Below are 72,089 nucleotides of genomic sequence, written 5' to 3' on the forward strand. Positions count from 1 at the left end.
TTGAATATCGATGAAAACAAATCAAGACCTATTGATTTGATTTCTAAACAACCTAGAAAACGCGATCTAGGATTGATCAAGAATGAGTAAGAAACTCAAAAGAACAAGTTACTTTATTCAATAATCAATAAGAAAAGACATGTCTTAAATAGGTTCAACTAATGGCTTTATATATCCTTACAAATGTAATAAAATAAAGCACCTATTAAAATAAAGGAAACTTCAAAATAAAAAGAAATTGCCTTGCAAAGGCTTATTCACGCTAAAAATAAACCAAATATGCCTTAGAACCTACCAGCTTAACCGACGTATGAGACCATGCAAACTCCATGCACACATCACTTTTCGTATTGTGAACTTTTGCATCCAAACGCCAAGACTAGTTGTTCGTAGTAACCTTCCCAAGCTTCACATTAGCAATGAATCTTTAGGGTTTCACATCAGCTACTCAACACCTACATTGGGTTGTGATCATTTACATCCATTCGCACTCGTTCACATCCAAAAAATGACTTAGACTGCAAAAGTTCGTGATTGACATTCACATCACTTTTTGGTCAAACTCCTAGTTTTGGAAGGAGAGCTAAGGGTTCACCTTGTATGGATGTATATGTAGTGTATAAAATCTGTATCCTTGGCAGTAAGAGCGGTAGCAGTTGATCATCGTGTGTTCGGTGAATCTTCCTACTATTCTTGTGGTTCGAAGGCACCAATATCGACCCATTGGATTGTGTAGGATACTAGTTATTTATGTTAAGTTGGGACCATATCTACGTTGTATTGGGGCCATTATCATTTGTATGTTGGGTTGGGCCTATTATTAATTCTGTTAGGTTGGGCCTATTTGTATGTTGGGTTGGGGCCATTCGTTTGGTGTGTAGTATTTTGGGGAACTCATTAAGCTTCGAGGTTATAGTTTTTATGGTTTAAAATTTTTAGGTACTTCCAGTACAAAAGGGAAGGGCCTGGCATGATTTCATCGCATCCACTAGAGATTTCACACTTATGATTTGATGATACTCTGATGTTCTTTTGAAACATTGATTGACATTGATGATCCTTTATGATGTATGTATTGAATGTTTTCCTAATTAAAAATGAAATTTTTTCTATGAGTTTTGGGATGTTACACTATTATGCATGAAATATCTTGTTATGTGTCGTTGTGTGTGGATTACCCTATTTTGAACCAAGTGATAGGCATACTATTTGATTTTATTTTATAACATGTTGTGACAACTGTAAAATTTAGGTCATTCCTTGACTCGAGAATCTTGGTACAATCATGTAGGCACATCATACACTTGACCTAGTATTAGAAATTAGGTCAAAGTCCTATAGAAACTTAAGTCAAAGTTGAAAGCTACGACTAGCATACTTGATCCTTCAATTGCACATGAATCACAAAACCACTACATAGAATGCCTATAATCCGACAAAAAGGAATTAAAAACATTATTGCTAAATGGAAAAGAGATATGAAAGCCAAAAATAATTTATGAGCCTTATAATATCAATTTAGAATAACCAAAATTAGGAAATATAATTCATGAGATACTAACATTTTCACCCTAAGCTGTGAGATAAATAAACCATTAGTTATAAACTAATTTTGATAAAATGTGCATTTTAGAAAACCATCATGAGGAATTTTATAATAATAAAGGATATGAATTTTAACGGTGGAGACACGGAAGCCTTCCCATTCACCAAAAATTAGGCCATACACCTCCCAAGATCAGCTCTTCCCCAATCCTAATCATTTTACCATTCCCTCACTTGACTTCTCTACTTCTCTCTCTAAAATTTCCCTGTTCCTTCTCTCTAGTTATGTCAAACTTGGAACATAATATGTAGGATAGATTTAGCCATTCACTTCTTTACAAGTTAAGATACATTTTTGTAGCTTCGTGGGCGATTGTGGTGGAGTGAAACCCCAATGAGACGATGAGAAAGATATGATATCCATAGAGATAAAATCTTTCTTTTCTCTTTCTCTTCTCTCTAAAAACCCGTATTATTTATATCTATAAATCAGCCCCAAAATCCATGAAAATTACGATATTATATGGTGTTTTTTTGAGGCCACAAACCATAGAAAAGGTAAATCATACATCTCTTGAAGATTGCACAACATTATTTACAAGTTTTAAACATTTTCTTTTCTATTTTGGTATTCTATAGCTTTTTCTTGCTTGAAACTTTCTTTCGATCTTGATGGTTGTAGATTCTTGCTAAAACATGTTGCATGTCACGAAAATGGTGAGAATCCATTGTCAAACTAAGTTAAAATCAAAGAAAGTGCACACACAAGCTTGAAAATGGTGATTTTCAATACCTTCTTCTTTTTACTTTGAGGCTTTTAAATCTAAATCCTTTGTAAACTATCAAGACTATATTTTAACGTCATGAATGTGCTCTATACCACGATGCATGTGGTTAACTTCTAGCTTGAATGCTAGATGTCAAAGTTGATTGTTAAAAGACTTCAAATATGTTTATAAAGATTTAAAACTCATTTTTCATTCAAATCCAATTCTTCTCAAAATCTTACTGATATTGCAAGAGTACCTAGAAATTTCTACGTATTAATTCATTATTCATAATTTATTGTAATTTTTGGAAGAAAATTAGGCCATAAATCACATAAAATACTCCCCAGGGCCAATAAATTCTTGGAAAATTATGACAGTACATATACTAAGGCAAACCTCTTTAATGATGTTTGAGTAATTTTATTATCGGTTGCGATTATTTTTTATTTTACTTTTGTTAAACTCAAATAAATCACAAAAATGGGTTTTGAGTACTAAAAACCACATCTAGTATTTTATTTTCAACTTCTAAATACTATATAACCTTGCCAGAAAAAATTTGATAAGTTTCAATAACTTTTTCTATTTTTCCATGATTTAATGCCTATAGAAAGAATTAAATAAGAGAAAAATAGCTAAATATATCCGAAATTCATTGAAATTTACCAGGATATCCTTTATTATAATAAGATCAGAGATAAAAAGTTTGAGGATTTTATTTACTGTTTACTATTTATTTTAAATTTCTTGGTATTAAGCACACATAAATTACAAAAATCGGGGTTTACTGATCAAAAATGACTTTTACTATTTCTCTAGTTTATGAATATTGTAATCCAATTTCACAAAAATTGTAAGAATTTTTCATTAAGATTTACTATTTTCCATGTTTTTACGATTATTCAACAGATTTAATGGTGAAAATAGCTAGATACATCAAAATTCATGAAAACTTATATTGAGGTCCTTGACATCAGTTAAAACTGAAATATAAAGTTTAAAAATTTTTAGACCTATTTTGGTTGGATTTTTGAATATTTAACCTTTGAAACACCTCTAAAAATGTTATAATTACATTATAATTAACATTGCAAAAATTACATTTTTCCTCTTAAATTTGTTATTAGACAAGGTTATTCATACAAATATGATAGTACAGAAAAATGATGGTAGCTTACACAAAAGGTAATTTTTGACACAATATTGACAATTATACTAATGTCAGATTTTCGGCTAAGGGCTCACTAGTATGTAATTTTATTGTAGAGCATCGGTAGTAGATCGTGTGGAACTTTAGCTCAAGGCATCAATAACACCATTTCGAAGCATCGTGAGTTCCACATCCCCCTTTTTAATTGTTTTAAATGTTTTCGGGAGAGAATACCATGCATCTTGCATCCTATGTTTAATCGCATAAAATAACTTCTATTTGTGTCAAAATCTCGTTATCTTAAGCATAGAAATTTATTCCTACATGCACATAAAATTTGCTATCATTTCTATGCATGGAAATGGACGTATAATTTGGATGATAAAAAAAAATATGACCTTGAGTGTATATTTGCTTGTTGAGCACAAAAACTTGTCATTATATATATATATATATATATATATATATATATATATATATATATATATATATATATATATGGATCAAAAGTAATCCGTTAAGGACATGATCGTCATTTTACCAATCTCATTTAATGTTTAATTTTTTTCTGATATTTAATATATTAATATCAAGGTTGCAGAAAACGCTAGACGTTAGCTAGGCGGTGGACTGGGGCTATGGATTAATATGTTAGACGGGTTTAATCGGGGACCATTAATTACTAAAAAAATAATTCAAAATTTTATAAATCTAACTTTAATACTAAGAATATAAGTAAATAAGCATAAAAGTTCAATACTAACTTAATAAGTTTACCAAGAACAACCATTTATCATCCAAAATAAGCATAATCAGTTTAGAATGAGACTGTTCTTCGATCAGGAATGAGATCGAGCACTATGGTCATTCTTGTGATTAACCCAATATCATGCTCTCTCCATAATAATGGTATACCAAATAATTCAACAGAAATCCTCCAAACAAACCAGTAAACCATGTGTTTAATCCATATCTACCCTCCCACCCCCACTGTTTATTAAGGATCAATTTCTTATTTCCAGTATCAATTTCTTATTTAGGCAATTCATCGAGCACATTGTATGTAGGTTGATAAACATAAAATACAACACACAAGCATCAATTTCTTATTTCCAATATACAAATAATTATTTATTTCTAGTATACAACCAAATAGAATGAAACCCAAAGTCATTACAAATTCACAAATTCACAAATTCACAACTAATATATAACAAGAAGGAGAATAAGGAACAACTCCAGTTTACTTGTTTCGTTGTCACGATGGCAGTTGATTGCTCCTCACGATGATTAAGAATGAGAACAGGTGAGCAGGATTTCAATCGCTAACGAGATCATATGACAGTTGATTTGAATCGCTAACGAGAGGGAGAAAGAGTCAAGAAGGTGAGCAGGATTAGGCTAACGAGATCATATGGCAGTTGATTTCAATTGCGACGAATTCCGATGAAGTGATATCGAGCAGTAGGTTTACGCTTTTCCGATCAAACCGATGCTTGTTCTTCAGCCCTGTGAAAGAGTCGAGCAGGTGAGCGGATTAAAGAAAGAGTCGAACAGGTGAGTCGAGCAGGCGAGCGGATTAAAGAAAAGAAAACAATCAAATATCTGAACAAAATCATATGAAATCGGTGGAGTAGGCTTTTCCGTTAAAAACAAGAATCCCAAACATCCTCTGAACATACGAATAAGAAAATTGAAGAAGAAGAAAGAACGATAGCATGATAGCAGGGGTGTCTATGGCTAACGGCTAATGGATAATGGTTACAATTTGCAATTCGGAGGGTGTCCTCACTTTTGCTTCAGGGGTGTCGACGGCTAACGGTTAACGGTAGCAGGAGGAGAGGATTCAGACTTCGGAGTCGAGCAGGGTAGGAGTCGGACCATCAGGAAAAATGGGGAAGAACATAAGGCAAAGGAAATAAATGGAAGTGTAAAAGTTTGAACATCCCATATCGAAGCTGGGAACAATCTATCAAAAAAATAAACTCTATAAAAGGGAATCCTTCGTATGTAAACAAAAGCAGTTATCTTTTTAGGCAAGTTGGCTCCTTTAAGTCAGTGGGTCCTTTAGAGTCAGTTGGACCGATTAGGACTGAGTTGGACCGATTTGGGCCGGTTTTGGCCGATATCGACCAAGGCCACCCAGCCTAACCCTCTAGCACCTATTCGAAGGCGGTTGGAGGCCGCCAAGCGTCTAGGCGCCAATTAATCGGCCGTCTAGGCCGGTTTTAACAACCATGATTAATATAAATGTCTAAAAATATAAATCATAAATCAAATTTTTCAGATTTTTTTTAAAATAGTATTTTTCGCTTTTTTTAAATATAGATTTTTTAACTTTTTATAGAAAACATGTATTTTTGAAAAAAAAAAATGAAAAAAATATACTCTTTAAGAAACTGCAATTTTTCAAAAAAAATTTGCATTTTTTTTCAAAAAAACAGTATTTTTTTTTAAACTGCAACTTTTTTCAAAAACAAACTGTACTTTTTTCAAAAAAAAAACTGCAATTTTTTTAAAAAAAAAAACTACTTTTTTTAATAAAAAAACTGCAATTTTTAAAAAAAAAAAAACTACATTTTTTAATAAAAAAACTGCAAGTTTTTTAAAGAAATTTACATTTTTTTCAAAAAAAACTGCATTAAAAAAACTGCATTTTTTAAAAAATAAAATAATATTTTAGGTGCATATATGCATATTTTTTCAAATGCATATATTCATATTTTTTATACAATAATATTCGTAAGTAGATCATAAAAAAACTCATTTTATTTACCAATCTATAAACGCAATAGAATAAGTATTTTATTCGATACAAAAAAAAATTAAAAACAAAAAAAACGTACAAAATTTCAAAGCGTTTTTATGTCTTCGTGTCAATATTTCCATATTTTTCTTCAGTTTATCATCTTCACCTCTTAAATATTCACCACAATTTCTTCCAAATCTACAAAAAAATTAAAAAAAAATTGATTGATGCAAAAACACTCACAAAAATACATATGTGATTAACATATGAGTCACAGGCGATTCACGTATGAATTACATATGATGTATATGTGATTTACATGTGAATCTCATGTAATTCATATGTGAATTACATGCGAATCGCATGTAATTCATATGTGATTCATATGTGAATTACATATGAATCACATGTAATTCATATTTGAATTACATGTGAATTATATATGATTTATATGGGAATTACATGTGATTTACATGTGAATCATATATGAATTACATGTGAATCACATGTAATTCATATGTGATTTACATGTGAATCAGATGTAATTTACATGTGAATTACATATAATTCATATGTGAATTACATGTGAATCACATGTTATTCATGTGAATTACATATGAATCACATGTAATTCATATTTGAATTACATGTGAATTATATGTGATTTACATGGGAATTACATGTGATTTACATGTGAATCACATGTAATTCATATGCGATTTACATGTGAATCAGATGTAATTTTCATGTGAATTACATATAATTCATATGTAAATTACATGTGATTTACATGTGAATCACATGTAATTCATATGTGAATTACATAAGTCAGACCACACAAAAGTTAAAACACTTTGAAAATATAAGTAGTAATATGTAGTTTAAAATCAAAGAGCATAGTCTTTCATGTACCTTGGCTGGATACTGGAGCGTCAATGAAGAAAAAGGCGAATGTAAGGCCATCTTCTGTTTTATCCCTGTTAACAAAAGTATTATTATAAATAACAAAACAAAAAAATGAGCTATACAAAAGTTGGGAATGGAAAAGGTCAGAAAAAAAGGAGTATATTTGCTTACTCCTTTTCTTTTGAAGGAGCCTTATTTGCAAGTCTAGCTGTTTGAATAGCAGCATCAGCAGATGCAGCTTCAGGAGTTGCTCGTAGAATCTTAAAAATAAGTTGTTGGCATTCACTATGTCATATATACAGTTAAAGATCATGAACTATATAATGAATATTCATAAGATAGTAAAAAGAGTAAAGAAGTAATTACCTGCAGAACAGTCATGGAAAACCCAATACTGTAGCCTCTTGTGTCCTTAGATGATTAAGAATCAGGGTTCCCAGAAATCTCAGTCACCATGGATTTCGGTGTGTTCATTGGTGCTTTTTGAGAAGATTTTGACTCAAGAAGCTCTCCAACAACCACATGGTTATCTGCAAAATATACTCACTCAGTCACAATCATAGATGATGATTACATGACTAGCAAGTTATATAGTTATACTAACCAAGTATCTGAACAATAGCATCTACAATAGAATCAAGAAGTTCCTTTGCTGCATTTTGTGCAGCTCCCATGGGAGCCATCACAGGTGAGACATGGTTGACTATTAATAATGTTCTAGCTAACAATGACCCGTTTTGATGTTTATGTTTTGGTAACTAGTAGCTCTGCAACTGCCCTTTTACATAATGAAGACCTATTGTAGCAATTCAGGCAGTCAGCCAATACAAAATATATTTCATTCAGTAATAAAATTCCAGCTGAATACTAGTAGTATTTTGAACTTTTCAAACATTAAAAACAATTATGATGATCGATGTATAATTAAAAACCTAATAGAAAATAACATACGCTTTCATATTCAATGACTTTTGCCTTTCCACCAACAAAGTAATCATTTACTAGTGCATTAAAAACAATGGACTCGTGCTCCCAAACAGAGACATCAAGACTATAAGTTATAGGAAAGTACTCCCCTGAAGAAAAAAAGAAAAATAGGTCATATGGTCACATATTGTATTTCTATTTAAATATTCAACTCCTAATTAAACTTACTGTTGTAAGTGGCCACCTCAAAAGGACATGGGGAGATACTCATTCCATCAAATGAAGCACATATCTTGTAAGTTCCAACATTCATTGCCATGTAGAAGCCAGTGTATGTCCCATCCCTATTGTCTACAAATAATACAACCATGAAAAACGGTTTGTTGATTGAATCAGGCTCTAGTGTAAATTTGGACAATTTCAATTGTATGAATTTACAAAATAAAGATGAATTGTATGAATTTACAAAATAAAGCATACATGTGTTACATGTGCATCCGATTTAAATGTGTGGTGATTGTTGATGAAACCGATGAGGTTTAGTGAGCTATTATTATCTTTAAGTTTTACAATAAAGAGAATCATATGAAAATGCATTTGATTCTCTTTGTCATGCAGTTCCAAACCTCAACTAAATTAGTTTAATTGTTTTAGTTTTTCCCTGAGGCAAAAGTCGAAAGATGATGTGACAACCCGATATTTCAACTCTTCGTAATGACCTAAAAAGTCAAGTATTGTAACCACTTTTGAGTTAATGAAATTAACTTTGATAATAAAATGTTCAAAAAGTTTCTATTTAATTTCCTACTATGTTTGATATCATTAAACCGTGATCGTACGTAAAAAGAATGCCCAAATCCGGCTTCGTATATTGAAGTTATGATTTTTCCAAAGTTCGGCTTAGCAACAGACAGCTAAAAACTCGAATCGGAGATCGAGCGACTTTTGGCTGGAATGACCTAAACGAGAATCGAAGGTCTCGACAATGGTATTTCAGCGGTAAAAAGTCTGGAAAAAACCGATGTCAGATAAAGAAGTTACGAATTTCTAAAGAAATTCCTTAAACACGACATTTTAAAAATAAATAATAAAAATAATTTCGGAATTTGCCGACGGAATCTAAACGAAAGTTGTAGAGCGTAGTCTCACCTACGCGTGCATATAAAGACCATCGAAAATGGAATTCGTATGAAGAAGATTTGAATTTTAGAAGTTTATTAATTAAATAAAATATAAATTTAATTATAAATCTTTGGTATTATCCGAAGGGAGTCATCAGATAGGGCCGAGCTACGCCCCGCGTACTCAAGGCCTAGGCCTCGGATCGTCCACGTCTCGGACTATGCGAAGCTAGCCCCTGTCCCATCCGAAGTTCGAGGCAGTCGAGGATTCGGTCATGCGTGACGTACACGTACGCCCTGCGTACCCTCGTACGCCCCGCGTACCGAGGCGGTTCCCAGCCCCTATAAAAGGGATGCGAGGGTTCCGAAGAAAGGGCTCCATTTCTCTCATTTCTTTTGCGTTCTTGCCTCGTTTTCCGTGCCCGTGCTACCCCGAAGCCCTGGTCATTTTTCTCAAGTCCCGAAGGTCGTTTTTACTCCCGAGATTCCCGAGAATCCCGTGAAAAATCCGTTTCCCGAGAAGAAACTCTGCCCGGTTTCCATCTCGCTTTCTTCAAACTTTGAAGTGAGTTCATACCCCGTAATTAACCCTTTTAAATATTCTAAATGCTTTTATATGCTTTCTAGGGGGAAATACAAGTAAAACACACGATTATTACCGGGTGTTATATATAAAGTTTTATTATACACTTTTATTAAATAGAATCATATGTGATTTATAAACTTTATAGGGAACTCTCGTATATATACAATATATTACAATAGCATTCTATCTTTTGAAATATAAATTGTTGTAATGCATGTATAAACTAAACATTTTGCTTAGATTATATGTAAACATGTCTATCTTAGACACTATCAAAATCTTTACTTTCATAACAAGTGATTCCTTTTCTAGGTATTTCTAAACAAACGAGACACACTTTTAGAAAGCTATAATAGGTATAGTTTTACGAGAATATTGCTAACATTTACATACTAGAAACACGATTTTAAAGAATGTGACATCCCCAATTTCACGGTCAGAAAAGACCGATTTGTTTATGCTTTGTTTTATAAATCAGAGTGATCGTTTAAAGAAAACGGTTGCGGAATTTGTTCCCAAAATAAAATATGATAACCATTTATCAAAACATTTCTCGAAAAGAATGTATTTTCATTAAATAATAAAACCTCGGGATGTCATGTTCGTTACAGACCAAAAGCATAAACAATATAAAATAGATCATACAATAGTTATTTATAACTACTGATCTACAATCCCAAAATCTCTCGTCAAGTCCACCAACTTATACCCTTGTGCCATTACCTGTAATGAAAAGAAAACTGAGTGGGTCAGGCTTGGGAGCCTGGTGAGCATATAGGGTTTTCAACCCACAATAATATAATCATTATATTTAATCAGCAAACAATCAACCCAATTACCCATCCCCATTATCTTCTTAAGGTTTTTACCCTAAGAACCAACTATCCTTCATTCATTCATTCGTAAGAAATTTGGCATGAATTCCATTACTGCCAAAGCTTACTTATCAAGTACTAGATCCATAGTTATCTGGTGCTAACTCCATAGTCACCAAGGTTCACTTAACAATAGGCGCTAACTCCATAGTCACCAAGGTTCACTTAACAATAGGCGCTAACTCCATAGTCACCAAGGTTCACTTAACAAGCGCTAACTCCATAGTCACCAAGGCTTACTCAACAAGCGCTAACTCCATAGTCGCCAAGATTCATCAAATAGGCACGAACTCACATCGTCGCCAAGGTTTATACAATAGGCGCTAACTCCATAGTCACCAACTATTCCATCTACCTATGTTCTACCCAACAACTTTATAGATATAAATACTTACACAGTTTAAATCATTTAACACCTGTATAAAACTCCAATTTCCATGCCCATCTAAAGTAGACAAATAACATATAAACACATAGCACGTATTTCATAGCAAATACTTCATATTTATGTGTTAGAAGAAAGTAACTACACACTCACGCATATAAACACCAATATACTTAATACACTCAAACCATACTTGTATTATTATCGTGTTTATGAAAGGTAGTATACACTCACTTGATCAGAAGATGATCGGACAGCACTACGACTTGCAGGAGTAGAAATCCTCAGCAGATCTGGAAGATCTCTACACAAATCGAACTTCTCGCGGGCAGAGCTTCGACTCGGGAACCACACTTCTCGGGATCTTCGGGATCTCGAGACTTGCCTCGGGGATCGAGAATAATACCGGGGCTTCGGGTAATTTCTGGCACGCAAAACGATGCAAAACGGGAGAGAGAAGAGAATAAATGAACAAAACTCTCGGCTGCCCTCGCAAGCCTTTTATAGGGGCTGAGTCTCGCATGTACGCGGGGCGTACGCCAGTACGCGGGGCGTACTGGTCCGAGAAACGTCACTGCTTACGTATCCGAAGCCACTTGCTGCGATGTCGACACCTTCGGAGTACGCGGGGCGTACTCGAGTACGCGGCGCGTACCTCGGATCAGACCGGTGACTCCTTCGGATAATGCTTTCGATTAAAAGATTAAAAATAAATAAAATTTATTTAATAAACTTCGGAAATTCATATCTTCTTCATACGAACTCCGTTTTCGACGTTCTTTATATCCACGCGAAGGTGAGACTACGCTCTACAACTTTTGTTTAGACTCCGTCGGCTAATTTCGACTTTATTTTTATTATTTATTTTTAATAGGCCGCGACAGAAAAACTTCGTTATAAATTCATAACTTCTTCGTTTGACGTCCGTTCTCGCATAACTTTTCGTCGTTTCGCTACTAACAACAAGATCTTCGATTCTAGTTTAGATCGCTAAGGCTAAATATTGCTCCAACGTAAATTCACTTTTTGCGTTGCGCTGTGTCGTGTCGGTTTTGTCGCGAAACTTCGACAGGTCATAACTTCTTCGTTATAACTCGGATTTTGGCGTTCTTTATATGCACGGAAACCTCGTGACATATACTACAACTTGGTTAAGATTAATCCTTCCAAATAATCTTCCATCAAAAAGTCATTTTTGACGTTTATTGTCTCTAAATTGACTAGCCCTGATCTAGGGGCGTTACAATTATCTCCCCCTTAGGATGATTACGTCCCGGAATCATCAACAAAATAGGACTTGCTTAATGATTCCACGCGTTATCTCTTCATCCTAGGTAATAACCGTAAATTCTATGTTTCCTCGAAAGAGTATTTAACTCTATGGCTTTCTTGACCGCAGACGATGCCAAATCTTGCATCTGCTTTTCGTACTATGTTGTACTTTCAATCATAACCTTTAAGTTACCAAATGAGTTCTCATTGTGGACTCCTTCTTCTTCTCAGGATAAATACTTTCCTTTATCTATTGTAACAAACCGATGGTTCGTGCTCTATTGAGCTCTCATCGCACGATGCGACGCTTAGACTCGGTCTTTAATAAAGTTAAATTCCAGAATGGAATATACCTTCCTTCATATTCTAAGGTGATTTAATCACATTTCAGCATGTGGCATTTCTACCTGCAAACTTCTTTTAACAATGAGCGCGACACTATCAATCGCATTAACTTCAACCTTCTGACTTAATTCAAATGTTACATCTAACTTGGTTCCATGAACCACGTAACAAACTCCTCGTAGTCGGACTCAATTTAAACATGACCACTAGGGTCGGAACAAGAACCACCTTACTAGTCATTACCGAAACAATGGTAATGACATACCAGAATAAAATGGAATCGATCACTAGCTTCTTGGTAACCTTGTGACTTTCCCTGATCCAAGTGCGAGTCCTGTGCTTCCAGTAGTATATGCATCTACTACCTTTCACACCTACTCATACTCGTCCCAAGTATTGTCCCGTAGTCGACCAAGTCACCATACAAGAAAATCACATAATCATTCAACACATCAGATAGCAAAACTAGTGTTTACATTAATTCTTGAAACTATTACACAAAAGTTCAAGTTCACCCTATACTATGCCTCTAACAGGATATGCTTCCTGATACAGACTTTATATATTAATATGAAGTCTTCATCTTTTAATCCTCCCATCCTTTTCTGCTTCGTTGAGGAACATGTTGAATGCCCTTGGCTGTGGAGGTGTGTTTTTCTGTGGGCAGTCTTTAGAAATATGACCTTCTTCGTTACACCTATAGCACACCTTCTTGAGGGGTGCGCACTTATTGGCGTAGTGCCCTGTCTTCCCACATTTGTAACAAGTCATCTCCTCGCTACATTTCCCGAAGTGTTTCTTCTTACACTTCTCACACCACTTAGCTTCATCTCTTCCCCCAGATTTTGAGAATTTACTTTCTTTGTCGATTATTGAAGATCCCTCACGCTTCCTTTTCTCTCCAACTTCAGCTCTTTCCAGACCCTTTTCTTTTATTTGGGTCTCAACATTCTTGGCTGCCCAGATGGCGGCCTTCAGAGTGGTTGCTTGTTTGACTATCGGACCAAAGTCCGCTGGTAATCCATTGGCAAACTTGTTGACCTTGGAAAGTTCAGTTGGAATTAGGTGTGGAATAAGCTTCATTTTCTCCGTAAAGCTCGTAGCGTATTCAGTAACGCTTAATTTTCCTTTTTTTCAGATTCTGGAACTCATTGTTGATTTCCAGAAGATCTTGCTCATAGCAGTATTGCAATTTCAGTTGCACCACGAATTCTTCCCAAGACATCTTGCTAGCTTCCCCCTTAGGCATCGAACCAGCCAGTAACTTCCACCAGCTCAATACTCCAGATTTTAACAGAGGGATTGCAAGAGCGGTCTTCTGTCTGTTGCTACACTCGCAACTTTCAAACATCGTCTCCATTTCGGAGATCCAGTCCATGACTTGCACCGGTGTCGGGCTCCCAGAAAGACATGGTGGTTTGGATGCCATGGAATCCTTGTACTTGCATCAACGTCCCTCATTTCCTCTATCCTGGTTGTTTTGGCGAACTATTGGTGGGTTGGCTTGACCAACGGTCCCACTATAGTTTCCTCCTTCAGACTGACCTCTATTTACTTCGGGTTCTTCAACTTGAATTGACAATTCTTCACGATTCTGTTGAAGCAACCGCCTAGTTTCATCCATCTGACGATCCAACATTGTTTGAATCATCAATTGCACACCAGCCATGGTTATTGGCTCAGGTGCTGCTGCTACGACAGGTATTTGTTCAAGCACTGGTGGTTGATTCCTATTTTCATTAGCATTTCCAACTCCACTTCTTGTTCTCACCATTTTTGATCTATACACCGAATAAGGTGAAATTAGATCCTCAATCACAATAGATATTCAAATCTTCCTTATCACTCCGAAACGATTACATGCTAGTTCTAATATTGTAGACGTACGCTTAGAATCCTACAAACATAAGGTTTCCAGATCCGGTCGGCAACAGACCATAGATCCAAACAAATAATAGCATCAATATAACTATCACACAAAACATTTTGCACATAAGAGCATTTTAGGCATCATTCCTAAAATAAACTAGTGCTTGTGTCAATTTAGGTGTACTACCTAACATATTTTAGACACACTCCTCACAACCATTACTTAGCATTCTAAGTTTAAGTCTAGAAATCCTACAAATTCCTAGTTCGCTTAAACTAATGCTCTGATACCAACTGTGACATCCCCAATTTCACAGCCAGAAAAGACCGATTTGTTTATGCTTTGTTTTATAAATCAGAGTGATCGTTTAAAGAAAACGGTTGCGGAATTTGCTCCCAAAATAAAATATGATAACCATTTATCAAAACATTTCTCGAAAAGAATGTATTTTCATTAAATAATAAAACCTCAGGATGTCATGTTCGTTACAGACCAAAAGCATAAACAATATAAAATAGATCTTACAATAGTTATTTATAACTACTGATCTACAATCCCAAAATCTCTCGTCAAGTCCACCAACTTATACCCTTGTGCCATTACCTGTAATGAAAAGAAAACTAAGTGGGTCAGGCTTGGGAGCCTGGTGACCATATAGGGTTTTCAACCCAGAATAATATAATCATTATATTTAATCAGCAAACAATCAACCCAATTACCCATCCCCATTATCTTCTTAAGGTTTTACCCTAAGAACCAACTATCCTTCATTCATTCATTCGTAAGAAATTTGGCATGAATTCCGTTACTGCCAAAGCTTACTTATCAAGTACTAGATCCATAGTTATCTGGTGCTAACTCCATAGTCACCAAGGTTCACTTAACAATAGGCGCTAACTCCATAGTCACCAAGGTTCACTTAACAATAGGCGCTAACTCCATAGTCACCAAGGTTCACTTAACAATAGGCGCTAACTCCATAGTCACCAAGGTTCACTTAACAAGCGCTAACTCCATAGTCACCAAGGCTTACTCAACAAGCGCTAACTCCATAGTCGCCAAGATTCATCAAATAGGCACGAAGTCACATCGTCGCCAAGGTTTATACAATAGGCGCTAACTCCATAGTCACCAACTATTCCATCTACCTATGTTCTACCCAACAATTTTGTAGATATAAATACTTACACAGTTTAAATCATTTAACACCTGTATAAAACTCCAATTTCCATGCCCATCTCAAATAGACAAATAACATATAAACACATAGCACATATTTCATAGCAAATACTTCATATTTATGTGTTAGAAGAAAGTAACTACACACTCACGCATATAAACACCAATATACTTAATACACTCAAACCATACTTGTATTATTATCGTGTTTATGAAAGGTAGTATACACTCACTTGATCAGAAGATGATCGGACAGCACTACGACTTGTAGAAGTAGAAATCCTCAGCAGATCTGGAAGATCTCTACAAAAATCAAACTTCTCGCGGGCAGAGCTTCGACTCGGGAACCGCACTTCTCGGGATCTTCGGGATCTCGGGACTTGCCTCGGGGCTCAAGAATAATACCGGGGATTCGGGGTATTTTTGGCACACAAAACGATGCAAAACAGGAGAGAGAAGAGAAGAAATGAACAAAACTCTCGGCTGCCATCGCAAGCCTTTTATAGGGGCTGAATCTCGCACGTACGCGGGGCGTACTGGTCCGAGAAACGTCACTGCTTACGTATCCGAAGCCACTTGATGCGCTGTCGACACCTTCGGAGTACGCGGGGCATACTCGAGTACGCGGCGCGTACCTCGGATCAGACCGGTGACTCCTTTGGATAATGGTTTCGATTAAAAGATTAAAAATAAATAAAATTTATTCAATAAACTTCGGAAATTCATATCTTCTTCATACGAACTCCGTTTTTGACGTTCTTTATATCCACGCGAAGGTGAGACTACGCTCTACAACTTTCGTTTAGACTCCGTCGGCTAATTTCGACTTTATTTTTATTATTTATTTTTAATAGGCCGCGACAGAAAAACTTCGTTATAAATTCATAACTTCTTCGTTTGACATCCGTTCTCGCCTAACTTTTCGTCGTTTCGCTACTAACAACAAGATCTTCGATTCTCGTTTAGATCGCTAAGGCTAAATATCGCTCCAACGTAAATTCACTTTTTGCGTTGCGCTGTGTCGTGCCGGTTCTGTCGCGAAACTTCGACAGGTCATAACTTCTTCGTTATAACTCGGATTTTGGCGTTCTTTATATGCACGGAAACCTCGTGAAATATACTACAACTTGGTTAAGATTAATCCTTCTAAATAATCTTCCATGAAAAAGTCATTTTGACGCTTATTGTCTCTAAATTGACTAGCCCTGATCTACGGGCGTTACAAAGAAGTCACTTTCATATACAAGAACAAACGAACATTTTAACATGTAAATCTGTTTTTATACCACGATTTGTGAGACATTAACTTCACGTATGTTCGAGTACACATTTCAAGTCCTGTATTATATACCAGAATCCCATGGAGGGGGAGCATGGTGTTTGTGTATAGATGTATACGGGCTTGAATACCCGCGCCTTGACTGTTAGCTACAGTCCACCATTTGGGGTGACAAACGTCGTAACATTCCAACGCCTGAAGAACGTTGTGTATAGGCATTCCGAGTCAATAGTATGGTTATAAAATTCACATGGGGTATTAAAAATACATTGATTTACGAGGTTTTCAAATATATTGGTTATTTTACAATTACATACATTTTTAGAAACAAACATTGGTCTTGAGAGAAGGCTACTTTTATACTAGTAGAAAATATAGGATTTTCTAGAAACAAACAAACAAGGACAAAAAATTTGATTTCATACAAACATTTTCATTTAATACTTATGAAACTCACCAGCTTAAATGCTAATCTACTCTTTCAAAATTACTTGTATGTCCCAGGGATTCAGTAATTACAGGTATCAATATGCTTTTGAAGAAGGGACGCTGCGACGCCAGTTAAATCTCATATTTTGACATCATATGTCCTAGGGATTCAATTATATATATGATGGTTGTATTGCTTTCTTTACTATGTATTCATTTGTTACGTTACCACATGAAGTCATCCGCCCCCGAACGTTTCCGCCGTTCAGGTTTGGGGGTGTGACAGATTGGTATCAGAGCAATGTTTATAGTGAACTAAGTATATCGAACCACATAAGGTATACAAACTATAAATGCTTAAGGGACTAATACTCTCTGACAAAACATTTTTCTTTTGTTTTTACGCTTAAGCAGCGTTACGTTTAACTTAAATTGCTAGTTCATTTAAGTACAAATACATGCATACAACAAATTATTTTCATGATTATTAACTATACAACAAGTATTTAGACAAGTTGACACTACGATTAAAACTCGATATATGTAATCAGATTTGGGACACATATAGCGTGATCAACTATATTTGCCCGAGATCGGACCAATGTATATCGAGGAATGCTCGTAGTAAGCAACAAGTCAAAACTTACCAAAAACGTCACAAGAATCAAACACAAGAATTTAAAATACTATAGGAGTATTTGCTACATAAACTAGTTTAACTTACATGTTTAATCTTGCATGTTTCAACTTTATTCAATTCTTATAACCCTATTTCTCGTACAGTCAAATGGCTGGATTTCACCACCCCGGCGACCCCTACTTTCCCAACCAAGGCAACGGAAGATGGGTCGAAGACGATCCCGAGGAGGACGAAGAACCCATAGAAGTGGATGATGACTCCGGTACCGACTCAGAGCCGGAAGTGATCAACCCACCACCCGCACAACCTCCCATCTTCGTAAGGAACTTTCAAGGACCGACTCTCGTCTGGGGAAGTAACCTCCACCATTGGAGCCAACAACAAAACCTACGCCCTCCCTACGGCATGTACCAGGACTTCTACGATGTCCGCGGCGGAGGTTCGGCTGATCGGGCACTCCCAGTAATGGTGGGCAAACTAGCCAATCAGTCCTATCAATCCGGAGTTCAAGCTAGCCGGATTCGGGATGTCAACGTGGAAGTACAGGTTCACACTTCCGACATCCGTAAGCTGGACAGAATGCAAGACAATGCTCAACTCCAAACTGAGGCATTCCAAGCGCAAATGATTGCAGCCCTCGCCAAATTGAGGGAAAAACAAGCCGCTTTTGATAGGCGTCTAATGGAGTCAAAACAATCGGATGCGGAGTCAAGCTCCAAGCGCAACCTACATCGCAAGTAGTGCTTGTCAAAATCTCAAATTTTGATATAAGTTAGGACCTCGGCTAAAAGTCTTTAAATTTCTTAAACTTTGTAACCGGAGACCCTTTTAGGGGTCAAATTTTTGTGATCGTTGTATCAACTATTATATTAATATAAGTGGCACTATTATTACTACGTAGAGTAGTTCGTTCAATCCTTGAAAAGTCATCGAGAAACCAAATGCTTGATTCATATTTTCAGTCTTACAAATAACTTTCATTCTTCTATTTTAAGACTCATACTATCATTTGTTGTCGAACTATAGCAATTTGGTTCATGAGACACCTACATTTTCTATGCCATGGAATTCTTATCTTTATCTTTTCAACCTATAGTTGAAGGATGCCTCCGCGTAGGAACCCGGGACGAAACAACGATGGGGAAGCACCTATACCATCACCACCTCCACCTCCTCAATTTGATGCTGTCATGTTCCAAGCAGCAGTCACCGTAGCAGTAGCAGCTGCCATGTCACAGATCAATAACTCAAGTACTACTGGCTCGGGAACTGGCACCCACCTATCCAACCATGGCGAGAGTCATGGGCAACCCCGAGAATGCACCTATAAGGACTTTACTAATGCCGAACCCCGAATGTTTTATGGAACTGGTGGTGTGATGGCTCTGAGGCAGTGGATTGAAAGGACAGAATCGGTCTTTGAAATCTGCTCCTGTCCCGAGCACAGCAAAGTCAAGTTTGCAACCTTCACACTTATTGATAGAGCTTTAGCTTGGTGGAACGGCCACGTTAAGGTCCTTACCCTGATAGTGGCAAACTTCATAAGCTGGGAGAGCTTAAAAGTCATGTTGATGAGAGAATACTGTCCCCGGGGAGAGATTCAAAAACTCAAGCACGAACTCTGGACTCTTGGAATGGTTGGTACCGATATCGCAACTTATACCAACAGATTCTGCGATCTAGCAATCCTTTGCCCAGATATGATTGCTCCGGAGAGCAAGAAAATAGAGAGATACATTTGGGGACTGTCGCCCCAAATTAGGTCGAGCGTGTTAGCTTCAAAATCTGACACTTTTGAAAGTGCCAAGGAACTGGCACAATCTCTTGTTGACTACGGAGGTCATCAGAACTCAACGGTTGCTACACCAGAACCACAAAAGGGAAACAACAACAATAATAGGAAGAGAGTATGGAATAAAGGGAAGGGTGGGTCTTCCCAAGAATCCATGAAGAAACAACTGGTCTCAGTGAATGCTGCCACTGTACCTACTACCATCCCTACAAATCCCTACCCAACAAAGACTTATGGTGGTAATCTTCCAAAGTTCACCAAATGCACTTACCACCATCATGGACCTTGTCGGGAAATGTAGTGCTCCAACTGCAACAGAAAGGGACACACTGTCTGTTTCTGCACGGATCCTGCAAAGCCGATCACTCAAGTTCCCAGCGCGGGTATAGGCCAAACTTGCTACGGTTGTGGCGAGGTGGGCCACTACAGGAGGAACTCCCCAAAGGTAGCAAATACCGGCGGGGTGGGACGAGTTTTGGCGATAGGCCACAATGAAGCCGTAGCTGATCCGACTGTAGTTGCTGGTACTTTCCTTCTAGATATTTCATATGCATGCATATTATTCGATAGTGGAGCAGAGAGAAGCTTCGTGAGTCAAAACTTTATTCACTTACTTAAACCTAAACCTAGCAAGTTAGAAAAATCATTCACTGTAAAGATGGCCAATGGAAAAACCGAAAACACTAACTGCATATACATGGACTGTACGTTAACTTTAGACATCCTTTCCCAATCAATCTCATGCCAGTCCAAATTAAAAGTTTCAACGTCATAGTCGGCATGGATTGCTTAAGTCTTCTTCGCGCCGACATCATGTGCTTTGAGAAAGCAGTTCGTCTGAATCTCCCTAACAATGAAACATTAGTGATTTACGGCGACAAATCAAGTACAAACCTTCGCATCATTTCGTGCATCCAAGCTCGAAAGTGTTTACGGAAGGATTGTCGAGCATTCCTAGCGCACATCGTCGATACAAGTCAGGAACTGAAGGACATCAAGAACATTCCAGAAGTACGCAACTTTCCTGATATCTTTCCAGAAGAACTACCAAGATTACCACCACAACGCCAAGTCGAGTTCAGAATCGACTTAGTTCCAGTGGCTACCCCAGTAGCGAAATCGCCTTATCGTCTAGCACCAGCAGAGATGCAAGAACTTTCCAGTCAACTTAACGAACTCCTTCAAAAAGGATTCATAAGACCAAGTTTCTCACCTTGGGGAGCACCGGTCTTGTTCGTAAAGAAGAAAGACGGATCGTTCCGTATGTGCATTGACTATAGAGAACTGAACAAACTTACTGTCAAAAACCGTTATCCTCTGCCCCATATTGACGACCTATTTGATCAACTTCAAGGATCAAACTACTTCTCAAAGATAGATCTACGATCCGGATATCACCAATTACGAGTACTAGAGGGGGACATTCCCAAGACAGCTTTCCGAACTCGTTATGGACACTACGAATTTGTAGTGATGCCGTTCGGATTAACCAACGCACCAGCAGTATTTATGGACCTAATGAATAGGGTGTGCCGTCCTTACTTGGATCAGTTCGTCATCGTCTTTATCGATGATATACTTATCTACTCCCGAAGTAAGGAAGAGCATAGTCAGCACCTACGAAAAGTCTTAGAACACTGCGATCGGAGAAACTCTATGTGAAGTTCTCTAAATGCGAATTTTGGATTCGAAGAGTCGAATTTTTGGGCCACGTTGTTAGTGAGAAAGGGATACAAGTGGACCCCTCCAAAATTAAGGCCATTGAGAACTGGTCGGCACCAAAGACACCTACAAAGATTCGTCAATTTCTAGGTCTCGCCGGCTACTATCGCAGATTCATAAAGAACTTCTCTAGCAAAACCTCTTACTACATTAACCCAGAAAGGCTTGGCCTTTAACTGGGAAGCAAAACAAGAGAAGACGTTCCAAGCGCTGAAATAGGCCTTGTGCACCGCACCGATACTATCCCTCCCCGAAGGGATAGAAGATTTCGTAGTGTATTGCGATGCATCAAACCAAGGACTTGGTTATGTTCTTATGAAGAGAGGGAAGGTTATTGCTTATGCCTCCCGACAGCTTAAGACACACGAAGTGAACTATAAGACCCACGATCTTGAGTTAGGAGTAGTGGTATTTGCTCTGAAGATCTAGAGACACTACTTATACGGAACAAAGAGTACTATTTTCACCGATCACAAGAGCCTTCAACACATTTTTGATCAGAAGGAACTCAAAATGCGACAACGACGATGGGTTGAGTTACTAAATGACTACGAATGTGAAATTCGTTATCATCCTGGCAAGGCCAACGTGGTAGCTGACGCCCTCATTCGAAAGGAATACACTGGTCGGAGGGTCAAATCTCTGACTATGACTATCCATTCCCACTTATCCACACAAATTAAGGAGGCACAAATGGAAGCTTTGCAACCTGAAAATGTGGCGGGTGAATCCCTGCGAGGAATGGAAAAGAATCTAGAAGTCAGGGGTGGCGGAGCATATTATCTCATAGACCGAATCTGGACGCCGAAACATGGTGGTTTCAGAGACGTAGTCATGACCGAAGCACACAACACAAGATATTCCGTTCACCCGGGTTCAGATAAAATGTATCTGGATCTTAAGAAACTGTACTGGTGGCCTAACATGAAAGCAGAAATTGCTACCTTCGTAAGTAAATGCCTTACTTGCGCTAAAGTTAAGGTCGAGTATCAGAAACCGTCAGGATTACTACAATAACCGGAGATACCAGAATGGAAATGGGAGTCGATTACTATGGACTTCATAACCAAGTTGCCCAAGACGACGGGTGGACTCGATACCATATGGGTCATCGTTGACAGATTGACCAAATCCGCGCATTTCCTACCAATCAAGGAGACTGACAAGATGGAAAAGCTTACTAGAACTTACATAAGGGAAATCGTGCGACTGCATGGTCTTCCGATATCCATTATCTCCGATACAGATAGTAGATTCACTTCAAGATTCTGACAGTCACTACAAAGTTCCCTAGGGACTAGGCTAGACATGAGTACAGCCTACCACCCACAAACAGACGGGCAAAGTGAAAGAACGATACAAACTTTGGAAGATATGCTGAGAGCCTGTGTGATTGACTTTGGAAAGGCATGGGATATCCATTTACCACTTATCGAATTTTCATACAACAATAGTTATCATACAAGCATAAAGGCTGCTCCGTTTGAAGCCCTCTATGGTCGAAAGTGCAGATCCCCTATGTGCTGGACTGAAGTTGGCGATACCCAGTTAGCTAGAGGACAAGTTCCTGAAAGCACTCTCACCGGTCCGAAAATCATACGGGAAACGACAGAGAAGATTGTTCAAATTCGTGAACGGTTGAAAGCCTCTAGAGACCGACAGAAAAGCTACGCTAACCAAAGGAGGAAACCTTTGGAATTCCAGGTAGGAGGCCACGTTTTATTGAAGGTCTCACCGTGGAAGGGTTTAATACGCTTTGGAAAGCGGGGGAAACTAAATCCAAGATACGTAGGGCCTTTCGAGATTCTTTCCAGAATCGGCCCTGTGGCTTACAAACTTAACTTACCGCGTGAACTTAGTAACATACATCCAACCTTCCATGTCTCGAACTTGAAAAAGTGTATGTCCGATGAGACTCTTGTTATTCCACTCGATGAGATAGAGATCAACAAGAGCCTCAACTTTGTGGAAGAACCGGTAGAAATCATGGACCGAGAGGTAAAACAAACAAAACAGAGTCGCATACCCATCGTGAAGGTTCGCTGGAACGCCAAGCGGGGACCTGAATTCACATGGGAACGCGAAGAACAGATGAAACAAAAGTACCCTCATCTTTTTCATATTCACTAGTATCCTTACTACTTTAAATTTCGGGACGAAATTCCCTCTAACGGGGGGATGATGTGACAACCTGATATTTCAACTCTTCGTAATGACCTAAAAAGTCAAGTATTGTAACCACTTTTGAGTTAATGAAATTAACTTTGATAATAAAATGTTCAAAAAGTTTCTATTTAATTTCCAACTATGTTTGATATCATTAAACCGTGATCGTACGTAAAAAGAATGCCCAAATCCGGCTTCGTATATTGAAGTTATGATTTTTCCAAAGTTCGGCTTAGCAACAGACAGCTAAAACCTCGAATCGGAGATCGAGCGACTTTTGGCCGGAATGACCTAAACGAGAATCGAAGGTCTCGACAATGGTATTTCAGCGGTAAAAAGTCTGGCAAAAACCGATGTCAGATAAAGAAGTTACGAATTTCTAAAGAAATTCCTTAAACACGACATTTTAAAAATAAATAATAAAAATAATTTCGGAATTTGCCGACGGAATCTAAACGAAAGTTGTAGAGCGTAGTCTCACCTACGCGTGGATATAAAGACCATCGAAAACGGAATTCGTATGAAGAAGATATGAATTTTAGAAGTTTATTAATTAAATAAAATATAAATTTAATTATAAATCTTTGGTATTATCCGAAGGGAGTCATCAGATAGGGCCGAGTTACGCCCCGCGTACTCAAGGCCTAGGCCTCGGATCGTCCACGTCTCGGCCTATGCGAAGCTAGCCCCTGTCCCATCCGAAGTTCGAGGCAGTCGAGGATTCGGTCATGCGTGACATACGCGTACGCCCTGCGTAACCTCGTACGCCCCGCGTACCGAGGCGGTTCCCAGCCCCTATAAAAGGGATGCGAGGGTTCCGAAGAAAGGGCTCCATTTCTCTCATTTCTTTTGCGTTCTTGCCTCGTTTTCCGTGCCCGTGCTAACCCGAAGCCCCGGTCATTGTGCTCAAGTCCCAAAGGTCGTTTTTACTCCCGAGATTCCCGAGAATCCCGAGAAAAATCCGTTTCCCGAGAAGAAACTCTGCCCGGTTTCCACCTCGCTTTCTTCAAACTTTCAAGTGAGTTCATACCCCGTAATTAACCCTTTTAAATATTCTAAATGCTTTTATATGCTTTCTAGGGGGGAATACAAGTAAAACACGCGATTATTATCGGGTGTTATATATAAAGTTTTATTATACACTTTTTTTAAATAGAATCATATGTGATTTATAAACTTTATAGGGAACTCTCGTATATATACAATATATTACAATAGCATTCTATCTTTTGAAATATAAATTGTTGTAATGCATGTATAAACTAAACATTTTGCTTAGATTATATGTAAACGTGTCTATCTTAGACACTATAAAAATCTTTACTTTCATAACAAGTGATTCCTTTTCTAGGTATTTCTAAACAAACGAGACACACTTTTAGAAAGCTATAATAGGTATAGTTTTACGAGAATATTGCTAACTTTTACATACTAGAAACACGATTTTCAAGAAGTCACTTTCATATACAAGAACAAACGAACATTTTAACATGTAAATCTATTTTTATACCACGATTTGTGAGACACTAACTTCACGTACATTCGAGTACACATTTCAAGTCCTGTATTATATGCTAGAATCTCATGGAGGGGGAGCATGGTGTTTGTGTATAGATCTATACGGGCTTGACAACCCGCGCCTTGACTGTTAGCTACAGTCCACCATTTGGGGTGACAAACGTCATAACATTCCAACGCCTGAAGAACGTTGTGTATAGGCATTCCGAGTCAATAGTATGGTTATAAAACTCACATGGGGTATTAAAAATACATTGATTTACGAGGTTTTCAAACATATCGGTTATTTTACAATTACATACATTTTTAGAAACAAACATTGGTCTTGAGAGAAGGCTACTTTTATACTAGTAGAAAATATAGGATTTTCTAGAAACAAACAAACAAGGACAAAACATTTCTTTTCATACAAACATTTTCATTTAATACTTATGAAACTCACCAGCTTAAATGATGATCTACTCTTTCAAAATTACTTGTATGTCCCAGGGATTCAGTAATTACAGGTATCAATATGCTTTTGAAGAAGGGACGCTGCGGCACCAGTTAAATCTCATATTTTGACATCATATTGTAATTGGTTTTGAACATGTAACTTTTGACGAATGTAAACTTTCAATTATATATATGATGGTTGTATTGCTTTCTTTACTATGTATTCATTTGTTACGTTACCACATGAAGTCATCTGCCCCCGAACGTTTCCGCCGTTCAGGTTTGGGGGTGTGACAGATGAGAATGGTGAATTTGAGACATTGGAAGTTACTGTTTATGACTCGAAAATGTAAAGAACTTTATACGAATATGATGTGTGTTTATGTGTAAATCTCATAATAAATTTAACAAACAGATTATTTCCACATAGATTCATGATATACATCGGAAAACAAAATCAGTACGCAATAACTATACAATCAATCTCGATTAAAAAGTTTCTACTATCAAACAAATGGATTATTATGTAAATGAAGTCTTTGCAAAGAATATGACAGAGAAACAGATTAATTCTACAATAGATTCACAATATACATACAAAACTAAATCAGCAAGATATTGTCATACATACCATCTGGAATTTCGATATTTCTGTTGGATAAGGTGTCTAAGTCCATAACTATTTCTGGTATGTACTTGACCCGACCCAGCATGGTCTATTTGGGTTGCATGACACCATGCATTGGATAAACTAAATGAGAGAAATAACGCTTATGGTTTATTAATATATTATAAGTTCTAATATATTAATAATATTATTTAATTAGTTTGATCAAGAATTAATTTAGAAATAATTAAGTGATAAAAAGATAACTAATTAAATATAAGAGGCTCTATGGATTATCAAGTTGGGTTCCACCCATAGGAAGCTCCATAGATGCTCCATGGAGTTAATCCATGGATCATGGAAATGAAGAATCATGTTACATTAGGGTTTACCTAATGCAACACACTATATAAAGCTCATGTTTCTCCCAAAATTGGCTACATGTGCATACTTGAGGGCTAGAGCCGATTTTAGAGTGTTATACTTTCTCTCCAAGTTTACTGCATAGCATTTGGTGTTGTGTGAAGCATTTGAGGCATCACACTTGGGGTGCTTGGCTCACAAGGTTTCAAGGAATCAAAATCAACAACAAGCTATGTTATTCTATCTTTCATTTAAGTTAAAATGTTCCCCATGTATGCTAGATAGGATCATCAACCTTGGAAATCAATTTTGCATGAATCTTAGACAAACGTAGATCCAAGGTTTATTAGGGTTGCATGTACACTTAGGAAGTGTTAGAATGCTCAAAACCCATCAGTGGTATCAGAGCCTAGGCTTGTTTGTTTGTTATTTGTGCAAAAATGTGTTAAAAATCAAAATAGCTTGCTGTCTGAACAGTGGACTCGCCGAGTCCATGGGGGGACTCGACGAGTCCAAGTGAAAATTCATCCTACTCGTCGAGTAGGATCATGCACTTGACGAGTAGGAGGCCCTGACAGCAGATTTTTGACTTTTGTTGCTGGAAATGGACTAGAAACATTACCCTAAACTGTTTTGGTGTTTTAAAACTTGTTTTAGATGACGTAATGTTTATGCTAATCCATTTTCAATGGCAATTATCAAAAATTACAAGTTTTATGAGTAATTTATGATTCTTGAAATGTTCATATTCATGTTCTTGAACTTATGGAGATTAAATTATCATAGGAATTGTGTGTAACCTACTTGGTAGTTTAATTCATGATCATTATGTATCTTAATGGAGTCCATAAATTGTCCTCAAGCTATGGAAAACCAAAGGTCACACTTTAATAAAAACCATTAAAAGAACACAAGGGTTATAAAAATGAAGAGTCTTCATTTTTAATACTCAATTAATTCATAAGTTATAAGAAATAAAAAGTTTTGAAAGTTTACAAAACTTTCCCTCAAGTTTTGGAACAAGTAAAGTCATGATTAAAATTTTAGTTCCAACCCTTAGAATTTTAAAAGTTAAAATTCAACCCTTATACTTTATAATATTATAAGTTAATAATATATATATATATATATATATATATATATATATATATATATGAGTAGGATCAAATGAGAACACCTAAAAGGTTGAGAACGCGAGAATAAATCTGAACCATTTAAAAAACTAAATCTAAGGCTATTATCGAATGGTCCATTTATGTATATTCTTAAAATTACAGGAATTAAACTGTAACTTTAATCTTGTCATAAGGGTAAAATGGTAATTGATTGTTTACTTATGTTTAGCAATTCTTACAATCTCTCTCTCTCTCTCTATCTATCTCTCTCTCTCTCGTCTATCTTGTATCTCTCCCTCTATATCCCTTCTTCTGCATTTGTCACAACCCTAGGGTATCCTCTCATTCCAGCCGCCGCAAATATGCCAAACTCATCGCCTCTCACGATATTCAATCGCACCATGTGATTGAGCTCGTGAAGGGGATCATCGAAGGGGAGACCTGTGTCCTCACTGCGTCAATGACCATGGAAGAAATTTTCAAAGGGAGGAAGGATTTTAAGAAGGAAGTGTTTGATGAGGTCCAATTGGAACTTAATCAGTTCGGATTTTTGATTTACAATGCGAATGTGAAGCAGATGGTCGACGCACCTAGACAAGAGTATTTTTCGTATTTAGGGCAAAAAGTCCAATAGGAAGCTGCAAATCAAGCTAATAATGATGTTTCTAAAGCAAAGATGAAGGTAATTTTATGTTTCTTAGGTTTTGAATGGTAGATACTCAGTTTCTGATTCACGATTGATTGTTGTTTAGGGTGAAATTGGATCCAAGATTCGCCAAGACCAGACGCTTCAGAATGCAGTGAAGATAGACGCAGAGACGAAGATCATAGCGACACAAAGGCAAGGACAGTGGGAAGAAGAAGGAGATAAAGGTGAAAACGGAGGTGAAGGTGCTTGAGAACCAGAGGGATGCTAAAGTGACTGAAGCAAATGCAGAGCTCGTGATGAAGAATGCAAAGTGGGCCAAGGATTCATAGGTTACAGAGATGGAGTCGAAAAAGGCGGTGGTGCTTCGGGAGGCGGATCTGCAGAAGGAGGTTGAGATAATGAACACGTTGACTCAGACGGAGAAACTCAAGGCTGAGTTATTGAGCAAAGCTAGTGTTGAGTATGAAACCAAGGTAACAAACATAACACAAATTAATCGAATATGATTAATCACCTATGTTTCACGAAATTGAATTTTTATCGGTTTGATCTAAACAAAGGTACAAGAGGCGAATTAGGAGCTTTACAGAAAACAGAAGGCCGCTGAGGCAATTCTGTATGAGAAGGAGAAACAAGTGGAGGCTCAGAAGGCGATGGCGGAGGCGACACTCTACTCCCGCCAACAAGTCGCTGACAGTGAGTTATATGCAAAACAGAAGGTAATGATTCTCTTCTCTTTTCTTTTTATTTTGTTTGTAAATCAATTAAGTTAAATAAATAGGTTTATATGGGTGTTTGGGTTTGGTTGTTTGACAGAAATTGACAGAGATGAAAAGAAGAACAACGGAAATTACTTTTTCTTTGTTTGTTTTGATAGAAACATATGAAGGTATGGATATTTGGTTGTTGATGTTTTATAGTGAATCGGTGGGTTTTTGTTTCTTGATCATCCATATCTCACAAAAAGATTTTATAATTATACATATTGATTTTACCGTGGAGTGTTGATTTTGTTTGAGTGTTAATCTTTGCTTGAGTGTTCAGGAGGTAGGATGGTTGCAATGGGAGGACCCACTGGAAAGATTTCTGAAGAACAGAGGCAAAGAAAGAAACACAATCCTAATTTTCGAATTTTTTTGTAATAATTTCTAGAAGGGGGTGCGTGAATGGTTGTATTTATTTATGAATAGCACGTGTATTCATTTATGAATAACATTGTAGTTATGTGTGAATGGTTGTATTCATTTATGAATAGCATGTGTATTCATTTATGATAGAATGTGTATTAATTTATAAATAACAGTATATTCGTTTTGTCAATTGCAATGGATTCGTGTGTGAATGATTGGATTTATTTATGAATAGTTGTGTATTCATGTGAATGAGTGTATTTATTTATGATTAGAGGTATTCATTTTATGTAAAAATGATAATTTTTACACTATTTTTTATTTTCAATTTATGAAAAATGCATTGAATTATTTGTGATTTGATGTGTTTTCATTTATGATTGGAAGTGTATTGATTTGGGATTGGATTTCTATTCATTTTTTTTAAAACAAAAACGTGAAATAGTAGAAAATAATATTTTTTTAAGATTTTCTTTTCAGATTTAAAATAAAAGGAAATATTAATTTTTATAGGTATTTTTTTTGAAACAGTCATAAATAATTTTTGGGAAAAATCATAAAAAAATGTTTATATATATTTCATTAAGTAAAAGGAAATATTAATTTTGTTAGATAATTAAAATCATTATCCCTAGATTTTAGGAAATCATTAATTAATATTTATATAAAGTTACTAATATACCCATATAAAATGATTGGTCCAGAACTGTTCTCGCGTTCTCAACCTTTTATGTGTTCTCATTTGATCCTCTCCCTATATATATATATATATATATATATATATATATATATATATATATATATATATATATAAGATCAAGTCCTCTTACCGCTAGTACGCTTCATTCACGAAGCCGGTCTATAAGGGCATATAAGGTTGTTGCCTATAGAATGGAAACTTAATGGGTGTCCACTCTCACCAACCGCTTCCTTGATTGGTGGAGGGCCGTTAGCCGAACGGGTAGGACAAGGACTTATAAATTCTCATTAAAAGTATAATGATAATTATAAAGTAACTAAATGTTTTAAATTAAATTCCCAATCTTAGTTACTTTAGTAAAATGTGAATAAGGTGCTAATCCATGAAATTACACTTTACACTTTGTTTAAGTCGTTAGTGGAGCGTGTGTGGTTAACCGGCACACTAACTTAAACTTAACAAGGTAGGTAAAGGGTGACTTAAAGTTTATTATAGGTCGGTGGAGCGCGTGTGGTTAACCGGCACATCGATTAAGTAATAAACATTAAGGACACCAAGTGATTTCCATGGTAACTTCACACCTCATTTTGTGATCCTCGGTATCCCGGTCACAAAACTTGGAGGGCACACTCGAGATTGAAACATGCCTTTGAAAAGTTCATTGGATCTCAAAAGAATCTAGGAATTTCTAAAAACCAAATTAAAAACTTAATATATTAATATTTTGTTTTTTGGTGGAAATTGGTGAATCGTCATTGACCTACATTTTAAATACGTTATTACTTAGATTACGACATACCTCTTCTAAGTATAATATATTGTGATTGGGTCCTAGCCTTAATAATACATTTGGGTGTTTTATTAAGGACTAAATTAATATCTAAACTAATCTTGTCTTTCTTCTTACTCAGATGTCTTCAAACGATGCTGCTTCTGGCTCTAATCCTAATGGCCCCTTTACCCTTATGAACTTGTGTGGGAAAGTCACTTTTGATGGATCCAACTTCAATGAATGGATCAGAAACATCAGGATGATTACTCGCTAAGAGGACAAGTAATATGTCCCTGATAAGGAGCTTAAAGAGATTGATGAGACCGCTGCAACTCCCCAGGAGATCGCTGACTTTCAGGCATATCAAAGGGATGACACCAAAGTGGCATGCATCATGATGGCCACCATGACAGCAGAACTCCAAAAGTCCTATGAGGACTTCTACACTTTTAAAATGCACCAAGACTTGATGGAAAGATACCATCAAAATGATGGGTTTTGAGCATTCTAACACTCCTATGATGTACATGCATCCGTATAAACCTTAAATCTATGTTTTCTCTATTATACATGCAAATATTAAATATTACAAGGTTTCATCCTAACTAGCATATTATGAAGCACCTATACTACAGAGTTCTAGTTAGATGACATACCTTTTGATGTAGCTTGATGTCTTCAAGCTTCAAGAGCTTAGCGCCAATAGTGTGGAAGCCTCAAGTGGAATCACAAATCACCAAAACAGCTTGGAAAAACTTGAGAGAATATGTATGCACACTAAAATTGGCCCACTCTTATGTCCTCACACACTAGTGCCATTTCTTGTGCCAAAGGCCTCTTTATATAGTATGGAGGATTATGGTTACATCCATGTAAACCCAAATACCCATAACCTTTCATTTCATAGGATCCATGTGTTAAAAACTCCATGGACTATCCATGAAAGCTTAGCCCATCCTAAATGAACTTGGCCCATTCCATATATATATATATATATATATATATATATATATATATATATATATATATATATATATATATATATATATATATATATATATATATATATATATATAAGAGTCCATATTTAATTAGTTCCTTTTGATCACTTAATTATTTCTAAATTTAATTCTTGATCAATACTAATTAAATAATATGATTCCATATTAATATATTAGAACTTATAATATATTAATATAATCATAAATATACTATTCTCAAAAGATTATCCATACAAATTGTGTCGGTGAAGTGCAACCCAAATGGACCATGTCGAGTCGGGTCAAGTACATACCAAATATAGTTATGAACTTAGACATTAATCCAACAGTCTCCCACTTGGATAAGTCTAAAACTATTATTGAGTATGACTTCAAAACCTAACTGGCAATCGTAGCTCTTAAAGCCGCTGTCGAACTCTGACCTGTGTCAATGACTTGTCCATTAGATAAGGGATCATATATTCCTCCAGTCTAGATATCATATGGATTGAGACATGGATTATAATCATTCTCTCTGTCCATTTGTTGTTTCCCGATTTCCGATTCATGACGACTGACTGATTGAACAAATCAAATCAGTCCTGGCTTGGCCAAGCACTCACATGTGTCATCATTAAATCATCGAGGGCCCCATAGATATCGCTTTTATCCCAAAGGTAAAAGGAATGGATAAACTTCGACTCATATGGCTTGTTCTACTACTTGTTGAATCATACACAAAGGCACGTTTTATAACATCGTGTTACCGAATGCGTTTTCGTGCAATCAATGTACAACCAACTCATAGTAACAAATCATATCTCTAGGTTTGAAGAATATAAGATATTATCGTCTCATGATCACTCGTGATAAAATCCATGAAGTGATTCAAATGAGCGCGGGTTGAATCCAATACTCAGAACTTATGAGCACTCATGAGTGTTGTAGTACAACTTTGTCCACCAACTTGGACCTCTACAAGCGAACCCATGACAGTCTTGATTCATATCTACTTCCAACATATGACCGACAGTAGATGGTTTGAATAACATAGTCATTCCGGAATAACCTAGTTATTATGGAAGTCAAAACATGCAAAGTGAAACACAAGAATAAATGAGTCAAATATGGTGTCAAACCCTATGAATATAAATAGACCACTTTTATTTATCACCATACTGATTACTTATCATTCATTGTTTCGATTTTAACAACTTTATACTTGAATTAAAAACACTAGTTGTCCCATGCTCCTAGCATGTACACTATGTTTTTCTAAACAATAGCTTTGCCATACACCAAGTATGTACTATATGATCCTTACTTTGTGAACTAGATCGATTGAACATAATTTCAATGATTCTCTTTTCACAATTCCAAATCCTTGTCGTAAATGTAAGAGTTCCTAACATTTATCGAAATCTATTTAGATTTTAAACTTATATGAACTGTTCCTCTTGTAAAAATTATGCACAAAGCCACAAAGGCTTGGCAACAATCATTACAGAGTATCCCAATGGAAAGCAAGTCCACGGAAACGATGTCTCAAATTCAAAGCGCATTGCTTTGAACATGCTTCTTGCATTAATTTTCTTTAACCTTACACAGATTGTTTCCACCTATGAAGACAACTCTATATTCCCATTTTGACTATCACTTCCGAACAAGAGTTGCCTCTTTTCAGACTACATCAATATGGTCCTTCCAATATTAACAGTATACTTCCAACTGTCCTTGAGCAACTAATCTTTGGTAAGCCTTAGATTGTCCTCGATAATTGCTTAATCACTTTAGTCATATCCAATTCTTCACATTTTCCTCCTTAATGCCCCAATGCATTTGGAAAATTCAGAAAGGATAAATATTATAGCACATGTAATCGATCTTGTACCCTAAGTAAATGGGACACGATTCATGATGTTTCACATAAATCCATGGTTCTAGACCAGTCTTTTGCCATAATAATTTTTTTTGCCATATTCTCAAAATTTGACTATGAAAAAGGATGCCGTAATCATAATCGAATTTTGAAAACGCAATATATAAAATTTTCTTAAGTTGAACCAATCCAACATGAAATTCATATATATATTCTTGACTAAAGGAGATTAAAATCTCAATATAAACTCTTTAGAATGATTACAAACTCAATATAAGCTTTTTATAATTGAAATGAAGTATAATTTCCTCTCCCTTAATTATAGCAGAACAACTTTTTCAACCCTTGCAACCTCACGAATTGAAACTTTAGTTTTTCTATAATTAACATTGTCAACTTGTAATAAGTATCATAATTATCATGCTCCCACTAACATGATGATTATTAGCATAACACTTATGCTCCCACTAGCTTTGACATGTATCCAAAAAACAGCTGGACCTCTAGAAGTCAATACTTTATTGACATTCTTACCAAAGTTTAGATTTCTGATATTAGATTGCTTTGATAAGGCTTTATCTAAATCATACACCTTATCTTAGATAGATCACATGTGTATCTAAATAATTTCAGAACTATGAATGTAACAGCCCGGAATTCCAGGTATCTTTAATATTTTGATTATTTTGTGTTTTGAGAGGGGACTCGGCGAGTTGGAGCTCAGACTCGCCGATTCTGGTGCTTGCTACAAGTGTGGCAAGGAGGGGCACATCGCTAGGGATTGCCCCAAGGGGTTTATGGTTTGCTTTCATTGCAACCAGACCGGCTATCGGAAGGCCGAGTGCCCTCAGCTTCTTCAGGGATCTGCACCTGCTGCCAGGGCTACTGAGACTCGACCGGTGAAGGTCGAGGCCCCGAGGGCTCATGGGAGAGCCTTTCAGCTGACTGCGGAGGAGGTCCGCGTTGCGCCCGATGTTGTGGCAGGTATGCTTTATTTCATGTATTTATTTTGATGTTGAGATGTTAGGCTTATGTTATGTTGTGCGTAGGTACTTTCCTTGTGAACTCTGTGCCTGCTTTAGTGCTATTTGACTCGGGTGCGAGTCGGTATTTTGTATCTTTGGCCTTTAGTCAGCATATCAGCGTTAGTCGTGAGCCGTTGAGTCGGCCTCTGAGAGTTTCTATAGCTGACGAGAGGGTGATTTGTGCCACGGAGGTTCTCCGGGGATGTGTGTTAGAGATTTTCGGGGTCGAGTTTCCGATTGATCTGATTCCTATTGCGATGAGTGATGTCTGTGTCATTGTGGGCATGGACTGGTTGAGCCGATTCGGCGCCGTCATCGACTGTGAGCGTCAGCTGGTGACTATACGAGACCCTAGTGGGGGAGTTCTTTCGGTGTACGGCGAGGGTACCCGTTCAGGATCAGCTTTTTGTTCGGCCGCTAGGGTGAGGCAGTGTCTACAGCAGGGTTGTAAGGGTTTTGTGGCGTATGTGATGGATACGCAGGAGGCTTCCGAGAGACCGAGATCAGTTGAGGAGGTTCCAGTGGTGCGTGAGTTTCCAGATGTTTTTCCCGAGGAGCTGCCGGGAGTACCTCCTGTGAGGCAAGTGGAGTTTGGTATTGATCTGGTTCCGGGGGCCGCGCCTATCGCTAAGGTGCCTTATCGTCTTGCACCTCCAGAGATGCAAGAGTTGTCCTCGCAGCTTCAAGAGTTGCTGGGGAAGGGATTCATTCGGCCGAGCAGCTCGCCGTGGGGAGCACCTATTCTGTTCGTCAAGAAGAAGGATGGTTCACACCGGATGTGCATTGATTACCGGGAGTTGAACAAGTTGACGGTCAAGAACCGTTACCCGTTACCGAGGATCGACGATTTATTCGATCAGTTGCAGGGAGCATCTTGGTTTTCCAAGATCGATCTGAGGTCGGGATATCATCAGGTGAGAGTGCGGGATGAGGATGTCCAGAAGACAGCGTTTAGGACGCGATATGGGCATTATGAGTTTGTGGTGATGCCTTTTGGGCTCACCAATGCCCCGGCTGTGTTCATGGATCTCATGAACAGGGTATGCAGGCCGATGCTGGATCGGTCGGTGATTGTATTCATCGATGATATTCTGGTGTATTTGAGATCTAGAGAGCAGCATGAGGAGCATTTGAGGGAGGTCCTTGGGGTGTTGAGATTGGAGAAGCTTTATGCAAAGTTCTCCAAGTGTGATTTCTGGTTGCGGGAGGTCCAGTTACTAGGACACCTCGTTAACCAGGAAGGGATTCTGGTCGATCCGGCCAAGGTTGAGGCGGTGATGAGTTGGGAAGTGCCGAAGTCACCATCTGAGATCAGGAGCTTCCTTGGGTTGGCAGGGTATTATCGGAGATTTATCAAGGATTTCTCCAAGATCGCAGTGCCGCTCACCAGATTGACCCGGAAGGGTGTTGCATTCTCATGGGGTCCCGAGCAGCAGGCCTCCTTTGAGACACTTCGCCAAAGGTTGTGCGAAGCCCCGGTATTAGCTCTCCCGGAAGGGATGGAGGATTTTGTAGTATATTGTGATGCATCGATTTTGGGGCTGGGTGCGGTGTTGATGCAGAGGGGTCATGTGATAGCATATGCATCGAGGCAGCTGAAGCCTCATGAGACGAGATATCCCACGCATGATTTAGAGTTGGGGGCAGTAGTGTTCACTCTCAAGATTTGGCGTCACTACTTGTATGGGGTTCGATGTACGATATACACGGACCATAAGAGTTTGAAGTACTTGATGGATCAGCCCAACCTAAATATGCGTCAGAGGAGGTGGTTGGATGTGGTCAAGGATTATGATTGTGAGATCCTGTACCACCCAGGCAAGGCTAATGTGGTAGCCGATGCGTTGAGCCGCAGGGCGGAGAGCACTCCACTGCGAGATGTATGTTTGAGATTGACCGTGATAGCTCCAGTGTTGGATGCCATTCGTGGGGCACAGGCCGAGGTTGTGCGACCGGAGATGCAGAAGAGAGAGCGGGTCGTCGGTTTGGTTTCAGAGTTCGTTACGGATGGACGAGGGCTTATGACTTTTCAGGGTCGGATTTGGGTGCCGTTTGTGGGCGGTACGCGTACTACTTTGATGGGGGGAGGCTCATCGTTCGAAATTTTCAATCCATCCGGGGGCCACAAAGATGTATTTGGATTTGAGGAAAGAGTATTGGTGGCCCTGTATGAAGAGGGACGTAGCCTGGTTTGTTGAGAGGTGTTTGACCTGCCGCAGGGTTAAGGCCGAGCACCAGAGACCGCATGGCAAGTTGCAGCCATTGGAGGTTCCCGAATGGAAGTGGGAACAGATCACTATGGATTTCATCACCAAATTGCCGAGGACTGCTAGAGGAGTTGATGCAATTTGGGTGATTGTGGATAGGTTGACGAAGAGCGCTCACTTCCTTGCCATCAGTGAGAGTTCTTCAGCGGAGAAGTTGGCGGAGTTATATGTGAGAGAAGTGGTATCTCGGCATGGGGTGCCGATCTCGATTGTTTCAGACCGTGATGTGCGCTTCACTTCCAGATTCTGGAAGAAATTTCATGAGGAGTTGGGTACTAGATTGCATTTTAGTACCGCATATCATCCCCAGACAGACGGTCAAAGTGAGCGGACGATTCAGACGCTTGAAGACATGCTTAGAGCATGTGTGTTGGATTTCGGGGGTAGCTGGGATGCGTATTTACCCTTGGTAGAGTTTTCCTACAACAACAGCCATCATTCGAGCATTGGTATGCCACCCTTTGAGCTGTTGTATGGTAGGAGGTGTCGGACCCCCATTTGCTGGGGAGAGGTTGGGCAGAGAGTGATGGGCAGTACAGAGATCGTGCTTCAGACGACAGAGCAGATTCAGCAGGTCAGACAGAGCCGACATAAGAGTTATGCAGACAGACGCCGGTCCGAGCTTGAGTTTCAGGTCGGCGACTTCGTTCTCCTGAAGCTCTCTCCTTGGAAAGGAGTGATTCGATTCAGGAAGAGGGGCAAGTTGGGGCCCCGGTATATTGGGCCATTTCGTGTGATTGCAAGGGTAGGCCGGGTAGCCTATCGTTTGGAGTTGCCAGCAGAGTTGGGGCAGATCCACGACACTTTTCACGTGTCGCAATTGAGAAAGTGTATAGCCGATGAGTCGGCAGTGGTTCCATTAGAGGATATTCAGGTGGATGCGAGTCTGAATCATGCTGAGAGGCCTGTGGCCATCAGGGATCGGAAGATCAAGGTTCTGAGGAACAAGGAGGTACCTCTGGTGTTGGTTCAGTGGCAACACCGGAAGGGATCGGAGATGACCTGGGAGCCGGAGCGCGAGATGCGGGAGCAGCATCCAGAGCTATTTTCAGAGCGAGACTTCGAGGGCGAAGTCTAGTTCTAGTGGGGGAGAATTGTAACAGCCCGGAATTCCAGGTATCTTTATTGTTTTGATTATTTTGTGTTTTGAGAGGGGACTCGGCGAGTTAGAGCTCAGACTCGCCGAGTAGGGTCGCGATTCTGGACGCGGGATTCGTCTGGACTTGGCGAGTCCAGGATATGGACTCGACGAGTCTGCGTTGTTTAATGAAACCCTAATTTCTCGGGTTTGGGACCTATTTAAAGGGCCTTATGGCCGTCATTTGTGCTCACCAGTCCCTTGAGTGAAACCCTAATCGAGTGTGAGCGTTTGGAGCATAGAAGGAGGCTATTATTGATCTTGGAGGTGTCATTTTGCAAGGAAAGGGGAATCAGCTAAGGGGAAAGCAAGAGGAGCCATCTTCTAAGGGTTTGGAGTCCAGAGCAACACTATTGTGGTAATCTTTCGAGCTATTCTCTTCTATGTTGGTGTTTACATTGATTTAGGGTTTATTGAACCCCTTTTGTGGCTTGATCTTGTGCTCCCTTGGTCCCTTAAGAGATTTAGACCATAGATCTGGACCCCTAAAGGTCCAGAGTGTCCCTTTGCCCAAGCTTTTTGGGAATCAATGGAAGTTTTGGGTTGGAACCCTTATGCCTTAGGTCAAAATGTTATTTATGAGCCATGGGGTGTGTTATGGGCACCAAGATAGGGACTTTACGTGGTGAATCAGTCTTGAAAGGCTAGATCTATGAATGTATGGAACGGATCTAACCGCAAAAGCCAATTTTAGCTGGTGCATGGCATGGACTCGCCGGGTCTGATGAACAGACTCGACGAGTCGCTTGAAGATTGTCCTTGAGACCACCCAGTGTGTAGTCCTGACCGAGTTATGGGCGACTCAGTGAGTCGCAGAGAGTTGGAAAGGTTTTGGCAGGTGGACCGAGTCAAGCTGGGACTCGTCGAGTTGTTCTTGAAACTCGGCCAGTTGAGTCGGGGTGGCCCCGCGATTCTTCCAGGTGGAACTTGTCGAGTCAGGGGGAGTACTCGACGTGTAAGAAGGTAATCCTTGGGAGTTGGCGAAAATGTCTAGACTCGCCGAGTTGCCCTGTGCACTCGCCGAGTCCGGTCAAGTTGACCGTTGACCGTTGACCAGAGTTGACCTATGTTTGACTTCTTAGGGATAGTCAAACTTAGAAGATAAAAGTGTTAATAAGAGATGTATGATGTTATAGGGAGATTGTAGCTCGGCGGATCGAGCACGAGTGACTTCGGGATTTGCTAGCTATCGATATTCACGAGGTGAGTCTTCTCACTATACTGTACCCGGAAGGGTTTGACTGTGTGATCGGAAGGTCGGATGTGATATGAGATATATGTGCTATACGTGATAAGTTAATTGTTATACGTGCTATGTATGTTATGTGGGCCGGAAGGCGAATATGTTATGGGCCGGAAGGCGTTGTGACGTGGACCGTAAGGTTGGCGTGGGTAGGACCGGAAGGTTTACCCAGCAGGGATGGAAGTCCCCTGAGACACATGGACCGGAAGGTCAGGGCCTGGAAAGGCGTATGTGCGTAAGTTGTATTTTGGGGAACTCACTAAGCAATTATGCTTACAGTTGTTGTGTATGTGTTTCAGGTACTAGCGAGGACCGTGGGAAGGCGCCGGCGTGATCTGTACACACTGATAAATGATTTGGGATCTTGGGATTCATATGATTTGTATTCTGTTATGACACGTGGAATGTTCATGCCTTGTTTTGGATGAAAACACTTTATTTTAAAATGAAAAATTTGTTTGAAAATTTACGTTGTTACAATGAAAAGGGATGCCGTAATCATAGCCTCAATTGTTTATACTTTTTTTTTGCCATTTCTCATAAGTCAATGTTAGTGTGTCAGTTAACCAAGCACGCTCCATTAACGACTTTGAGAACTGCAAATATCAAAATTGCTATCTACTTAAAATCTACTTAGTGAAAGAATTTCCTCACCATCATTTTCATGAATCGGAGAGAAACATTATGACACTTAGATTTTATGGTGTATGTGTTCTTATCCATGTGAATTTGTCAAACAATAATCACAAGACTAGGTTAGTCACAAATCCTAACTCATATGGATTGAACGTGTGCAATCTTAACTTTTTGCCACCTGGCAGCTCAAGGGCCTACCATTTCTTCCAAGTAGCTATGCAAGCAATTAAGAACATGTAGAACTCAAATGTATAACCAACTTAACTGGAATGGGCACCGAAATGTCAACACGATAGCCTATAAACCTCTAGTTGTGTGCTAGTGATGAAATACAGGTTTTATTCTTGATTACTTCTTGAAACCCTTTCAGGATCATTTAGACTCCCACTGTCTTCTTGTCCTATAAGACTTTCTTGCGAAATATTCAAGAGATAGTGTGGATTCTAATCAACACAGACACTTAACACAATTGGCCATAGTTGGCCTTTGTTTTATCCAAAACATCACAACTTACCAATTTCAAATCTACAAGAGTGGAAAACCTTTTACTCTTACATTTGACTAGTGTAAATAAACCTTCTTTAAGATGTGTCAGTCAAGTTACAATCTTGGAGTATGACTCTAAGAATTGTTTTTAGAACGAAGTATGAATCATCTTCTTGATTTAACCACTTCAACAATGCATAACTCCTCTTCTTAGCTATCAGAATGCACTTAGAGGATTAATTGATAAGGTCTCTTAATCATTAAGATGATCATATATCATGATACTAAAGTACTCTCCCATCTTTTCATATTCGAGAAACTTTTATCCTTCTGCCTAATTTGATTCTTCTTTTTCGCTCTGCCATACATTGGATCTTTTCCAATGTTTCAGAACTATACTTAAGCTTGTAAGTATAACCATATTTACTAATCCTTAGTAAATTATGACAAATAGTCTTATCGATCTTTTGTGGTGGACTCTAACCAGTGCACAAGAATGTGTACCCGATCCCTTAGTCCTTCACTTGATTCACACATCCATGTGAACAAGTAATTAGTCTTAATTTTCCAATGCTTGAAAGTTCTCATTCATCATACTATACAACTTTCATGATTCCAAGTTTTGGTCCAATTTAAACTTGGGTGATGAGTAACTTTCCTTATTTGGTAAATTTAGACACTACCACAAATGAAAGAATCAAAACCATTTTCCTATATTACTAGCAATGGAATCATATAAACAACAATTTTTCACAAATGCCACTGTAAGGATACTTAAAATAAATAAAATCAAAATTTTCCTATTTTTTAAAAAAAAAAACTTTGCGGAAAAACTCATCCTTACAATCCATATGAAAACCTTGTTGTTATCTATTCCTAAGCAATGTGTCATAACTCCTAAGTAACAGCTCAAAAATTCTGATGCAATCGAAATCCATCTTCGCGATCAGAATCAGCATATACTCCCTTTAAGCCTTCTCTCTTTTCTTTGATTCTTATAACATCACCGTGTGAATCAGTCACATTATGTAATAAGAATCTCCAAATAGGAGCTTAACAGAGTTAGACAATGGACTTTACCTGAAGTAGATTCAAACTTATTGACTTTAACATCCTTAGGTAAATTTGGCAGCTTCGCAATCAATGCCCCTTCCTTTGGCAATTTAACATATGGACCTTTTGGTAATGGTACATGGGACTATCACAAACTTAGCTTTTCTCTTTACCATTTGGCCAACCGAGTTGACTATGGCCGATCCCTTTCCATTGGGAAGACAATGTTTTTTTTTTTGGATTTCCAGTGTCACTATTGTCAATGTCCATAAAGTTTTTGGAAGTCGATCTTCTAATTCAATTTTCTTTACTAGCCTTCATTGCTGATTGAACAACACCAAGCAAATAGATAAGATCATTAAGGGTCTTGTCATAGTCTGTTTCATAGGAGTCCCAAAGGAACTCACTATGTGACTTAGAAAGTGATTGAACCACCAACTTTCTCAAGACTTTGACATCTAACTGTCCCGGCTTGTCAATATGTGACTTCATATCTAAGACGTGAGCACACCTAGACCTTGCCTTGCCAATAGGGCTTGAGTGACCTTGAACTTGTGGGTTAGGGAGAATAATTGGAGGAGGTGGAGGAAGTGAAGTTCCAAGAGATTTGGGAGGATCATAGATGTCTGAACTAGACATCTTTTGGGAGCTATTCAAGATAGTTGATCTAAAGCCCTTAATATAACACCCAATATGAAATATTAAGGCTAGGACCCAACACAATATTTTATAACTTGGAAGAGGGATGCCGTAATCCAGGCTATAGAATATTTGAAGGTAGGTGATTGACGATTCACCAATTTCCACTATGAAAACGAAATAATTTAATTGGGTTTTAGTTGGATTTGAAACTCCTATATCTTTTGAGATTCATTGAACTTTTCAAAGGCATGTTTCAATCTCGAGTGTGCCCTTCAGGTTTTGTGACTGGGATGCCGAGGATCACAAAACAAGGTGTGAAGTAACCATGCAAATTACTTGGTACCCTTAAGTGTTTACCCTCAATCGATGTGCCAGTTAACCACACACACGCTCCATCGATACTATGATAAACATTAAATTACCCTTTTCCTACCTTGTTAAATATGTGGTAGTGTGCCGGTAAACCACACACGCTCCACTAACCAACTTAAACATAGGGCAAAGTGTAATTTCATGGATTAGCACCTTATTCACATTTTCCTAAGTAACTAAGATTGGGTATTTATAAAAGGTTTAGTTACTTAGTATTTATCATTAATAGTTTTAATGAATGGAGAATTCTAGTCCTTGTCCTTCCCGTTCGGCTAACGACCCTCCACCAGTCAAGGAAGCGGTGGGTGAGAGTGAACACCCATTAAACTGCCATTTTATAGGAAGTAACCTTATACCCCTCTTATAGACCGGCTTTGTGTATGAGGCCTACTAATGGTAAGCCTGACTTTACTCTTATACATATATATAAATATTATTAACTTATAATATTATAAAGTATAAGGGTTGAATTTTAACTTTTAAAATTCTAAGGGCTAACATGGAATTAAGGTATTCATAAGTGAAAACTTTGCAAATTCCAAAACTTGAGGGCAAGTTTTTGAAAATATTCAAAACTAATTAATTCCATAACTTATGTGCTTAAAGTAGTTTTAATTAAAAAACTCTTCAAGTTCCATAACTTGAGGACTAGTTATGGAGTACTTCAAACAATTAAAAGAATATGACTTTTCATTATTCATATCTTATGGAAGACTTTATGAGTTTTATGAAACTTAAATGTGACTTTTCATATAACTTGAGGAAAAGTTACAGAAACACATTTTAGAATCAATTCTTAGATTAAAATGGATCAAAGTCACCTAATCAATCAACCTTTTCTATTAATCTAAGCAACTCATATGAACAAGATAATTGAAATCAAACTTTTTCATGTAATTAGCATAACACTTAAACTACTACAAAACATGAATCTATTGAAAATTATCTTTGAAATTGGATTAGTATGAACATTACCACATCAAAAATAAGTTTATAAGTCCAAAAACAGCTTAAGGTAATGTTCCTAGTCCAATTCCATCCAAAACAGTCGAATATATGTTGTCTGGGGTTCCAACCCGTCCAGTGCATGAACAAACTCGACGAGTTAGGTGCTTTTCGCCTTGGACTCGGCGAGTCTGCTGTGTAGACAACACCAAAATTCGAGTTTTAAGCAGTTTAAGCAAGTATAAAAAGAAAACAAGCCTAGGCTCCTATACCACTGATGGGTTTTGAGCATTCTAACACTCCTACAGTGTACATGCAACCCTATAAACCTTAAATCTATGTTTTCTCTATTATACATGCAAATATTAAATATTCCAAGGTTTCATCCTAACTAGCATATTATGAAGCACCTATGCTACAAAGTTCTAGTTAGATGAGAGAATATGTATGCACACTAAAATTGACCCACTCTTATGTCCTCACACACTAGTGCCATTTCTTGTGCCAAAGGCCTCTTTATATAGTATGAAAGATTAGGTTTACATCCATGTAAACCCAAATACCCATAACCTCTCATTTCATAGGATCCATGGGTTAAAAACCCCATGGAGTATCCATGAAAGCTTAGCCCATCCTAAATAAACTTGGCCCATTCCATATATATACATATATATATATATATATATATATATATATATATATATAAGTGTCCATATTTAATTAGTTCCTTTTGATCACTTAATTAATTCTAAATTTAATTCTTGATCAATACTAATTAAATAATATGATTCCATATTAATATATTAGAACTTATAATATATTAATATAATCATAAATATACTATTCTCAAAAGATTATCCACACAAATTATGTCGGTGAAGTGCAACCCAAATGGACCATGTCGGGTCGGGTCAAGTACATACCAAATATAGTTATGGACTTAGACATTAATCCAACACAAAGTGCCAGACAAGAGAGGTATGAAATCATCTCCTCCATGATAACAAACCGAATGAAGGATGGTGAACCCATCACGGGCCACATGCAGAAAATGCAAAGATTTGTGGATCGTCTGCTGAAGCTTAATGTGAACTTCCACGAGGAGCTTGCAATTGATATCATTTTGCACTCCTTACCCTCGTGCTATTATCAATTCCGCATGACATATCACATGAATAAGGAACAGGTCACACTCAGCAGACTTCAAGGACTCCTAAAGACCGCGGAAAGTGGTCTTAAGGGTAAGTCAGTTGTTACTCCTACTCCTATCAACTCCGCCCCTGTCTTGGAAGTCGGGAAAGGGAAGAGTAAGAAGAGGAAGAGCCCCTCGAAGGTTACCAAGGGTAAGACTCTTGAAGTCTCCTCTTCAAATGGAACCAAGAAAGGTTTCTTCACTCCTTCTACAGACCCAAAAGAGGTTGAATGCTTCTATTTCCATGAAAAGACACATTGGAAGCGGAACTGCCCCAAGTACTAACAAGATGTGAAGGATGGGAAAGTTAAACCCAACCATGCAGGTATTTACACTATCTTATCTAATAACTCACCCTATTCTAACTCTTGGGTGCTTGATACCGGTTGCGGTATTCATATCTGTTCTGATTTGCAGGGACTAAGAAGAAGTGAGAATGTGGAGCGTGGAACAATAAACTTGATCATGAGGAATAGGAAAGCTTTACCTGTCACCAAGATTGGAGTTTATACTTTATCGATAAGTAGTGGGTTTAGTTTAGATTTGAATAAAAGTTGTTACTCTCCAGAAATGGCAAGAAATATTATTTCCTTTCATGCATTGTATAAACAAGGTTTTACCTTTTCATTTGATAATGAAGTTGGTTCGATTAATGATTTCTTTAATAATGTTCTTTATTTTAAAGCATTACCTTGTGATGGTGTGTATTAAACTGTATCTATTGTAGATAACTTAGGAAATAATGTATTGTGTATTGATTATGTTAATGATAATAACTTGGATAAAGCATCATTATGGCATTGTTGTCTTGGACTTATAAGCAAGAAATGCATAGGCCAAGTCCAAAAGGATGGAGTCCTATAATCATTTGACCTAAAGTCAGATGATAGTTGCGAATCATGCTTACTTTGAAAAATGACAAAGTCTCCCTTCACTGGTACTTGTGAGAGGGGTGAAGGTTTGTTGGATCTCGTACACACGGATGTGTGTGGACCCTTCAAACATGCCACAAGGGATGCTAATCGTTATTATTTGACTTTTACTGGTGATTATAGTATATATGGATATGTCTACTTAATCAAGCATAAGTCAGAGACTTTTGAAAGGTTTAAAGACTTTAAACAGGAATTCGAGAATCAATTGGGCAGTAACATTAAGATGCTTCGATCCGATCGAGGTGGTGAGTATCTTAGTTCAGAGTTCCTTGAATATCTTAATGGAATGTGGGATTGTCTCACAATTGACACCTCCCAGGACACTGTTGTTGAATGGTGTGGCTGAGAGGCGTCATCGAACCTTGTTGGATATGGTTCGTTCCATGATGAGTCGATCTTCGCTACCAATCTCATTTTGGGGGTATGACTTAGAGACTGCCGCCCATATCCTTAATTTAGTCCATACAAAGAAAGTTAACAAAACTCCTCATGAGATGTGGACTGGTAAACTACCCAAACTAGACCACATCAAGATTTCGGGTTGTGAGGATTTCGTGAGATGCGAGACTCATGATAAGCTCGAACCTCGAAGTGAGAGGTGTATCTTCATCGGCCACGCACATAAATCCTTTCGTTACCTCTTCTACAGACCTAGTGACAATGTGGTCTTTGTAGCTAGGAGGGCTTTCTTTCGAGAAAGAGAGTTCATATGCTAAGGAAACAGTGGGAGGCAAGTTGACCTTGAAGAAATTCAAGAGTCAAGTGGTGAAGGTACTTCAAACCCTAGCACTCAACATGAGGAGGAAACTCCTGTTGAGCCAACTGACGAGTCCGTACCTCTGAGGCGTTCCACAAGAGTTACGAATGCACCTGAGCATTGCTAAGGATTCCATATTACTGCGGAAGGTGATACACTTATTAGTGATGAGACACTAGTAGGACTGGATGAACCTAACAGTTATGCGGAAGCCATGGCAGGCCGTGAGTCATCCAAGTGGAAAGAGGCAATGGATAGTGAGATACAGTCCATGCATGACAATCAATTTTGGAACTTGGTTGAGAATGTACCAGGTCGTAAGACTGTAGGGTGCAAATGGATATTCAAGAAGAAGACCGACATGGATGGTAATGTACACACTTATAAGGCACGACTGGTTGCAAAGGGTTTCTCTCAAACTCCGGGAGTTGATTATGATGAGACATTTTCTCCAGTAGCCAAGATTAAGTCTATTAGGGTTATGTTAGCCATAGCTGCATTTCATGACTATGAAATATGGCAAATGGATGTCAAAACTGTTTTCCTTAATGGAAAGTTGGTTGAGGATGTTTACATGAGTCAGCCAGAGGGTTTTGTCAATACTGAGTACCCTAATAGAGTGTGTAACCTTGAGAAATCCATTTATGGATTAAAGCAAGCACCTCGCAGATGGAATCTTTGCTTTGATGAAAAGGTCAAGGAATTTGGCTTTTCTAGGAGTGAAGATAAGTCTTGCGTGTATGTCAAGGCTAGTGGGAGTATAGTTATCTTTTTGGTATTGTGTGTGGATGACATACTACTCATAGGAAATGACATCCCAACTCTGCAGGAAGTTAAGTCCTGGTATGGGAAGTGTTTCTCTATGAAGGACCTCGGAGAAGCTACCTATATTCTAGGGATAAGGATATTGAGAGACCGGAGTAAAAGAATAATTGAACTTAGTCAGAGTACCTACTTGGATAAGGTGCTGAAGAGATTTAGCATGCAGGACTCTAGGAAAGGAGAGTTACCTATTCAGTGTAACGCCAGATTGAGTAAGACTCAAGGTGCGAGTACTGAGGCTGAGATAGCAGAAATGAGTCGAGTACCCTATGCTTCGGTTGTAGGATCGATCATGTATGCTATGACTTGTACTCGACCGGATGTAGCCTTTGCTTTGAGCATGGTTAGCAGGTATCAGGGGAACCCTGGCAAGGCACACTGGACTACGGTAAAGAATATCCTCAAGTACCTAAGGGGGACTAAGGATTGGGTCCTTACCCTCGGTGGGAGTGATGACTTGAGAGTTGTAGGGTATAGTGATGCTGGCTTCCAGATTGATAGGGATAATTTCCGCTCTCATTCGGGCTGGGTCTTTACCCTAAACGGAGGAGCAATCACTTGGAAGAGTTCCAAGCAGGAGACAGTGGCTGATTCCACCTGTGAATCAAAGTGTATAGCAGCGAGCGAGGTAGCAAAAGAGGAAATATGGTTGAAGAACTTCATTGGAGACCTTGGGGTTGTACCAGCTATAAAGGAGCCTATGGAAATTTACTGTGATAGTGAAAGTGCTGTTACCTTAGCTAAAGAACCAAGGGATCACGGGAGATCCAGACACATCGACATAAAATATCACTTTATCAGACATCGCATAGAAGAAGAATTCCTCGTGGAAAAGAGGGTATCATCAGATGAGAACCCAGTAGATCCCCTCACGAAGGGACTGAGTCGGGTTAAGCATCATCAACATGCTTGGAGAATAGGGCTAAAGGATGATATTAGTTTTAGTAGTTAGATAACTTTGGAAATTTGTAAAGTGTAATTGACATTTGATGATGAACAAAAGTTGTTTTTATTTATGAGTAAAGTGTTGCTATCTTCTGTCAATCGTTTGCTAGAATTTCTTTTGCATGTTTTGACTTCCAGAATATTATGTTTTGTTTTACATATTATCCAAATTTTCCACAGTTGGTCATATGTTGGAAGTAGATATGAACAAATACTGTCATGAAGTTGGTTGTATGTGTCAAGTTTTAGGACAGCACTTCATGAGTACTCACAAGTTCTGAGTATTGGAATCAACCCACGCTCACTGGTATCACTTCATGGAATTTATCTAGAGTGATCGTGAGACGGTAACATCATATAAGTCTTCAAACCTAGAGATATGATTTGTTGCCTATGAGTTGGTTATGCATTGATTGTATGAAAACGCATTGGTAGCTCGATGTTATAAAACGTGCTTTTGTGTATAATTCAACAAGTAGTAGAGCAAACATATGAGTTGAAGTTTATATGTTCCTTCTTGGATTAGAAGCAGATATCTGGGCCCCTCAATGATTTTGTTTTGACCTATGTACCGGGCCCCATCCGAACTAAGTTGATGTGTTCAATTAAGTTCTTTGTCAAACAAATCGGAAATCGGGAAACAAACTGCTGGACAATAAGAAACACATTGTTCCATGTATTTGTCCGGCTCATATCTAGAATAGAGGATTATATGATCACTTATCTTAAATGGCGTATCATCATCTTCTCAGTTCCGAGAGACCTTGAAAGAGCTACGATTGCCGATCGGTTCTTGAAGTCATACTTGCAGTTATAGTTATTAGACTTATCCAAGTGGGAGACTGTTGGTTTATTAATATATTATAAGTTCTAATATATTAATAATATTATTTAATTAGTTTGATCAAAAATTAATTTAGAATTAATTATGTGATCAAAAGATAACTAATTAAATTTTTGGGTTGATTATGTAAATCATCCATAACTTATATAGTGGGCTAAGAGGCTCCATCGATTATCAAACTAGGTTCCACCCATTGAAAGCTCCATGGAGTTAATCCATGGATTATGGAAATGAAGAGTCATGTTACATTAGGGTTTACCTAATGCAACACACTATATAAAGCTCATGTTTCTCCCAAAATCGGCTACACATGCATACTTGAGGGCTAGAGCCTATTTTAGAGTGTTATACTTTCTCTCCAAGTTTACTCCGTAGCATTTGGTGTTGTGTGAAGCATTTGAGGCATCACACTTGGGGTGCTAGGCTCACAAGGTTTCGAGGAATCAAAATCAACAACAAGCTATGTTATTCTATCTTTCATTTAAGTTAAAATGTTCCCCATGTATGCTACATAGGATCATCATCCTTGGAAATCATTTTTGCATGAATCTTAGACAAAGATAGATCCAAGGTTTATTAGGGTTGCATGTACACTTAGGAAGTGTTAGAATGCTCAAAACCCATCAATTTCAACTGCGGGTGTAAATGGATTAAAGTTTCCCATGAAGTAGCTAACAGATCGCACCTTCATCTTGTCTATAATCAATAATAATGAAGCATTGATCAGTGTTAGATTTCAGATGATATCATGGTGGATATTAATCAGGAGGTAGTAAGAAGACGCCAAGGAAGAACGTGAACGAGCAATTTCGAAACGGGAGGCGGATTTGAAATTCTTCTTGGTGGAGCCGCTCAATTTCGAAACCCTAGCTTCTGTTTTCAACAAATCGAGCCGATATGGGAAGTTTCAGACAATCCGATGTGTGATTGCAGGGAAGATGAAGACGAGGAGAATATATACGGTGGACAGCAAAAGAGAGAGAGAGAGAGAAAGAGAGAGAGAGAGAGAGAGAGAGAGAGATCTGATAAGGAATGGTGATTGTGTACGAGTCAATTTCTATAACCCTAAAATGCCCCTAATTCCATTTAATTTTGATGCCCTCGTCACTTTATTTTTCCACTTATTTACAAAAATGCCACAATGCATCTTGACCATCCCTTTTTTTTGATCCAACGCTCCACTTTTGGTTCTCGGGTTCTTGGGAAACTATGAGTTCTCAAATGATCCTTCCTATATATATATATATATATATATATATATATATATATATATAGAGAGAGAGAGAGAGAGAGATAGAGAGAGAGGCATGCACATGCCTGTATTATATAAATAATCACTATATACATACATGTAGATCCCATAACTCAGGACAAATATACATGTTTAAAAGTATACATTTATACACATAGGAATCACCTCATGAATTGATGATTATATGTTTACTTGTATATTCTAATAAAATGGATACAAAAAGTAATATTATAGGAGCTTGTTATAATATATTCTACATTCATATACACACCTAGTTTGCGACATATTGTACATACTCAAATTGCTAAACTTTTTGATGATTTCAATTGAGTTGAAATATGGATTTGAACATTACGCAACCGTTATGCTGCCAGAATTCCGCTAGGAGACTTTTCTAGCCTCACTCTTAAAGAGAATAACACTTTACAGTAAAAAGTCCACCGCACACAAATATGGGATTGTGGAACTCGGGATTTCTACGTGGTTTGTTGAACAAATTGGAATATAGACCGATTATAGGACTCAATCTAGCATCAAAGCCCCTTGGGATCTCTACGTGAGTTAGCCGTTGAAGTAAGAACACTACTCGATTATAGAACTCGATGTAGCCCTGGAGTTCCTAAGGATTTCTACGTGAGTTACTATACCACTAAGACCACAACTTAGTGGAGACCACCACTATAGCTACAACCCGCATGTTGTTGCTAGCTACAACCTCCATCCGAAGCATCCGGATTCACAATAATTGTAAACTTACGACGTTGATAACACGTTGCAGGAACTATTGCATACTTATAACATTGATGACACATTGGAGGAATTATAGGCCCATGTATGTGGTTGCTAGCTACAACCTTTGTCCGACGAGTCAAGACGCGTGATAATTGCACACTTACGACATTGATCACACGTTCGAGGAACTATTAGCACGACCCTTGTATGTGATTTTTCGAGCTGGATACAATCCACAAAGCCGAATTATGAAACCTGATGTATCCCCAGAGTTCGCTAATAATAGTATTAGCATAAGATATGAATTAGGAATTATACATTACTATGTACTAATACGGGTTGAAACAAGATTCTGTGTAATATGTGAACACACATTTAGAACATAGAAACTATGTCGGCTTATTATTTTAGTAAAATAAACACACAATAATACATGACAAGGAACTAAGTTGATTTCAAACGTATACATCATATGTTGATCGACATCTACAACTGTACGGTTTACAAGTAAAACCATGTTGACGTATTTTAAACACGTGTATTCTTAATAAATTATCAGGTGGAGATGGGTCACACACTTCCTGGAAAATCCTAGTTATTTGCTTTTATATTGGCCTATGAGTTTTGGCCTTTTTGATGTTTCAAATTATTTATTGTGGAACCTGTTTCCGTAGTATCGTGTTCCCAATAATGAAACCTTCTACTCAATTGTATTTGGAAGAATGTAATGTTTCATTTTAAGTACTATAATGTTCAATGTATGTTGTTTGTCGTTGATTCCATCAATGACGTCACGACCCCTGGTGCTTTCGCCGCTGGTCTGGGGTGTGACAAACCATTAAGGGTTATATGCCAGAGGTGTTTCTAAGTATTTGATACTTAGTTGATGAGGGTGTCTCGTCTAAATTCATTGATATTGAATCAATTTGATGGCCCTAACTTTAAATGACAAGTTTCCGGAAAAGCTATCAACAACATTACTTTACTGTAATCATTCTATGATTTGAGGTTCTATAATACATTTATACTATATTTGATATTTGGATAGAGTTACTACACCACAATTCTACTATATTCATTGTTTGAACAGAGTTTCGATAGAGTTTTAATAGCATTTCTATAAACATAATAGAAATAACACACTTTAATGTGTGTATTATCCTAAAAAAAGTAAAAGAATTAAAATGGGGTCGTGACACTCACAGGGACTGAAGTGTTGGATAAGGTGTCTAAGTCCATAACTATAATTTCTATGTACTTGACCCGAGAGTAGCATGGTCCATTTAGGTTGCATTTCACTAGAATAATTTGTAAGGATGGACTTTTGAGAACAGGTTATTTATGATTTATTAATATATTATATGTTCTAATATATTAATATGAAATCATATTATTTAATTAGTATTGATCAAGAATAAATTTGGAATTAATTTAGTGATCAAAAGAGACTAATTAAATGTACGGGGATTGAGTTGGTAAATCAATGATTCTTATAGTATGGGCCAGTTGTGATTTAGGATGGGCTATAAGTCCATGGATAGTACATGGAGGTTTAACACATGGGTCCTAAGTAATATAAAAGGTCATGTTCATTATGGTTTACATGGATGTAATCTAAGACTTTGCCACACTATAAAAGAAGCCCCTATGCTCCTAAAATTGGCACTAGTGGTTCAAGGAGATCATAAGAGCCGATTTATGTGCAAGTCACTCTCTCTCTAGTCCTCCATTGTTGGTGGTATTTTGTGAAGCATTTGAGGCATCACATGTGGGGTGCTGGGCTCTTAAAGGTCCAAGTTAACAAGCTACAAGAAAAGGTAAATCATCTAACTAGTTTTTTTGTTATTAAAGTACCCATGCTTTGTATGCTAGTTAGGACAATGATTTGAAAAATCAAATTTCATTTAGAATTAGAGAAAACATAGATCTAAAACAATTAGGGTGGCATGTGCACCATAAGGTTGTTAGAGTGATCAAAAACCATCAATGGTATTAGAGCTGAGGATTTTTTTCTGTTATACTTGATGCTTATGGATTTTCAAAGTTGAAAAAATCGATTTTTTGCATTCTGACTGGTGAACTCGCCTAGTCCACTGACTGACTCGACGAGTCCACTCAGAAACAGACCAACTCGACGAGTGTAGTTCATGTACTCGCCGGGTTGGTGCTCCTGTGTGCAGAATTTCGAGTTTTTGGCCAGAACTGGATTAGGATCATTACCCCCAAACTGTTTTTTGAACCATGAAACCTGTTTTTTGATATGGTAATGATCATGCTTGTCTCATTAAAAGATAATTGTCATAATTTCAAGACTTGTATTAGTTTATATGATTAGTTATGGAAAGTCATTAAACTTATAAGTTATAGACTCCATAACTTCTCCTCAAGTTATGGAAAATGAAAAGTCTTTTCTTGAAAAAGTCATTAAGCTCATAAGTTATGGAAATGAAAAGTTTGAAGAGTTTCAAAACATGCCCTAAATATTTGGAATTTGTAAAGTCACACTTATGAATACTTTAACTCAAAACCCTAGAATTTTAAAATTTTAAAATTCAACCCTTATAATATTATAATATTAAAAGTTTAATAATTATATATATATATATATATATATATATATATATATATATATATGTGTGTGTGTGTGTATAAGACAAGTCAATCTTACCATTAGTGGAGGGTCGTTAGCCGAAGGGGTTGGATAGGACATTATTTCTCGTTAAAAGTATAATGAAAATTATAAAGTAACTAAATGTTTTATTAAATTCTCAATCTTAGTTACTTTAGGAAAAATGTGAAATTGATGCTAATCCATGAAATTGCACTTTGCACCTTGCCAAGTCGTTAATGGAGCATGTGTGGTTAACTAACACATTAACTTGGACTAGTAAGGGTGGCATATGGTAGTTTGATGTTTTTCATAGATCGATGGAGTGTGTGTGTTTAACTGGCACATTGATTAGGTAAAAGATGGCATCGAGTGTACCAAGCACATTTGCATGGTTATTCACACCTTGTTTGTAATCCTCGGTAACCCAGTCACAAACTTGAAGGACATAATCGAGATTTAAACATGCCATTGATAATTTTAATGAATCTCAAAGGAATCTAGGAATTTCAATCCAATTAAAACTTAATAATCAATTTCGTTTTTCATGGTGGAAATTGGTAAATCGTCATTTACCTACTATCAAATATTTTGTGTTGTAACATAGAAGTGACCCTCTTAAATATAAAAGAGACCCAAAGTTGTCATCTGGAACCGCAATCATTCCCTGAACCGCACTCAAACTCAGCACCGCAATCAAGGTCAGCAACTGCAGTCATCGTCATCAACACTTAGTCTTAGTCTTTTATCTGTTTCTCTATTAGTACTCTCTTTTGTCCAATGTGCCCTGCGTGGCAACTTTTAACAGATAGGATTTTTTGTAATCTTCGATACTCTATAAATAGAGTTCTCTGTTTTTGAATGATATACATCTCTACTCATCTTGAATCTCATTACTTATCTTACTTCCTTCTTACTCATCATATAATCTTAATTGCTTGGAATCTCTCTTCGGAGTAAGTCTTTATAGACTTAATCACTAAGTTTGATCTCACTCACTAACTTGGTCTGATTGCATTCCTTGTTAAGAATCAACTTATGTGTATACTTCATATAATACTTGTTGTCATTTATATTTCCTTATATTTCTACATCTAAGTTTCTAACTTCCTAACTCTAACTTATTATTAATGTTAAGCTTTAATGATCCTTTGAGGTAAACTTTATTCTGCATTATCAGTTGTTCTAACTTATACCACTGAAGCTCATTTCTAAAAAAAAAAAACAAAAAATATTTTTTTTCAAAAAAGGAAATATGGCACATGCATTATCTCTCAATGTTTCCAAAAGTGTTGGTGGTTCGAATAGAGCTCCGTTACTTGTGGCAAACGAATATCATCACTGGTCGCAAAGAATGGAAAGATATTTATGAAGACTTGGAAGAGATGTATGGAGATCTGTGGAAGAAGGACCTCATGTCCCTATTCTCACACCAGTTCAAACCGACGGCGCCACAGCCAGACTAGGAGGAGGTCAACCAACCCTGAATTGCCCCACCAAGACGATCTCGATAAAATGGAAAATGATGTTGTAGCTTTGTATGAAATTTCTTGTGGAGTTGCTCCCGACAACTTCGACATTATCATAAACTACAAATCAGCCAAAAGAGATCTTGGATGTTCTCAAAAACTTATATGAGGGCACAGAACAAGCTCAAGATAAGAAGCTCACAACCGCACTCAATGAGTTCAACAATTTCAAAGCTCATACTGGAGGAAGTTTGGAAGACTCCTTCAAAATATTCAACCTGATTGTCACTAAGTTATCTAATGCTGGCACGGTCCGAAGCAACCATGAGACAAATCTTCAGTTTCTCAATGGTTTGAGAAGACATTGGACGACGGCTAAGATGATAGTCCAAGGAGATAGAAAGATCCACTCTTTATCTCTCTTCAAGCTCTATGGTGACAAGCAAGCACAAGAATCCACTGTACTCAAAGAACGTGCTGACTTCAAAGGACCACTTGCTCTCATAGAACAAGCTCCACATATTCAATTTTACTCTCCCTTGTATGACAATCCTCTGCAGCCATACGAAGCTGAATTAGAATATGATGATGAAGAAGAATTTCAAAATGCTATTGCTCTTGTTATCCAACAGTTCAACCGGCTACCACCACCTTCTTTTCGTAAAAATCAGCAGTTCAACAAACCTCCATTCAACCGCAACCTCAATAATCACTCTCGATATCCCAAGAATCCTCACCTACCACCACAACCCGAGACCACTCAACCTAAAGAGGCACTGAAGCCCATCAATCCAACTGACTCTGGTACCTCTTCAGAAGATAAAAGTGATGTTGTAATATGTCATAAATGCAACAAGGAGAATCAATTTGCAAAAGACTGCAAAGGTAACATAGTGAAAGATAGAGCATTCTACCTTAGAATGGCTCAAGAATTGGAGGAAAAAGAAAAAGCAAAGGCATATGTAGCTCATATAAAAAGGGACCATCAAGTCTGGTCATCTGGAGATGAAGATGAAGATGAAGACATTAAGTCTAAGGAAAAGGCAAGAGTTGCATGCTGGCAACTGTGGATGATGATGGGTCTACAAAGTTGGAAAAGAACTACTGCTAAATGGAAAATGATGGGACTCTAAGCATCGTCGAACAGGTAAAACTCATGATTTAAACTCTAAATCATAGCATGCGTGAATGTCAACCCTTCATAGACAATCTTAATGACACATGTGCTGCTGTCCTGACAGACTATAACAAACCTCTAGATGAGAAGAACATAGCGTCCCAAGAGATGTTTCACGTAAGAGGACGACTGGATAAGAAAAGACTCAAAGTAGCTATGTTAGAAAAGGACATAGAGTTAGAAAAAGATGCAAGAATGTTGAGTGAAACTCAACTAGAAATAGCATTGAACCAAAGAGATTTAGCTCAGTGTGAGATTGTACATTTAAATCTTTTAATAGAAAAACTGTTCAATGAAAGTGAAGCTATTAAAAATCTTATGAACAATGGAACCGTAGATAACATCAATAATTGGGGTTGGTCCAATGGGTACAATATTGCAAAGGACTAATCACCTCGGTTTAACAAGGAACGTCCCTATGTCCCTCCGGACTGAGAGTTCCTTTACCGTGTAAATGATAAAACCTTCCCTGAGGACATCAAAACGCACTCCGGTCGCCTTCATGATCTAAGCAATAATTGTGTCATAGAGGAAATTCTTCCTGAATCCTCAGATCACACCTGTGATCAAAAACCATTCATTGGCACAATTAATCCCAACTCTCAGGTTTCATCTATTTGTTATGAAGTAAGTTTTATGGAAAACCCAGTAGATTGCACAAACTTTTCTTCACTTCATTCGGATCGCTGTCTCGCCGACTGCAGTCCTACACCGAAGGCTGACCAACTGTCCCTCATAAAGTGTCCCACAACACAATCTTAGTATGTGGTAGTCCAATCATCCTTACCGCAGTCCCCAGTCAAAAGTTCAGTAACCTTTCAGCTAATTCATCACGAACTGCTCATAGAAAACATTGAATACGGTCAATGTTCCTAGAATCCTGAACCATCCAGCTCGGATGAGTCAAGTCCTCGTTTTCAAAAACAATCTAAGGATTCAAAGAAACCACAATTGAATCTCACTAACTGCGGTACACCAAAAACTTTAGCAAAAATGACTTTAAAAAAGGAACTCTAGTTCGATATCAAAAGGAAGAAAAGTTTTTCAAAAAGACAAGTCAATGTTTCAAATTCCAAGAGTCCAGAAAAACCAGTTTTTTCAAACTATCTTTCTAAAATCTCGACTGTCAGAGAATCACGCAAAAAGGAATGTACAATTCCTCTGACCTTTTCAAAGAAATCTAACAAAACTCAAAAACGAGAAAAGTCTTTTCAAAGCAATGGTTATATAATCTATTCCTTAGACAACCCAAAATTGAAAGGAATCTTGCCTACACCAACCCATCTCAAATCATGTCAGTATCTTGCAATGACACATCCTAGGAAACAGTCATGTGCACACAATATGACAAGGCACTCTGACTCAACTAGTAAAGGCACAAATGTCAGATCTCATCATTAGACCGGTCCTAAACATAATCCCACATCCTTCAGACCGTTGACTAGAAACAATGTTAGGGAAAGTGCTAAAAGACGCTCATCTAATTCTCATCAAAAGGGTTTTGCTTGAGCCCAACCTCGTATTTTTCACATAACTTGTACTTGTCAAAACTCACATACTTTTTTGAATCCTCGTATCTATCATAGACCTCGTAACTTTTCGAAATCTCCAAAAACTTACAAGTACCCAGGTCTAGGACTCAAAGTTGACACAACCTGTCCCTGCAACCTCGGCTCATGCATCCATAAAAAATTAATCTGGAGCCCCGGGCTCCAAACTTGTTTGGATGCCCAAACTAACCGTGTAATTCTCAGGTATTGTGCAAGGAGGAACAAGAAGAGGAATGGTTAATTGATAGTGCCTGATCCTTGTACATGACCGGAAGGTTTGAATACCTTCGGGACTTTCAGCCAATCAACAATGGTGGAAATGTCACCTTCGGTAACAACGCAAATGGGATAATCCGAGGTTATGGTGTTCTTACTACGGGAAACTTCTCTATTCAAAACGTTGCTTACGTAGAAAGCCTTAAAGACAATCTCACCAATGTAGGCCATCTATGTAAAGCAGGCCACAAAGTTGAATTTGACAATTAGTACTGCTACATAATGACAAGTGATAGAAGCACCTGTTTGATCAAATCCAAGTCCGAAGGAACCATCTATCCTCTAGACATTTCTCTAATCATTGGCAAACCGCAATTATGTTTTCTATCTAAAGTAGTATCTGAAGTTAGTTGGCTATGGCACCGAAACATCGCTCCATCAACCGAGACCATAGCAATCCTAGAAAGTGATATTCTTGCCTCTTTAGGTCCATTAAACATAGTTGAAGTAAAATGTGATGATCTCTTTGAACCTGTAGATACCGCGAAGTTATCCGAAATTCTTGTGTCCCTGGAAGCTCAACAGCAGCATGCCGATGTATCTGGTCCATCTTTATCTGATGAAGTATCACTCAATACTTCCACCTAGCCGGTTAAGGGGGAAAGCTCCACTCCGGATCAAGTAACAGCCATCGAGGTTCCAGTACTTGATGATGTAGCTCCAATTCCTATCTACAGAGGATCTCTACCCTCAGATGTTTCTTCTGATTCAGATGATGAAAATATACAGAACATTAACACAAGAACTGACCCAAGGATTATCACATTTCAAACAATCTAGGGGTAACCTTCTCAGGTTCAAGAGGAACTCCCATCCGTAATCCAGGGGGAACCTCAATCATTTGATCAAGAAAACTCTAATCACACCTTCCTAACTCAAGACAATACAGCGGGATGCTCACAAGTCCAGGGGGAACTACCGTCCCCAACTGAAGAATCTTCAGATATTGAAGACATCCCATCCACCGCAGCTACTGACCATCTTGAACCTCATCTACACGTATAGATGAAGGATCACCCACCAGGTCAAATCATCGGAAACCCATCAGCGGGCATCCTAACTCGATCCTCACAAGACTTATCAAATCACTATCACTATGCAGCATTTATGTCTTTAGTCGAGCCCCGAACCATCAAAGAAGCATTAATGGAGCCCAATTGGATTACAGAAATGCAAGAAGAACTAGAAGAGTTTAAAAGAAACAAAGTGTGGCAACTCGTTACGAAGCCAAAAGGTCACACTATTGTTGGTAGCAGATGGGTGTACAAGAACAAATTGGATGAATCCGATGCGGTAGTCCGAAACAATGCGAGATTAGTCGCCATGTGGTCTAGTCAACTTGAAGGTATTAACTAGGATGAAACAAGCACCCCTATAGCACGAATGGAAGCTATCAGCATTTTCTTAGCATATGCAGCTCACAAGAACATTAAAATACATCAAATGGATGTGAAGAGTGCTTTTCTCAACAGTGACTTGAAAGAGGAGGTTTATCTTCAGCAACCTCCTGGCTTCAAAAGTATTGAATTTCCAGACCACTATTATAAGCTTGAGAAAGCGGTCTACGGTCTAAAGCAAGCTCCAAGAGCGTGGTACAAGACTCTATCTGAATTTCTTGTCTCATCCGGATACAAAAGAAAAGTGATTGATCCCACCTTCTTTAGAAAGGAAAATGGTAATCACCTTATGCTTATACAAATATATGTGGATAATATCATCTTTGGATCAACTGATCAAAGGATGGTGGATGAATTTGCAAAGCTCATGACCAACAACTTCCAAATGAGCATGAATAGAGAGATTAATTTCTTTCTAGGACTTCAAGTAAAACAAGTCCATCAAGGGATATTCATCCATCAGGATAAATACACCTCTGAACTGCTAAAGAAATACTCAATGGACAATTGTTCCTTGGCCAACGTTCCCATGGAATTCGGATTAAGAATTTCTGCTGATAGTTCCAGAGAATCTGTGGATCACAAAACTTATAGAGGAATAATTGGCTCATTGATGTACCTCATTGCAAGCCAACCAGACATTGTCTTTGCAACAGGAGTATGCGCAAGATACCAAGCCGATCTGAAAGTATCTTATATGACCACAGCCAAGCAGATTCTCAGATAATTAAAGGGAAACAAGTCTCTAGGCCTCTGGTATCCCACAAAGAATGACTTCAGCCTACAAGCATTCACAGAAGCGGATCATGCTGGATGTAGATTAGACAGAAAAGCACATCCGATGGATGTCAATTTCATGGTGGAAGACTTGTCAGCTGGTCATCAAGGAAACAAAGTCATGTCTCACTGTCTATCGCGGAAGCTGAATATGTGGCAACAACCAGCTGTTGCTCACAAGTCTTGTGGATGAAAACGCAACTTATGGATTACGGATACAGAATGCTACGGATACCGATCTACTATGACTCAGAGAGTGCCATAACGATTTCTCATAATCCTATTCATCACTCTAAAACGAAGCATATTGAACTCCAACACCACTTCATTAAAGACCACATTCTGAAAGGAAACATTGAACTAATTTTTGTTCATACTCATGAAGAGATTGTTGATGTATTCACAAAGGCACATGGCTCTACAAAACTTAACAGTTTCTTACAAATGTTAGGAATGATAAATCTGGACCCGCAATTCCTCTTGAATTGATAGGTACCACAGACCACTCTTCGTCACTATTACGGTCCCAGCTAAATATATCTATCCTACATAGTTTCAGTATATTGTGTATTGCAGTACATTCTTATGTACCGCAATATGCCATATATACCGTAACCATATATCATAAGTATATTTCATGGGTCCTTATTGATATTTATTTCTGATTGTGTTTAAGTGTTCTTCTCAGTTTCTACTACCGCAGTTATCTAACCAGTCATCCGCAATGAAGTCTTAATCCATAATGAAAACTCGAACCGCAATCACAAGTGATGAAACTTTCAACTACTTCATAAATTCTTGAAACATTGTGTGCTATTTAATGATCCTTCATTTTTGTTTTGTTGCATATGATCGTTTCAGTTCCTCCTTTCAAATAAATCTTTTGTCAGATCTATTTGAGGTGTGATGCCAAAATAAAACAGTTTCCAATAAAAGAAATATTTTTAGAAAATCGTTTCCTTATACTGTGTTTTCCACTTACCCCAAAATTTCAAATCCGTTACAAATTCCACATTTATTCAACGGACTATTGCCCTTCACCACACGTTCTTCAAACATGGAGTATTGGGCCTGACATTACATTAAATGCAATTTTTGAAAAGTAACAAAAAAAAACTTTTTGTTAAATGTTTTTGTGGGTGATAATGATTTCATTCACCAACAAAAAAACCAAAGGTTTTTACCCTTAACCGCTTTTCTTTAGGGTAAAAACAATAATTATTTGAAATCCACCACTATAAATACCCTCTTTTCTTCCCCAAGAAAGTTTTACGCCTTCTGATCCCTCAAAGGCGAATAAATTCATCTTCTTCCCTCTTACACATCAAGTTTTTCTGCAAGTTGTTCAAGTTTTTCAAAATGGTGAAATCAGGAATCTCAAAGAAAAAATCAAAAGCATCAGCCTCTGCTCAACCAATTGGTTCCGATTCTGCTACATGGAACTAATCACCTTTAATGACATCTAGCAATTTTAGGGCAATTTTCGATGATCATCCTTCCTACAATGACTCGATTCGTCTCATGATCAAGTTCTTCTGCAATCATCCACTCTTTGGACCATTCGACGCATTCACTGATGTGGTTCCCATCTCCACATTGTTCAAATGTGCATTTTCAACATATCGCCCTCTCGATAATCTGCAAGAAGTTCATCTGAACTTGGTGGATGATTCTTTGGTCATCTTGACCAAAGACAAGTTTCTTACTGTGATCAACCTCCTGGTGCATCCCTCGACCAAGTTCTTTTCACCAAGTGTCACAGACATCACCTCCACTCTGTATCAAATGGGGTACCAGAAGCAGATCAAGGGTATTGGAAAGTTTAAGAAGAACCAGCTCCCTGCGGTATGGCAGTCTGTGTGCCATTTTGTGAACCACAGTTTATCAGGAAGGACCAGAACCACTAATTACATGGGCCTCAAATTACATGAGATAGTATGGAGCATCTTCACGGGCCATGGTGAAAACTACGGTCAAATCCTATGGGATGATTTTCTCCAATACATCCTTAAGCAGACTCCAAAGGGAAATCCAACCGAGCTTACTTTTGCTAGTTTTTGAGCACTCTGCATCTCAGATCTTCATCAAGATGCTAACCTCAATATGGGCAACGACATCAATCTCTTTATCACAGGCAATCTCAAAAGGTACGCTCCTTCTAAAGATCAATCTATCTTTAGACCAATCTGACGTTTACCCATTCATATCTTGACTACAGTTGGACTTGAGACCCAAATAGTCACAAATAACATTGAGGCTATGGAAGGTATTGACCCATAGCTTCCTACCCCAGCTCTCCTAATTCAGAACATATTAGCCTCTACCGCACGCAATCAATCAGAGCGATCCGCAGCTCCATCTTCTACTACTCTATCATATGTTCCCTTAGCCTCTAGAATCAAACAGTTAGTTTCTCCCAAGCAAGGCCCCCGCAGCAAGGGAATAAAACATTCAACTGGTAAAACTCACAAGAAACGTAAAACATCCATGAAAGCCAAAGCTGCCAAGGAAGCAGAACCCTCAAAGAAGCGAAAACATCAACTTGTATCATCAGATGATGACTCCGAGTCCAATCAATATTCTGATGATTCTGATCTCGACTATGCTCCTATCTCTATTCTCAATAAAAGGTAAAACCAAACCCTCTGGCCAAATGCATGACCGGACTGATATCGTAGCCTCTCAAAAGGCTCCGGTAGTCCTTGGGGTCCCCGCAGACCCATTTGCTACTACGCTAACCAACTACTCGAACACAACAAGTGTGCTCGTTTCATCTCACCGTGGAGACTCACCCCCAACAAGATCCCAAGAGGATCTAATTGGTTCTTCTGCCCTAAGGTCTCCAGGGATTCCAGACTTCATTTCATTCAACAACATGAGTTGCACTCCATTCTAGACATTGTAATCCAAACACTCAATACACCTACCCAACCACAGGGCGATTCTTCAGCTCATGCCAGAATGGAGCCTAGGAAAAACTTGACCACGGTTCAAGGAGACCATGGAAGATCCGGAAATCCTACTTTTCTTACATATTTTCCAGGTGGTTTAGGCACAGTGAGCACAAATGTGCAAGGATCTGTGAACCCGAGGGACACCTCGGTGCGTTTTCAAGGATTTGACGGTGATGAATCTAATGATTCCTGGAGGCATTACAAACCAAGCCCAGAATCCGAAGCCCAGAAATATGTTGCTTTTTCGAAGGGAATTTCAAGCAAGAAAATATCAACAAACCAAGCAACGTCAATAGAAGAAGCAGGACATTCAAACTGTAGCCAAATACTGGGACGACGCCATAAACAATCCCAACACGGTGGCTATAATTCTAAAGGTCAAGAACTGGATGGATGAAATGCCCGAGACCTTCCGCAATGCTCAAACTGCTCAACATAATGCAGGTCCATCCAAGCCTCCTCCAATGCATGATTCTCAAGTGGATGGTACTGCGATCGAAGTCAGCTCATCACCCACCATTGGTTTTGATGATATTGATATTCATGAAGTCAACCAACCAGAGCCCTCGAATGATCCCATGATGATTTTCGATGAAGAAGAGGAGTCCAATGGATCCCAGCAGTCCATTTCTAAGCCCAAGGAGAAGAAGAACAAAAAGAAGCAAGCTGTCTCTAGAAAAGAATTCCTGAGTTTCCAAGATAAAGTTGATAAAATCCTTGATGTTGTGAAATATTCCCAACCGCAACCTGATTATATGCCTGGACTACAGTCTCTCATTGACCGCATTGAAAGACTTGAAGCCAGAGAGTGTCTTGCCGTAGAACGCATCTCTCGTAAAGTGGAAACGGGCATCCGAGCCCTGGATAACAATCGCAAGGCCGATCATCAACATTTCATCACCACCGCCGAAAAAATTATCTCTGAAGTATCCTTCATCAAATATGATCTTCAATCCATCATTTCAGATCAATCTACTCAATCTCATAAACTTGCTGATGAAACGCACAATGCATATAAATCTGCCATTTTGGCCTTACAATCAACCATCAACAGCCTCTGCAGGTCCTTATCCTCCAGCTTTCATGGTCCAAAAATCTTGCGCCTCACTAAGGAGATTCACATATTACTCTTTAACCCCGAAATCCCAAACAACCAACAACTTGCTGATGCACTAAAGACTCAATTTGACGAAGTTTGTAGCAAAATTGATGGTCTTAAGCAATGGCTTGAGGAAGTACCAAATGCTCCTTCCTCAAGAGGGGGAAGTGGAGATCAAAACTCGGATCAAATATCTCATCAGCATTCTCATCCACACCAAGGAAAAGTTCCTACTCCTCAACCTTCACCGCAGCTATCTCCACAAAAGAAAACACATGTTCCCTCTCCCCAAAGAAGTCTAAGTCATCAGTCACCACCGCAACAAACGCCAATTCAAGAATCTCATCCTTCTCCCGAGCGACCCGAGACTCCTCCTTATTTCAAGAACTTAGCTTCTTATATGTCATCAGAACACTCCGTCGACTCTCCCGCTACCAAACAAAAGAAACCTGACTGGAGATTAGTTAAATTCGCTGAGTTAATATGGAGGGAAAATGGTGTTGATATCACAATGGATGAATCCCTCATCAACTCCTGGGTCAATCCGCACAAAATATTACTTGATAACGATTACAATCCTTACCTCACATACGTTGAACCTCCTCATGATGGTTATTGGGACATTCCCATCTCTCCCAATGCGAAATACTTCATAGTATTTGAAACCTTTGACCGCAGTCTTCCCGATGATAAAAGGTTGCCACTAGAGTTTGAAAGACTTAACAAATTTCATGCCAAACATGGATCTGCAATCGAGAAGATCTGGTCCAACGACAGACCCACCGTAGTTAAAAACTACAAGCCCTGAAAATTCATGAAGGCAGAATTCATCTAATATACCGTCATCAGAAGAAACTCAGACTACATCAGAACCCAAGCTGATTTTCGTTGCATGAACCCGGAAGAAATCTTCCTGATTGCAAAGGTATTTCAGAACAAGTCTGAAAAGCATCCAAAGCTGAAGACTGCGTACGAAATGGCATGTACCATTCTAAAAGAGACTATGTGTGACTTTGCAAGAATTGATGCGGACATCCACCTGACACTTGCTCAGAAGTTCAACCTTCCACCTCTTGAACCAGCTTCGGTCCTGACTGAAGGCTTTCATGAAATATCTCTTGGAGCAACTAACTTTCCAGATCTTGGAGTCATTTTCAAACGCTTAAATGATGAAACAAAATACTTCATCCTAGTGACTGACATGAATCGCATGATCCGGAAGCAATTAGAGATTACTCATAATGCAACCAACAAATCTAAACACACAACTGTTGAAGTGAAGTTTGAAATCTCAAGGAGAACTGTGTGGCTTAAGGAAGTTAGGAAGTTAGGAAGTTCTGGTGGATTCTCATCAAGTTCCTCAAGCTCAACACTTGAAAGAAAAGTTGAAGAGGTCACTTTCGGGAAATTGTTGAAACATAGAAGTGACCATCTTAACCTTAAAAGAGACCCGAAGTTGTCATCAGGTACCACAATCATTCCCTGAACCACAGTCAAACTCAGCACCACAATCAAGATCAGCAAGCCCAATCATCGTCATGAACACTTAGCCTTAGTCTTTTACCCGTTTCTCTATTAGTACTCTCTTTTGTCCAATGTGCCCTGCGTGGCAACTTTTAACAGATAGGATTTTTTGTAATTTTTGAGACTCTATAAATAGAGTTCTCTCTTTCTGAATGATATACATCTCTACTCATCTTGAATCTCATCAGTTATCTTACTTCCTTCTTACTCATCATATAATCTTAACTGTTTGGAATCTCTCTTTGGATCAAGTCTTTCTAGACTTAATCATTAAGTTTGATCTCACACACTAACTTGGTCAGATTGCATTCCTTGTTAAGAATCAACTTAAGTGTATACTTGATATAATACTTGTTGTCATTTATATTTCCTTATATTTCTGCATCTAACTTTCTAACTTCCTAACTCTAACTTATTATTATTGATGAGAAGCGAGGATGAGTCATGTATATATGTCAAGGCTACTGGGAGTACAGTTAGCTTTCTGGTGTTGTATGTGGATGCCATACTTCTCATAGTAAACGTAATCCCATCGTTGCAGGAGGTTAACTCCTGGCTTGGGAAGTGTTTCGCTACGAAGGACCGCGGAGAAGCTGCCCTTTAGACTTTGGAGAACTCCACCTTATTGAAACTCTATGGAACAAGTTCGGGCAGATAGAAGTGCTCGGTATCGAAGTCTTGCCAACATAAATCCTAGTTTTCGCTAGAAACTCCTATAAGTTAAGCTGCACTTACTACACTTTATGTGTAACTTATATTTATATTCATAGTTGTTGTTATGAATCTATAATTAAGATTTATCAGTAATTTCAGTTATAATATTGATTGATCAATTTACTAGAGAGGTGGCTAGAATGGTCACATTGGCTTGGTTAATTGAATTCAGAAAGGATATACGCTGAAACGGTCATGCCTCCCAATTATCCTGCTTGGTTGGTCCTTATTTGATTGAACTCTTGGTATTAGCGAAAGAGCTAGCTTTCATTACCAGATTATCATGGAGAGTAATAAGTAAAAATATTATCGGTTAATACTCATTAGGCGTGTTATTTGTCAATTGGATCGCCAATAGAACTACCCAGATAGTTGTGAATCATCAGAGTAATTGCCCATGTGAGTTATCTCACTATACTATGTATTACAATACATCTCCATGTATGTTAGGATAGAGAGATAGTAGAGTAAAGTTGATAGTATAATCTTTATGTGCTTAAGTGTAAACTGGTAGAGTAGAAAGTATAAACGTGCATGTGATAGTAGAGTCTAAAGTGCAGTATCTATTTGTGTAATATTTATGATATTAGATGTAGTTAGGAGATGATGGTGGAAGGACAAAGTGGTCGGGAGCCAATAGGCATGCTTGTTAATGAAATGGCATGTTGGTCGTAAGTACACATAGACCTATGTTAATGAAATGACGTGTAGGCCATACGTACACATAGAGCCGTATTAACGAAATGGTGTGTAGGCCGTAAGTACACATAGACCCGTGTTGAAGATGAAATTTGCAGGCCATAAGTCTAAGATACAAATTATTGAAAGATCGTACGCCTTGTTTGTATGCATGTATATGTATTATGGTATATGGTATTTTAGGGAACTCACTAGTGCTTACCCTGTTGAATATAAATGTTTTTCAAGTACTTCATTGATTTGTAAGAATGGAAAGGTTCGATTATACACAGGCGCATTCGCAACATGTTTCTGCATAATGTAATTATACTCTGATATGCTTTTAGCAAATAAAAATGAAATTTTTTGGTTGAAAATCAGGACATCACATTAAATGAAACAAAACAGATCCCACCAATGCGTAACTAACCTAAAAAAATTTCCACTTTTGGAGGAAAATTCCAAAATTATTCAAAAACATTTTTTGAACCACGATCGGATTGACCCTAAATATCAACCCATAGAAGTGACATCCCAAGATAAAAAATATGTTAAACCACGGTCACACTGGAAAGTTGAACAAGACCAGATTGACATCCAAACTTCCACTAACCAAGGACAATTGCCAAACTCAAGCCGACTAGGAACAAAAATTCCATCACCAAATAATCGAGAGTATACATACCCACAAATCAATATATACACTTAACATAACTTGATGAAGGGTTGAGGCACCCACTATACCTTCAACTAATATATGTCACACCCCCAAACCAAGGATGGCGGAAACGTCCGGGGGTGGAGGACTTCATGTATAGTATCATGACAACAATTGCAATAGTGATCAAAGTAAACACAACCAACATCAATATAATTGAAAAAGTTACACCATAGTATAGGTTTACATGTTTCGAAATCAATTACATTATGTTGACAAAAATGAAATGTTTGACGCCTTAATGTCCCATCCTCAAAAGCACTTGATTACCTGTTTATTGATTTCCTGAGAATACAAGTAGTTTTGAAAGAGTGTCGACAATTAAGTTGGTGAGTTCATAAGAGTTTTATTTTGAAAAAGAAATTGTTTTCCTTGTAAAAGCGATAAAGTTATTCTAGAAAATCTGATATTTTCCTGAAAGAGTGAATCGTAAGTTTCTATGTTATAAAATAGTGCATCCTAGAATTTCCAATAGTTTCCTTCTATAATCTCTAAGTGTATATAAGTTATATAAAATTGAAGTTAAATAGACCGTCGAATGTAATGGGTCTACCCTAGGCCCACAACCAAACAAGGAACAAGAAATAAAGTGGACCCACTGATTCTAAGTCGATCACGACTAAATTCTATATAACTCTAGCATATACACTTAGTAATTATGGCTGAAAACTAACAATTCTAGATTGAATGTAGTCTTAAAAACCAAAGACCAAGACTATGCCTATCGTAGTTCATCAAGTAGTGGTAGTGGTAGTGAACATAAACTATACCATTTATAGTTTATCAAATAGTGGTAGTGGTAGTGAACATAAACTATACATATCATAGTTCATCAAATAGTGGTAGTGTTAGTGAACATGAAGTATGCATGTTATAATTTATCAAATAGTGGTGGTAGTAGTGAACATAAATTATATCTATTATATATCAATAACGTTTTTATGTGAAACATCCGGATTCCCAGGTATAATATTTTATTCCTTTATTTTTGGAGGTTGGGAAGGGGCTTGGCGAGTTGGTACTTAGACTCGCCGAGTATGGTTGCGGATTCTTATCCGAGTTCATAGATGGACTCTGCGAGTTCATCAATGGACTCGACGAGTCCACGCTGTTTAATGAAACCCTAATTTCCAGGGTTTGGGACCTATTTAAAGGCCCTTAGGGCCGTCATTTGCGGCTACCAAACCCTAGAGAGAAACCCTACGAGATCTAGAGCGTTTGTGAGGAAGGAGAGGCCATTTTTGATCATTTTCTTGGTGTGATTGCAAGAAGGAGGTGACCAAGGCAAGAGGAGGCTGAAGCAGGTGTGATTCTGGTGATTCCAGAGTTCAGAGACTTCATCTTGAGGTATTTATTCGGACCTTCTTCAGTTTTGGTGTTGATTCTTAGAGTTAGGGTTTTCTAACCCCTATAGAGGATGGATATGTGGAACAATTGGTCCCTTCTCAAGTTTATTCTTTGGATCTAGACTCAAAGGGGTCCAAAGACCTTAATCCTTGGAGCTTTATGAGTTATTTTGGGAGCCATGAACTTAGGATGTTATTTTTGGGGCTAAATCACCAAGTGAAACCATCTAGATGTTATATAAGTGTCAAGGTCTGAACTTTACGTGATTATCATGCTTGGGAAGGTCAGATCTATGGATTAAAGGAACAGATCTGACGTCAGGAGGTCAATGGAGTTTGTGCATGGCATGAACTCGCCGAGCCTAAAGATCAGACTCGGCGAGTAGGGTTAGGGTTTCCCGTAAATCGCACAGTGAGTAGACTTGCCGAGTTGGGGAAATAACTCAGTGAGTCAGAGGCGGATTAGAGGACTGGAGTTCAAGGCGGAACTCGACGAGTTGTTCTTGAGACTCGGCGAATTGAGTCGGGGTGGCCCCGCGATTCATGCCAGGTGTGACTCGTCGAGCAAGGGGATGGACTCGACGTGCCAAGCGGGACGAAAGAGTTAGTGGACACGTGTAGAATCGCCGAGTCGCCGAAGTGCGCTCGACGAGTCGGGTCAAAGTTTGACCGTTGACTATTGTTGACTTTTAGGGTGGTCAACAATGTGGCCTTTAGGCCAAGGGAGGGGTAAAATGGTCTTTAACCCTTATGAGGTTGCCAAGAGAGAGTTGAATCTAGTCTCGAGAGTTTTATTTATGAGAGTATTTACTTTATGTGAGCAGGCGGAGGCTAGGCCATATTTCTACCGAGTCAGAGATTTACCGAGATATATGAGGTGAGTCTTCTCACTATACCTTACCTTGAGTGGTAATAGAGTTATGTGACAGAGTTATTGTATGCTATTTATGTGATGTGTTGCACTGCATTATTTCTATGTGATTTATCCGTGTGTGTATCAGAGTATATTAGAGTTAGAACTGGAAGGTTCACAGAGCTAGGACGAGAGGGTCCACAGAGTTAGATGTGCCAATGTATTTGTATGCTATTTATGTGTTAGGATTTATTATTTCTATGTGATTTATGCCATGTGTATAGCATAGTTAGAACCAGAAGGTTCACGGAGCTAGGACCCAAGGGTCAACAAAGTTAGGGCTCAAGGGCCCGCAGAGTTATAGCCTCGAGTAGCTAGTACGTGTTATGCGTGGTATTTTGGGGAACTCACTAAGCTTTGTGCTTACAATGTTTTGTGTTACATGTTTCAGGTTTTCTCAGGATCACGGGACGGCACCGGCTCGATTGTACACACTAAAGGAAGAGTTTGTTTTGAGGATCCTGTTTTATTAATTGATTGAACAAAAGAGTCATGTATTGTAATTAAAACAAAAAGAAATTTTTTATGAAAAGTGTTAAAGAGATAAACTATTTTAAATGAAAATTTTGTTTTGAAAATTTCGGTGTTACAAGTTGGTATCAGAGCCTTGGTTTGAGAGATTCGGATGCACCTTCGGGTAATCTGGACTCAAACTGAGGAAGTAAGAAGAGTTTTCAAGGAAATGATTTTCTAAAAGTGAATAAGAGTTCAAAGAGAAAGCAAGAAAGAGCAGTGTGTACAATCAGCTAGAGCCCGAACGGTGATTTCCCAAAATACCCCTACTTTTGTGTTATGAGATATTTATGATACATTTTATGAGATATTATGCATGCTAGAGACAGGCTAGGTTCTTCATATCATAGGAATAGAATGGCCTGATTTGTGATGTCTTAGCCTAGGAGTTGTTGTTATATGTGATGTGCTTTTGAGTATGAGTGAGAGTATACAGTTGGAATCCTTCTAGGGGATTTGAGTAGAGGAGTAATCTAGTAGAGACACTTAGATGAGTATTGTGGTGCTTATTGAGAGAATAGTTAGAACCCGCGAGGGGTAGAGTTGCAGAGTTCGGTGGTACTTTGGGAGAATGAGCAGAGCAAGCGGAGCTATTACCCAGAGTGATTTCTATGTATTCTTTGATGCCTGAATGCTGCTTGCTTCGTGCTTTGTGGAAATCTCGATGATGAGAGTCAGCTACCGAGTGAATATGATGATATCCAGGAGGTAGATGTCTGGCATCATTAGGAGCTCTTCAGCAGCTGATGGCGGAGAAGTGGGAGGACCAAGGAAGAGCCTAGGGAGTAACCTTAGCCAGATGAGTACGCTAGCAGGGTAGAGCATTTCGCTGAGGAGCGAGCACGCATGGTGGAATTGGTGAACGAGAAGGTTGAGTAGCTACTTAGGAGCTCTGGGATGGTCCGTGTGGAAAGTATGGGTAGATGTGGCAGGTAGTATGGTCCCGTACTACCGATAGCAGAGGACCCATACTCGATACAGGGAGTAATCTGAAGGTTCTAAGTAGCATATTGAGGAGTGATGTTATGGTTTAAGTACCATACATCGGAGCAGATTGAGGAGTGATGTTATGGTTTGAGTACCATACATCGGAACATATTGAGGAGTGATGTTATGGTCCGGGTATCATACATCGGGGTAGATTGAGGAATAATGTTATGGATCGAGAGCGGATTGAGTAGTGATGTGATGGTTCGAGTACCATACATCGGAGCATATTGGGAAGTGATGCCAT

At 38.3% G+C, this 72,089-nt stretch overlaps 1 pseudogene across 1 annotated transcript; it reads left to right on the forward strand.

Annotated features, from left to right (window-relative positions):
* The first annotated feature begins 8,415 nt into the window (after nt 1-8,415).
* On the forward strand, nt 8,416-29,673 carry LOC145089356 (flotillin-like protein 4; annotated as a pseudogene). The gene is made up of 5 exons (XR_013701391.1): nt 8,416-8,451; nt 27,976-28,428; nt 28,499-28,868; nt 28,956-29,114; nt 29,212-29,673. The product of XR_013701391.1 is annotated as a flotillin-like protein 4 (transcript).
* The last annotated feature ends 42,416 nt before the right edge of the window (nt 29,674-72,089 follow it).

The sequence above is a fragment of the Lactuca serriola genome, chromosome 2 (genome assembly GCF_051521515.1).
Source record: "Lactuca serriola cultivar US96UC23 chromosome 2, Lser_US96UC23_V15, whole genome shotgun sequence".
Taxonomy (NCBI): Eukaryota; Viridiplantae; Streptophyta; class Magnoliopsida; order Asterales; family Asteraceae; genus Lactuca; species Lactuca serriola.